The 71,934-nt window shown below is 45.3% G+C and overlaps 1 protein-coding gene and 1 pseudogene across 1 annotated transcript; both read right to left on the minus strand.

Annotated features, from left to right (window-relative positions):
- Nucleotides 1–26,123: 26,123 nt before the first annotated feature.
- On the minus strand, nucleotides 26,124–34,710 carry LOC118913588 (procathepsin L-like; annotated as a pseudogene).
- Nucleotides 34,711–34,738: 28 nt separating this feature from the next.
- On the minus strand, nucleotides 34,739–52,649 carry LOC130685044 (poly [ADP-ribose] polymerase 1-like). The gene is made up of 13 exons (XM_057508223.1): nucleotides 52,278–52,649; nucleotides 49,968–50,210; nucleotides 49,615–49,683; nucleotides 49,246–49,378; nucleotides 47,124–47,319; nucleotides 44,406–44,534; nucleotides 41,618–41,701; nucleotides 39,403–39,531; nucleotides 37,906–38,004; nucleotides 37,301–37,453; nucleotides 36,215–36,342; nucleotides 35,429–35,479; nucleotides 34,739–34,838 (listed from the first exon to the last, which is right to left on the minus strand). Exons 1-13 carry the CDS (start codon nucleotides 52,399–52,401, stop codon nucleotides 34,739–34,741), a joined length of 1,638 nt encoding a protein of 545 aa, XP_057364206.1. The 5' UTR covers nucleotides 52,402–52,649.
- Nucleotides 52,650–71,934: the final 19,285 nt, after the last annotated feature.

The following is a 71,934-nucleotide window of genomic DNA, read 5'->3' on the forward strand; positions in this document are numbered from 1 at the left end:
TTTTCTTTTAAATGTACATTTCTGTTCATAATTCGGTCAGTGAAGTGCTTGGACATTTGTGTTTCCTAAGCACTAAGACACTTGATATACTTTCTCATCTGGAGAAAGTGAAGAGGAAGTTTATATGTATTTACATTTGTATCCTTTCTCCCCTTTAAGGCTTTAAACTTTGAAAGGTCAAGGGTCTTCTTATTTATTATGGTATCTTTCCTCCTCAGCCCTTCCTGGAACCCTGCAAGGAACAGGAGCTTCACAGATACCTTCTGAACAAGCCCAGAGCAGCGAATCTCAAATGGAAGCAGGGAAGTAGGAGTCAGGCTTAGAAATAGCACGATCAATATATTTCTTAACTCTTACACACAAATTACATTTACTCAACAGATATTTATTGAGCCCTGACTGTACGCGAGTCACTGTGGTAGGCACTAGGGACAGAGCCCCAAGACACTTCCGTTCCACCTGGAGTACATCTCCCTGCATCAGCCGATGGGGACGTAAGGAATCTGAGTGAGTCCTGGGGTCAGTCAAAGACATAGAAATCCAAATAATTGCACCATCTCCTTCACACTCTCCATGCTAATTTCATGGTTCTCTTTTCCTCTGGAAATAGTTGGGAGCAGGAAAAAAAAAATGGCAAGAAAAAAATCCTCACATCAGAATGATCCCAAGAAATTACATCACACTTCTGCATAGTGTGTGTCACTTCATCTCACGACCCTGTGGCATAGGTGGCATTATTTCCCTGCTATATGCAAAGAAGCCAGCACTCAGGAGGACACGTGATCTGCCCACAGTCTCACAGCAGGTAAGATACAGAGCTAGACCAAGTGCCCCGGGCCACCAACGTCCGGCCCTGGGTCTTCACATTTTATAGTTTCCTAAGGATGCAGCAAAACCTGGGGCACTGGGGGAATAAGTGACCAGAAGTGAGGCAAATGCAGGCCGGGGACTGGTCCCCCAGGCCTTGAAGGAAGCCTCTGCCCCTGATCTGGTCGGGAGCGTTTGGTTACACCAGTTGCCCCAACCTCGTCCTTGCTGGTGTCCCTCTCCCTCTGGGAAGTGTTGTGGTTTGTACCCCTCTTCCCCCACCAGCACTGGTGAACCCAGAGGGAGCAGAGGGGGCGGAGGAGTTGGAGCAAGAAGAAAGCTGAGGCCTCCAGGCTGCTGCTGGTTGGTCAGCAGCTTTGAATCAGCTGAATAGCTGAAGCTGTGATTCAAGTGTGAGACTATCCAATACCTTGAAGCTTGGGACTTTTGCTACTGGAGAAGTTATGGGCCTGGCCAAGAGATTGCCGAGAAGTGGAGAAGGAATATCTGACCAAGCGTGGTTGAAGGGAATGGCGAAGGGTCAAAAATAGGGTTTTTTTTTTCTAGTTATTGAATAGCAAGTATCTAAGAAAGGCTGATTTACTTTCCTGAGTTCCTGAGTCAGTTTAATAACAAAACCTCCCTGTATGGTAACACATATGGCTACTGCTATGGTCTGAATGTCTACGTCCCGTCCCCCCAAAATGTATATGTTGAAGTCCTAATCCCCATGTGATGCGTGGCCTTTGGGAGGTGATCACGCCACGCAGGTGGAGCCCCACGGACAAGAAAGCACCCTGTAAGGAGGCCCCAGAGAGCTCCCTGCCCCTTCTGCCTGTGAGGACACAGCTATGAACCAGGCAGGGGGCCCTCACCAGAACTGAGCTACCCTGGTGCCTTGATCTTGGACTTCCCAGTCCCCAGACTGTAAGAAATAAATTCCTGTTGCCTAAGCCCCAGTTTGTGGCATTTTGCTACAGTAGCTCAAACACATGAAGACAAGCACTCCTCTCTCAGCATGTGGGTGCTAATGAGAGCTCAACAGCCATCCTAACCCTATTTCATAGGCTCTTGCTCGACACCCTTAATTAGAGGTCATCTGCCTTTGCAAGATACTCTCAAGTGTTTATGGGGTCCCTGGGGTCTGTTTTTTGTGCTCACAGAGTGCTCCCATGCTCTGTGGCCCTGCCCTTTACTGTTCGCGGCCCATGAAGCCACGGAGGGTGCTCGACGACACTGAGGGTGCTGCACACTGCGTGGCAGCTGCAGCAGCAGGCCTGGAGTCATGCCAGCTTGGTGCAGTAGAGAAGGGGAAAGGCGCTCTCCCTCCTCCTTCCACGTCCATTTGTGACGTGTGGTGGGCACCAAGGCACGAGCCCCAAGTCCTGTGTGAAAACAGGTCCTGAAATTTCAGCCTGCCTCTCTGCACAGACAGAGCAGAGGACACCAGGGGCTCCTCCTCACGCTCCCTGTTTTTGCTGTTTCAGTGCTTTTCCCCCAGACCTCGACAGCCTCTCCCTACTCCAGCGGAAGAGCCCAGGCCCCTTCCTCAGCCTGCTTGCTCAGATAAGACTGACTCTTGGCTTGATCTCAAGACGAGACCACTGATAGTTTGGCTTTATCCAGCGGACAACAGGAAGCCTCTGCCGGGCTTTAGCAGAGAGGAAACCTCATCATTAGGAAGATTAACCTTGCCAGTTGCTCCTCAGATGGGTTGGATAGGAAACTTTGCTTCTGTCCCAGGGCAGATGCAGTTCAGGACAGTGGCGCACTGGTGCCACCTGGAGGCAGCCAGCCTCAGTTACAGGCAGTTTACGGAATGCTGCCCGGTGCCTTTCCTAAACCAAATCTGCACATCAGAAGTCCCAGAGTCATGCTTTAGTGTTACCGGAAAGGTGAGCTGTTTATTTGGACTGGGCCGTAAAGAACAAAGCATCAGGGATGGGCTGGTACAGACTCTAGGAGCGGAGGGGCCTCCGTGCCTTCTTTTGGGACAGGCTGATTTACAAGGAGATGCATGAGGTACTTCAGAGTTACAGTCCCAGGTCCCAGGAGGGGCTCCGCCCTGACGGAAATCTGCCCTACAACCGATCTGCAAATCAGCATCTATGCCAAGGTCAAGGGTGGGCATTGCTCTGAGGAAGAGGACCTAGTTGCTCTGTTTCCGTGACCATTCCAGGTGCCTGGGCTCAATTCCTTCAAAAGTCTCTGCCCAAGGGGGAAAGAAAAAGTGCCCCCTGGACAGAGACAACAGAGAGGCTGTCCCAGGGAGGATGGCAGTGAGAGCCTGCCCCGTGGGCCTGCAAACGCTTTCCCGGGAACTGTTTTCCCTTATGGTCCTGTGATTTACACACAGCCCAGGAAGTAACAAAGAGTGAATACTTAGAAACTGGAATGGAGCAGTTTTGAGAATTAGGACTAGACCAAACTCTTTGAATCCCAGATTCTTTCTGCCGGAATCCACTTAATTACATACTTCAGTATATAATTCTTATAATATTGTGTAATTTGTTTCTCCCGCCTTTCAAAATGGGAGTAAACTATTCCCTATCAAATTTTCTCCAGGTCACTGAGTCATGGGTAGTTTATTATGGCTAAAATTTCTCTTACCATTAGCTCTATCTCCTTCCTTAATATCTAATGTTTTCTCAAGAAAGTTTTTCAGTGCAGACAAACAAGGTCATTTCCCTGAGTCTTTGCCTGGACTGCACTGGACTTTGCTTCTGGAAGAATGGAACTTACAAGCAGCAGCAGATCAGCCACCCCAATTTGCCTAAGAAGGAAGAAAGAGTGGGTTTACTCCCAGCTCAGTAGTCAAACAGCCCTATGAGGCCTATGCAGTCAAGGGCATTCTAAAGGTGATGAAATACTCCAGAATACTTTGCCCAAGGACACACAGCCAGAAAAGGAAGAGGAAGGATTTAAAATCTTAGGGTTGCCTGACTCCAGATCCACCTTGCTTCATACACCATGAGAATTTATGGAGAGGAAATCCCAAAGGGTTAAGGAGGCAGTGAGGGGCCTGAGAATGGAGAGAATGGGTTGGGTCTCAGGGCCTGTGGGGAAAGGCTATGTTGAGGGCACCCCAGTGTTGGGTGTGGGAAGTGCAGGGGAGAGGAGCAGGGAAGAAGGAAAGGCCCCGTGTCACATGGTTAATTAGGCCCTGGGAACGACTCCAGCCTCCAAGACTTTTCGAAAGCCAGTGCCTTATCTCTGCCACTGTGATTCTTGCTTTCCTAATGTGACCTCTTTCTTCTTTTTCCCCTCTCTCCTCCCACACTAGTCCACTTTGTTTTGCTATTTGGCTTTTCTTAATTATGGATATCATGGTGCATCCAGAGGGAAATTTAGACCTCACTTGACTGAATATCACGGAATGCCTTTCACTTCCTCCTTCCATGAAGGGCAAAATATGTGCTATAAATAAAATCAAAGTTCACACTCTTCAGTTGGCTTCTAGGAGACTTGAGTTACCTTTTCCACGTTTTTCTTTCCATCTGCTGGTGACTTCCTCCTCCCTCTCTTCCCCTCTCAGAGTTGATAGAGTCCAGGGGCTGAGCCACAGGGGAGGTGTCCCCACTGAGGCAGCCATGATCTCAGAGATGGGTCACCCTGGGCAAAAAAGTGACTTGCCCAAATAAGTAAACACACAGGTGACAGACAGAGATACACACACATGGATATAGTTGTATGTGTGTGCAGAAGTGTGTGTGTGTGTGTGTGTGTGTATACATACATACAAGTCAGTTCTAGTTCCATCAGCTGAAAGGACCCAGAAACAGCATCCTAGCAGCAATGAGCACATGGAACATCTAATCTTGGTTTCTAAATACCATTCTTTACTAAGAAGAAATTTATTCTTTCACAGCTCTGAGGCCAGAAGTCCAAAATCAAGGTGTCTGTCAGTAGGGTTGGTTCCTTCTAGAGACTAAGAGAGAAACCACCTGTGGGTAAAATTGCAGTATTTCCAGAATCTCTCGCCTGGCTTTAGTGCATCTCCATATCAATAGGTGTCTCCAAGAGGTGGAGAGAAGTAGTCTATCTCCATATTAATAGGTAATTACTAGGGCCGCAGGGCTTATCTGGACCAGAGAGGTTGGTTGGGGCCTCTTGTGCAGCCATGTTGTGAGAGACACAGGAGAGCAGCAGCAGATGACTGCTTATAAGAAATAAATGGGTTTCTCCCTTTATTTCTTCTCCCTTTGACTGATTTAGGTTTCAAAGGGATTTTCCCCCAGGACTCCCCCCACTCCGGAGTCACACCATCCCAGGCCTTTCTCCTTGCTTGTTGCTGGCAGCAAGCATCTCTGGTTGTCGGCAGTCCTTGGCATTCCTTGATGTGCAGCAAACTCTGCTTCCACTTTCACATGGCCTTCTCTGCATGGCTCTGAATCCCTCTGTGTCCACTCTTCTTAAGGACTCCCGTCTGTTGGGTTTAGGGCCCACCCTAAAGACAGGATGATCTCATCTTGAGACCTTAATTACATCGTCAAAGACCCTATTTCACAAGGAGGTCACATTCTGAGGTTCCAGGGCATGAGATCAGGGGGCACACCATTCAACCCACAACAGGGTTGTATCCAGAGATATGCCTGGAGTATGTAGAGGTGCCAGGGCATTGAGACTGCAACTGGCTCCAAATGGTCCAGAAAATGATAATGGGGGATTCATAAGGTCTTTGTGTACTGTTCTTGCAACTTTCTACAGACCTGAAATTATTTCAGAATAAATTGTTTAAGAGAAAAAATTTTAAACCTGCTTTTGATATCATTTGAAGGTTTTCATGGAGATAAATCTTCAGGGAAGAATAAGATAAGATGTTGAACATTTGAGCTTCCATGTTTCTGCCACTGTTCCTCTTCTTGTCGGGAGGTCCTGAAGACTGGGGACAGCCCTCCTTGTCTGGGTAGGGAAAGCTTGTGAACTGCTCCACTTCCTGCCTCATCTTCCTGCATTTCCAGCTTTCCTCGAGGGCTTCAGAATATTCCTACTGGGTAGATGAGATCCATTTTCAGAGGGCACTGATTTAGAATTTGGTCATGACCATGAGAGGCTTTGTTCAAGCCAAATGTGGAGTGAAAGTGGATGGTTTATCTGATCCACAGAGCCTAGGACCCTGTGCTGAGCCAGGCACCAGGCCTGGTTCTAAGGGACACCCATAGCCAGATGAGCTGAATGCCTGCAATTGTTATTTTAAAATTTGACTTTGGACTTGTATTTAGTCTTTTGACTCTTCATCTTTCCTGACTTTCCTTTTATTCCTATCAAGGGAAGAGAAACGAAATACCATTTTGTGCATTTCATATATTTCTACTCTCAGTCTAAAATCCATTTCCTTATGTTTTTAAATTTTAATTTAGTTAATAAAAGGGTTTCACCTTTTATTTAAATCTCATTCTATCTTTTATTGTTTTTATTACCTTTCAGATTTAGTGGGTTATTTTATTTTATAAATTGCACTCTACCATTATTTTGTCCTATATTTCATTTTTACCTTCAATCCCTTGAACTCCCACAGTGCCTCAATGCCCTTTCTCTTCCTTTCTTCCTCCCCTCATGCAATGACTGGCTTTAGCAGTGAAGGATGGTCGCAGGGCTGTGAGGAGTTCAGAGGTGACGATTCAGGGCATTATCTTCCCCAGCTGTCTCCGAAGCCTCCAGTCTGTTTCTCCCTGTAGCCTCCCAGCCTGACACAGAATCTCTCCCAGAACCCTTGCCTTGAGTTTGGAAATATCATCCATTCCAGAGCTGTAATGTTCTAGGAAATCTTTTTTGTTTTAAAACCAATGGTCCTCAGTATCTAGCCAAACTTTGTTGAGTGAAACATGCTGGTGGCATGTGACATGTCAGGAGCCAGCAGCATGTGGCCAAGGACGTTGCTCAGCCTGGCCTGGGTGTGGCTGAGCAGTGCGGCCCTGAGCTCTATGGAGGCACCGCCGCTAGGCTCAAGGTAAGATCCGCTTGCCTGTCTGTCTCCAAGCTGCGTGCTGCCATGCTGTGCCGCCTCCCTTCCTGGCTCGGCAAAAAGGTTGCTAGGTGTGTGGTTCTCCTAGAAAGACTCTCTAACATAGATATTATTCTAAATGGATTTTTTAAAGGAGCAATTGTTCCTTTCCAGGGTGAGCCTCCCTATTATGCTCCACTCTCTACATCCAGATGCACTTGGAAGATCTAACTGGAGGAGGGGAGGCCCATTTTCTCTCCCATCACCTACCACTCATTCATTCCCTACCACTGACTCTCCTATCCCCTACTTACTCTGCCATCCTTCACATGGCCCACAGGGCACCCCTACCTTTGGCCATTTCCCCCAAGATGCAATATTGGTTCTGTTTTACTATCTCAGCTTATGGTGTAAAGGAGGGGACAGTTTCAAAGACTTCATCTCTTCCTTCTGAACTACAATAGCTGTTATCCCAAAGGCCAATCAGTGTGGGGGTAAAACCTATGCCAAGTACCTCCATCATGATTGTATATTCAGGTTCTGGAGAAATGACCACCAGATGGGCCAGTGGACTCACTGTAAGCCAGACATGAGCCAGAACTCCATTTATTACCTAGTCCCCAAATGTCACCATTCTAACAGGGATGCTATGATCATGCTTCATGACTCTGAGGATGGTCAATGCCATTTTCCAATAAAATAGCTATAAGGTTCATTAGAGAAAGACTTGGACAAACATTATCACACACAATCGTGATGACACAGAGATTTTGCCTGTAGGACCCAGCCTCTTCTTCAGTCAATGGGTTCTGAGTCTGAAACTACTTTGGGTCCCAAAAATGGACAAGGGATCATGACTTTTAATTATGGCAGCTGCCCTTGCCATCCTCTGTTTTTTTGTTTGTATAAATTGAGCAATGCCCTTGACTGGTGTCCATCGATAGTGTCTCAGGAATACCCTGTTCTAACCATCTCCATAACTCTATGCCAGCCTGGTTCCTCAGCTGACCAACTGACCTGGTCACTCATTTTAATCATTGTGCCACCTCCGACTGACAGTTCAGTGTAACCACCTGGTCTCTATTACTTTGGGATCTTATCATTTTCACTGTCATCCAGGTTCCTGGTTCAATCATGGCATCACCTACCATCAGCGCAGGCCTTTTGACTACAGCCACCATGGGACTTCTCAGCAATGCTGGTGTCCCTCACTGCAGTTCCTTTTGTATCACTTTAGCAGATGTCCTTCAGCTGCCTGCCTCCTGCCTTTTGTGGAACATAGTCAGTGGGGTGGGTTTTCCAGTCTTACGTAGCAAGGATGAGCTCCAGTGTACCCACTTCTCTGGCCCTTTTGACTTCTCTTCTACTACCTGCCACAACAGGTTTGGCACATCTACTTGATTTAACATGGGCATTGCTCTCTTCAACCTCCTGGGAGCTATCCTGGCAGCATATACGCCATCTCTGGGGATCCTTGCCAGAGTGTTAAATCTTGAATCCTAGGAGAATGCCACAGATCTGTAAAACTTCCCTTGCCCAACTTTATACTCCACCCCTATGGCCAAATATACCCAGGATGTGTTTAATCAGATGTGGTAAGACAGCAGACATGGAAATGACTGTCACAAAAGAAGAAGTTTATACTCACAGATCCCTTGAAACAGGAGGCCTGACACACCTTGCAGGGCCATGTGGGGAAGAACTAGGGAGGGTCAGGAGTTGAAGGAGAGGGAGAGCATGGCCCAGAGCCTTTTGGGGGTTCTCACAGGAAGAAATGGGTGAGGCAGGATAAGTACACTCAGTAAGTTTAGGATGGGATAGTTTGAGTGACTTCAGCTGGCTCTGGACTATAGGGGTGGTCACAGGTGTCTAGTGCCTGGCCCTCAGGTGACTTAGGGCAGGAGGCACATTGGCTTGGTGGATATGGGTTTGATAAAGGAGAAGTTGGGGAATATGGGCTTGGGGGCAGTTGGATTGCAGATGAAACGTGCACTTACAGAGTAGTCATTTGCTGTCTCTAGGAATTGCTAGCCCTGGGAGGGGCAGTATCTCCAGGATCAAGGCCCCAAAGGCCAAATCACTGGGAATACAGAAAGTAAGAAAATAATAGCCAATACAACCCCAAATCTCCTGCCCTCTCAGAGCTAGCCTGCATGCCCTCTGCAGGCTTCCCCCAGCAGATGCTGGCTGGGTCCTGCAGCAACCTCTGTGTATACTCCTTTTTTCCGAAGCAGGTCCAGCATGTCTGCAGCTGGGTTATGGGGTGACTTCATGCTAGGTGTTGGCCTAAAGGCCAAGATCGCAGGTAAACAGACCCTCATGGGGGTGCCTGCTGCCCTGCAGCTGAGTGGCCTCTGCAATGTCTTCAAGCAAACAGAATGGATGGTAGCCCTCCCCAGGGGAGGAGGGCCAATTCCACAGGCTCAGAGGGTTCAAGGAATTGGGGTTTTCAAGTGCACAACCCAGATGTCCCACCTTCTATCCCCAGGTCCATTCTTTACTGATCAGAGCCCTGACCTGGACAGAGCAGACCCACCTAGGTTGAGAGAGTTCAGCCCTCCCTAGAGCTGTGCTACTCTTATGAGTAAACCCCAGGCTGATCCTCAGCCTTTTCTGCCCTCTGGCTATGGGAGCTGCGAATTTCTTTATATGCTGCCAAGAAGGCCTCTGACTCTCATATCCACCATGTAATTTGTCCAATCACAGCCAGCTTTCATTTTTCAAAGTATTGATCACCCCCTGCAACAGTCGTTCAGATCAATTGTCCTAGTCCCCATTCCCCTCACATTTCTAAAGTGCTTAATACGTTTCACCTACTAGTGTATTTCCTTCCACAGGTTTACCACCCAAATTCAGTACTGGCCAAAGTTTTAGCGGTTGCATTGATGCCTCTTGCCCAGGGTTAAGCTGTGCCCATCAGCTACAAGATCAACTTTGTCAGCAGGTGGCTCAGCTGCAGAATCTCAGTGTCCGCTTCTTATAGTACTCCTGGTGACAACGGTTACAGGTTGATCTCATGGGAAACAGACTTTGGGATGGAAATTAGCATGCAGGAAGCTTATTAGAGAGGGCTCTTGGGATTAATGTCCCTGGAGAAAGAGAGGGAAATTATTGGAAGATGTTGCCCTCTGCTGTGGTTTCAGCAAAGGCCTCAGCTCATTCAGGGGGAGCTCTGATACTGGGGTGCCCCTTCAGAGTTGTCATGACTTGGGGCAAGGGTTCTAGCCTTTCTACCCCTGCAAAGAGCAGCCATCAGATACCGTGTGTCCTGGGAAGAGGACATGATCTGGGTAAGGCGGCCCTCTGCAGGCAAGAGTAATTTCTGAGAGGGCTGACGGTTAAAGGAGCTTAGCCAGCAGCACCGCACCCTTTGGATCTGTGGGAATAAGAATGGAGGACGGGGACTATATTGTCCCAGTCCCTGAAATTTGGGCATGATTGATCTTAATGCACTCATTCCCCCATCAGGGTGAGTGCTGTCTGCCCAGACATATGGTCTCCCTTTTATAACTATTTAACTTGTATTTACATTGCATCCTCCATAGCAGAATTACTTAACTATAGGGCCTTAAATACCAAGGTTTGTGAGGGGTCTCAAAGACATGGAATAGGCAGCATTATTTTCCCATGGGTAGTTTTCCAGAGATAGATGAGCTAACCTAAATGGAATATTTCTCACACTTATTCAGAACAGGCTCTGGAAGCTCAGCATACAGGAAGCTGATAATTTTGCTTTGAAGTACTTATGAGAGACTGTTGGACCAGCCTACCCACCAGGATTCTATTATCAACTGGAAGAACGAGTGACTACAGAACATTTCACCTGTGTAGATATGCTAATTGCTTGGGAAGTGAGTTACCCTTTGAGGTTCTGACAGTAGGTAAAAAGTGCATGAAACCACCCTTCAACCACTCTGGTTCATTTCTTAAAAGAGATTTGTGGGGAAGGGTAATTCCTGCTCAACACAGAGGGAACAATAAGAGAGGATCATTGGCTAAGCCGTGAAAATATTTTTCATGGGAAGTCTTTGCTGCAAAGGAATTTGACCTGTTTTCATGGCTCCTGATCAGTCAAGGTTGCTTGGTTTCACTGGAGCTAAGCCATCTCAGGTGTGAATAAAAAGGAGGTATTTCAAGTTCAGCCTAAACCTTGGGCTATGAGGCCAATAGGGGGATATTTGGACTCCCAAATTGAACCGTGGCATGTTGGTAGCCCACAGGAATCCCAGTGCACACAGTTAGGTTGAAGTTCCAGGTGTGCTGAGAGACACTGACATGAGCCTGTGGACAGAAGGGCCCAAAGGAGGCCAGAGTTTGTGGGGGTTTTTTTCTCAATTTGCTTTTAAGTCAGAAGAAAAATATAACAATTTTTCAATTAAATTGTGTTATAAATATCAGCAGCGTGAAAATAAAATATGTTTGGGTCTACCTCACTGCCCCGTCCCACACACCCACACACCCCAATGTCCCTAACCATTGGTATGGAAGGGGCACTGTAGGATGGTGGTTGCCGTGGTTATTTCTAGTGAGAAATGGAGAATGTTAATGACCTGTGGCTCTAGGATTTTAAAAGGTAGAGCAAACCTCCATGGGGATTAACTTCCTGCGGTGGGGAGGTCTGGCAGGAGGACCGCTGGCCTTGGTCAGATGAGAGCTGCAGAGCTTCCCCATGGCCATCTGTGGGTCTGGGCCCCATGGATCGGTGCCAAGGGCCCACAGGTCTCTTAGGGCAACAAAGTGTCCCTACCCGCCCATCCAGGGGGCTTGTCTTATAAAGCTACAATAATTAAAGCAGTGTACAACAGATCAAGGAAATAATCTCTTGCTCTTTCTGTGATAATGTCATGTGTTAAAAGTAAAGTATAGAGTGTTCAATCAATGATAGTAGGACACTTGGCTTGCCACGGAGAAAAATAACTGAGGTCTTTTCTTGGGGAGTATTAACAAGACTGTCTTACTGGGTCATCTAAACTGCTAGAGCAGCTATCCTCAAAAAAGTAAGCTCCAAACTGGTATTTGGGCCACAGAAGTGACATCTAGAGGTCCCCCCGACATTTCCTCTTGGCTAGATGCAGGGCCACCTCTAGGTAGCCGCTCCACAGGCCGGCACTGGCTCAGTGAAGTGGGTAGACAAAGAGGAAAACATGAAAGAAGCATGTGGAAATGACAACCCTGAAGAGAGCAGTCAAGAAATTCAACCTACAATTCCTCAGAAAACTCAGACTAATCTTCCTAAGTCAGTATATATAAGCCAATGTGTATTCAAATATATCAAGGGTTTCCCCTGAAAAGGCTCGATCATGTGAGCCTAGATGGGACCTGACAAATTTGTAATGAGAAAATCACATATCAAAGTATCATTTTTTTAAAAAGATCTCCCACACCCCAGCTTTTATTGTTTGGAAATTTCTGTCCAACTGTCACATTTAATCTCAAACATTCAATGTGTAAAAGAGTCTGGAATCCGATTCAGAAGATCAGGCTCTGTGACTTGACACATCACTGTTCTTTCCTTGGCTTCTGTCTCTCCTAATGCATAGAGGGATGCACCAGGGGCTGTCTGAGATTGCTTCTAATGGGGGATTCTACGACTCTCTGACCACCAAAAGTGCATTGTCTGATAGCCTGGCCAACAGTCAGACACAGATGCTCAATCTCTTTATTCAAAACAGCCTCAACCATTAACGTCTTTGGGTAATGTTCCTGGACCTGGGAAAACAAAAACAGAAACCTAAAGCCTTAATAGAAATAACTTCGATCCCCCTCCTCTGAATTTGCTCTGTCCCCAGACCTGGTTGGACTTTCTGGTTTTTAAGAATAATTCAGCATTGGTATAAACCCGCAGCTCTTTCGTCAGGAACCAGAAAAGAAGAATCTTCTTGGTTCACTTCCTTTTTCCTCTTGCACTGACGCCTGTTGAACTGGTTTGCCCAGATTTGGAGTTACTGTTAAATTTTTTGTTGGTTTTTGAGAAGACATTCAAAGAAAGACATACAGGACCACATGCGAGTGTAAAGTGTGCCCTTTGTGCCAGTGTTGCTGTAAACAGAATCGCCATCTGCAAGTGAACCTTTCAAAAAATCACAAATCAGAAAGGGACATGTAACTACAGAAATACATTCAGCTTGTTCAAAAATTTCCTTGGTGGCTTAAAAAACAAAGATTGTTTTCTGGATGAAGAACATACCACAGTTATGACTCAGTCTGACTCAAAGTTCCCTGACCAGCCGACTCCAGGAAAGAAAAAAATTATTCAGGCTGGTTCATGAGGAGCCACAGTAAGCTGGCTTCCAGTAGCCTGAGTAAAGCAGATTCCTTTTAGAAAATGTGATTTTTCTTCATCACTTCCTGTATTCATTAAAAAAAAAAAAATCCATTGTGGAGGAATTTGGGGAAAGTTTCAAAATTGAGCAAAGTACGCTCTCTGTGCCTCAATTTCCACATCTATAAAACTGGTAAGGATTAAATATTTTGGAATATGTGTACTCCTGAGAGTAGTTTCTGCAATAACACAACTGCTCAACCAACATTTGCTGATATCATTAATTATTATTGTTATTTTATTGGTAATCTTGCCCCAGTCTCTCTGGTCTCACCTCCTTCTGTCCTACACATCACATATAGCGGCACTATATGACCTGCATCCTGGTTGTTGTGGGCTAAACTGTACACTAGAGTATATCATATTTCTTGCCATATACTTATACAGACTGTGAGTCACAACCCAGTTATCAAGGACACATTTTTTTTAATTGACCTTCTGAATTATTTACAAGATAATCAGTACATATTGGAAAAGTAAATATCTCAGTATACTTAGCCAACAAGCAGCAAGATAAAATGTAATAAACACATTGTATGATATTGTATATTATACATTTATATAACACATATGTCAGTTCCCCCACAGGAAACCTCAGTGCGTTTGCATGGTGTGTGTTTGCTGTGGTGATCTGCGTGGCTGCACTTGATCGAGAGCAAACATCATCTCTATTGTCTCCTAAGTAAGGGGCAGTCTTGAAGGTTTGACTCTAAATTATAATAAGGTTCTCTTTCTTTTTTCTAGGAGTGTTTTTCCATCTAGATTGTGTTTTAGTATTTCTTGGTGTCCCAAAGGGGAAATACAGAGGCAATACAGTGAAATGATGTAAACTTCCTTTTGTGGTGAAGCCAGTTCTTTCATTTTATGTCTTAAATGTGACCTTTTCCTTTTCTCGGTATCCAAGAGTCACTACGGCTCATCCAGACTTCCTGAGACCCCCTCTTCCCTCTGCTGATCACCCATAAATAAAACGCATTTGTTGGGGGTACTTTGGAGTGGAGAAGTGTTTTTTACTTGTGAGCAGGCATAGTAATCTCCTTCAGGGAGATCATGTGCGAGTGGAGGCCTCCTGTACCCCAGACCCAGATAAAGGGGGTTGCTCTTCAGATCAGAAACCTCAGCGGATGACACCTTGGTTCCTTTCTTGCCCTCACCGCTACCCAGTGTGTCCCAGAACTTGCTGGTTCTGCCTCTCGGGTGCATTCACAGCCTGTCTCCTTCTCTGTCTGCACAGCCACTGCCCTCACTCATATCACCTCCAATTCTTACTTAAGACTATTGAACAGTTTTCTCACAGGTCTCGGGCTGCCAGTTGTCTCCAAACCACTTTCCACACTTTAAATATGAGCTGCATCACACTGATGGAAGGTCATGATGTGCCAGGGACTGTGGGGACCCCATCATTCACTTAATCCTCATAACAATCCAGTGAGGTGAATTCTGTTATTATTTCCTTTTTACTGGTGAAGAAACTACTGAGAATTTGAAGAACTTTCCAAAGACTCACAGCTGGTAAGTGACAAAACAGGATTCAAATCCAGTCTGACCCCCAAACACAATTAAGCACCACATATACTGCCCTTTTGATACTGCTGTTTCAAAATACAATCCAGACTCATTAATGTAGCAGAAGAAGGAATTCAGGGTCTTTCTCCCAGCTGCTGCTCACCCTCGCCTCCCACATTTCCCCTGTGTACTCCTGCCAGACTGAACAAGCTCCCATTCCTGCTCAGCCACCTCCATGCCTCTGCACCTGCTGCTTGGGGCAGTCTGCAATACGCTTTCAACCTCCCCTGCTGGCCCCCCCGTAGCCTCATGACTTATGTGTATGAAGCATTTACTTAGTGGTTGGTACTTTACTTATCCCATTTATTCATACAGTAACTCCATAAGATAGTTACTCTTAGCTCCATTTCATAGAAGGGAAAACTGAGACTTAAGAGGCTAAATATACTTCCCACAGCCCACAGCTGATGAGTCAAACCAGGCTTGTTGTGGCCAGCTCTTGTCCAACCCCTTTTAAAAATTCTTTTTTTTTAAATTAAGGTATTACTACAAAAAAATTTATCCACTTTAAGTAGAAGGTTGATAAGCGCTGATAATGGTATGAAGTCATGTAACCAGCACCACTGTTAAGAAACACAATAGCTTCACTTCAAAAGCTTTCTTGTGCCTTTATAGTTGACCCCCCTTCCCACCTGCACGCAACCCCTGATCAGTTTTCTGTCACAATAGTAAAATCACACAGTATGCAACCTTTGGTCTTCTGTGTCTGACTTCTTTCACTCAGCCTAATCTCCCTGAAATTCACCTATATTGTTGCATGCATTAATATTTTGCCCCTTTTTATTGCTGAGTGCTTTTCCTTAGTATAGCTATACCACAATTGTTTATCCATTCACCAACTGATGGGCATTTGAGTTGCTTCCAGCATTTGGCTATTAAGAATAATGCAGCCATGACTATTCACATACACATCTCAGTGTGGACATATGTTGTCATTTCTCTTGAATAAATAACTAGGAGTAGAATTTCAAGGTCATATGGTAAGTCTATGTTTAACTTAACAAGAGGCTAGAGTACTATTTTCCAAAGTGGTGGTTCCGCTTGACTTCCCACCAGAGTTTTACTTCTTCTTTTCCAGTATATGCACGTTTTATTTATTTTCTTTGCCTAATCACACTGCGGAGGACATTCGATGCAGTGGTAAATACAAATGGTGAAAGCAGATATCCTGGCCTTGTTCCTGATCTTAGGGAGAAAGCATTGATATTAGCTTTAGATTTTCCACACATAAGCTTAGGCAGATTGAAGAAGTTCCCTTTTATTCCTAGTTTCCTAATGGGTTTCTCAAGAAAGGGTATTGAAATATGTCACATGCTTTTATCTGCCTTTATTGAAATGAACATATGGTTTTTCTCTTTTATTCTATTAATAGTGTGAATTACATTGATTCATTTTTAGATACTCAGTCAATCTTGCATTCTCAGGATAAATACCACTTGGTCATCATGTCTTATTCATTTTATATATTTCTGGACTTAATTTGGTACTATTTTTGAGGATTTTTGTGTCTATGTCATGAGGAATATTGATCTGAACTTTTCCTGTTATCTCTTTGTCCTGTTTTGGTGTCTAGGTAACACTAGCTTCATAAAATTACTTGGGAATTGTTCCCTCCTCTCTTTTCTTGAAGAGTTTGTGTAGGATTGGTATTATCATCACTTCCTCAAGTGTTTGAAAGAATTCATCAGTGAAGCAATCTAAACCGGGTTTTTCTTTGTGCAAAAGTTTTAAATTATGAATTCAATTTCTTTAATTGATAGAAGGCTATTCAAGTTTTCCATTCTTCTTTCATCAATTTTAATAATTTGTGCTTTCCAAAAATTCTGTCCCTTTCATCTACATTGTCAAATTTATTGGCATAAAATTGTTTATAATATTTTCTTACCTTTTTAATCTCTGGAGGATCTGTACTGATGCCCTATGTTTCATTCCTGATATTGATAATTTCTGTGTTCTCTTTTTTTCAGCAGTCTGACTTATAAACCTTTAGGTTTATACATTTTTATCACTCTTTTCAAAAAATCAGGTTTGGTTTCATTGATTTCTCTATTTTTCTGTTTTATTAATTTCTGCTTTAATTTTTATTTCTTTCCTTGCTATGAGTTAAATTTGTTCTTTTTGTTGTTTCTAAGCATATAGCTAAGATCATTGATTTGAACACTTTCTTCTTTTCTTATAGATCTTTAAAGTTCTACACTTCCCTCTAAGTATGTCCTTAGTTGGATCCCACGTTTTAATGTGTTGTATATTCATTTCCATTCACTTTCTAATGTTTAGAACATTTTCTAATTTATCTTGTATTTCTTCTTTGATCTACTGATTATTTAGAAATGTTTAATTTTTAAGCATTTGAGCTTTTCCTAGTTATTTTAGTTTTATTGATTTATAAATACAGTTGACCCTTAAGGAACATGGTTTTGTTTTGTTTTTTGGTATCATTAATGTACAATTGCATGATGAACACTGTGGTTACTAGATTCCCCCCATCACCAAGTCCCCCCCACATACCCCATTACAGTCACTGTCCATCAGCATAGTAAGATGTTATAGAGTCACTACTTATCTTCTCTGTGTTGTACATGCCCCCCATATTATGTCTGCTAATTGTAATGCCCCCCTTTTTTCCCCTTTATCCCTCCCTTCTCACCCATCTTCCCCAGTCCCTATCTCTTTGGTAACTGTTAGTCCATTCTTGGGTTCTGTGAGTCTGCTGCTTTTGTTCCTTCAGTTTTTGCTTTGTTCTTTTACTTCACAGATGAGTGAAATCATCTGATACTTGTCTTTCTCCATCTGGCTTGTATCACTGAGCATAATACCCTCTAGCTCCATCCATGTTGTTGCAAATGGTAGGATTTGCTTTCTTCTTCTGGATGAATAATATTCCATTGTGTATATGTACCACATCTTCTCTGTCCATTCATCTACTGATGGACACTTAGGTTGTTTCCATTTCTTGGCTATTGTAAATAGTGCTGTGATAAACATAGGAATGCATATGTCTTTTTCAAACTGGGCTCCTGCATTCTTAGGGTAAATTTCTAGGAGTGGAATTCCTGGGTCAAACGGTATTTCTATTTTGAGTTTTTTTGAGGAAACTCCATACTGCTTTCCACAGTGGTTGAACTAATTTACATTCCCACCAGCAGTGTAGGAGGGTTCCCCTTTCTCCACATTCTCACCAACATTTGTTGTTGTTTGTCTTTTGGATGTTGGTCATCTTAACTGGTGTGAGGTGATATCTCATTGTGGTTTAAATTTGCATTTCTCTGATGATTAGTGATGTGGAGCATCTTTTCATGTGCCTGTTGGCCATCTGAATTTCTTCTTTGGAGAAGTATCTGTTCAACTCCTCTGCCCATTTTTTAATTGGATTATTTGCTTTTTATTTGTTGAGGTGCATGAGATCTTTATACATTTTGGGTGTTGATCCTTTATTGGATATATCATTTATGAATATATTCTCCCATACTGTAGAATGTCTTTTTGTTCTACTGATGGTGTCCTTTGCTGTACAGAAGTTTTTCAGCTTGATATAGTCCCACCTGTTCATTTTTGCTTTTGTTTCCCTTGCCCGGGGAGGTGTTCATGAAGAAGTTGCTCACGTTTATGTCCAAGAGGTTTTTGCCTATGTTTTTTTCTAACAGTTTTATGGTTTCGTGACTTACATTCAGGTCTTTGATCCATTTTGAGTTTACTTTTGTGTACAGGGTTAGACAATAATGTAGTTTCATTCTCTTCCATGTAGCTGTCCAGTTTTGCCAACACCAGCTGTTGAAGAGGCTTTCATTTCCCCATTGTATATCCATGGCTCTTTTATCATATATTAATTAACCATATATGCTTGGGTTAATATCTGGACTCCCTATTCTGTTCCACTGGTCTATGTGTCTGTTCTTTTGCCAGTACCAAATTGTCTTGATTACTGTGGCTTTGTAGTAGAGCTTGAAGTTGGGAAGCAAGATCCCCCCTGCTTTATTATTCCTTCTCAGGATTGCTTTGGCTATTAGGGATCTTTTGTGGTTCCATATGAATTTTAGAACTATTTATTCCAGTTCGTTGAAGAATGCTGTCGGTATTTTGATAGGGATTGCATTGAATCTGTAGATTGCTTTAGGCAGGATGGCCATTTTGACAATATTAATTCTTCCTACCTAAAACCATGGGACGAATTTCCATTTATTAGTGTCCTTGTTAATTTCTCTTAAGAGTATCTTGTAGTTTTTAGGGTATACGTCTTTCACTTCCTTGGTTAGGTTTATTCCTAGGTATTTTATTCTTTTTGATGCAATTGTGAATGGAATTGTTTTCCTGATTTCTGTTTCTGCTAGTTCATCGTTAGTGTGTAGGAATGCAACAGGTTTCTGTGTATTCATTTTGTATCCTGCAACTTTCCTGAATTCAGATATTAGTTCTAGTAGGTTTGGAGTGGATTCTTTAGGGAGTTTTATGTACAATATCATGTCACCTGCAAACAGTGACAGTTTGACTTCTGCCTTACCAATCTGGAAGCCTTTTATTTCTTTGTGTTGTCTGATTGCCGTGGCTAAGACCTCCAGTACTATGTAGAATAAAAGCAGGGAGAGAGGGCATCCTTGTCTTGTTCCTGATCTCAGAGGAAAAGCTTTCAGCTTCTCACTGTTAAGTATGATGTTGGCTGTGGGTTTGTCATATATGGCCTGTATTATGTTGAGGTACTTGCCCTCTATACCCATTTTGTTGTGAGTCTTTATCATGAATGGATGTTGAATTTTGTCAAATGCTTTTTCAGCATCTATGGAGATGATCATGTGGTTTTTGTCCTTCTCTTTGTTGATGTGGTGGATGATGTTGATGGATTTTCAATTGTTGTACCATCCTTGCATCCCTGGGATGAATCCCACTTGGTCATGTTGTATGATTCTTTTGATGTATTTTTGAATTCTGTTTGCTAATATTTTGTTGAGTATTTTTGCATCAATGTTCATCAGGGATATGGTCTGTAATTTTCTTTTTTTGTGGTGTCTTTGCCTGGTTTTGGTATTAGAGTGATGCTGGCTTCATAAAATAAATTTGGAAGTATTCCCTCCTCTTCTACTTTTTGGAAAACTCTAAGGAGAATGGGTATTATGTCTTCTCTAAATGTCTGATAAAATTCAGCAGTGAATCCATCTGGTCTGTGGGTTTTTTTCTTGGGTAGTTTTTTGATTGCCGATACAATTTCGTTGCTGGTAAGTGGTTTGTTTAGATTTTCTGTTTCTTCCTGGGTCAGTCTTGGAAGGTTGCATTTTTCTAGAAAGTTGTCCATTTCTTCTAGGTTATCCAGTTTGTTAGCATATAGTTTCTCATCTTACAAAGATTTTTTACTGCATTGTGGGTTAGTGTTCCAACCACTGAATTGTTCAACATTCAACTGCAATTCTACTGTTGATACTCTACTTGATATTATTTTGATCTTTTGAGTATTATTGAAATTTATTTTATTATCTAGAATATGGGCTATCCTGGTAAATATACCATTTGCACTTGAGTTTATATTACATCATCATTCAGTTAAGTGTTCTATCAATAACAATTAAGTTATTTTTGATTTTGTCTAGTTTTTATATCAACTGTTGAAATAAAGGAATACTAAAATCTCTAACAGTGATTGTGCAATTGTTTATTTTCATCTTTCACTCTGTGAATTGTTGTTCCCTGTAAATGAAGCTCTGTTACTCAGTGCATACACATTTATGTTTACTATGTCTCTTCTTAATTAATTAACCCTTTTCTGATCAAACTGGTACGCCATATCAAAGAATAATAAATATGTTTCTTTTACCTTCATGTATTCCTTTTCCAGTGCTCTTCCCTTCTGTTAGAAATGGCATAAAACTAAATGTGATTTATTCCTAAAGGAATTAACATTTAAACAAAAAGGTATTAACAAAAAGTCTACATGTCAGAACATGTATCAGGAAGTTACTCCAGCTGGGGTGAGGAGGGGGATTAAGAAAGAATGGGCTCTGGTTCACTTCAAAAAAATGCAGAAAAAGTTTTCAACCAACCAATAAAATTAAGACAAATGTAAGGAAAGCCTAATATGCACATAACTTGCTTAGGTGATGTCCAGGAAAGGATGTGAACCCTGTAGTACTCAGCTAATGAGGAACCAGGGAAAGAACACGCATGCTAAGGATTAAGTTGCTTGTTGTAACCACCCTGAGTATACCTGCTCACCAGACATCCCATCTTGCAAGACCGCCATTAAAGTCTTGCTCCACTGTTCTCTTTGTCTCCATGTACACTTATTGAGTTTGGATCAGTCAGTGTGTTTCTCACATTTTCTTTATGTAGATCTAAGTTTCTGACCTATATAATTTTCCTTCTCTCTGAAAAACTTTTAACATTCCTTTCAAGGCAAGCCAACTGGCAACAAATCCCCTCAATTTTGTGAGTCTGAGAAAGTCTTTATTACTCCTTCACTTTTGAAGGATAATTTCATGGAGTACAGAATCCTAGGTTAGGGGCCTGTAAGTCCAGGGAGAGGAAATCCCAGAGCAAAGTACCTCTGAAACTGAAATCAGTCAAAGGGAGAAATAAAGTTTAAAACCCGTTTATTGTTTACAAACTGCAGTCTGGGTTGGTCTGTCTTTCCTGCTCCAGCAGAAGCAAAACCAGCACTCCCTCCAACCTCTCAGGTTCAGATAAGCCCTCCAGTTGCCCAGGTAATTATCCATTGATATGGAGATGAACTTCTCTCCACCCCTGAGGATGCACATGCTCTAAGGCCATGCATGTGCCTGGAAAATTACCATCTGGAAATATTACAGTTTTACCCACATGGTCTTTTTCACTCAATAATTTAAATACTTCACTCTTTTCTTGCTTATGTGGTTTTGAGATACCAATATAATTCTTACCTTGTCTTTCTGTAAGTAAAGTAGTTTCTTTCCCTCTGTCTTCTTTCAAGATTTTTTCTTTTATTTTCTGTAATTTGAATATGACATGCTAAGTGTGGTTTTTCTTTTTTAGCATTTACCAATCATGGTGTCTCTGAGCTTTCTGGATCTGGGTTTGGTGTCTGACATCATCTGGGGAATTTCTTAGTCATTATTGTTTCAAATATTTCTTCTTTCTCTCTTTCTTCTTCTGGGTTTTCAAATTACTTATTTGTTACACCTTTTGTAGTTATCCCACAGAACTTGAATATTCTGTTCTGCTTTTTTCAGAATTTTTTCTCTTTGCTTTTCAATCTTAGGGGTTTTAGTTGCTATATCCTCAAGCTTAGAGACTTTTTCACTCAGCCATAGCTAGTCTACTAATAAGTCCACCATTGGTATTCTTTATTTCTGTTACAGTGTTTTTGATCTGTAGCATTTTTAAAAACTCCTCCTTAGTATTTCCATCTCTCTGCTTACATTGCCTCTGTGTTCTTTTGTGCCATGGATTATATTCATTAGAGCCCTTAGAATCTTAACTATAACTGTTTTAAATTCAAGGTATTATCATCTAGCATTCCTGCCATGTCTGAGTCTGTTTTTGACACTTGTTCAGTCTCTCCAAACTGTGTTTTTTGCCTTTAATATGCTTTTTAATCTTTATCTGATACCTAATATGATGTAGCAGGTAAAAGAAGCTGCTGTAATTAACCCAAACATATATGGTCAATTAATATATGATAAAGTAGCCATGGACATACAATGGGGAAATGACAGCCTCTTCAACAGCTGGTGCTGGCAAAACTGGAGAGCTACATGCAAGAGAATGAAACTGGATCATTGTCTAACCCCATACACAAAAGTAAACTCAAAATGGATCAAGGACCTGAATGTAAGTCATGAAACTATAAAAATCTTAGAAAAAAATTGGCAAAAATGTTTTGGACATAAACATGAGCAACTTCTTCATGAACATATCTTCCCGGGCAAGGGACACAAAAGCAAAAATGAGCAAGTGGGACTATATCAAGCTGAAAAACTTCTGTACAGCAAAGGACACCATCAGCAGAACAAAAGACATCCTACAGTATGGGAGAATATATTCATAAATGACATATTTGATAAATGGTTGACATTCAACATACATAAAGAGCTCATGAACCTCAACAAACAAAAAGCAAATAATCCAATTAAAAAATGGGCAGAGGAGTTGAACAGATACTTCTCCAAAGAAGAAATTCAGATGGCCAACAGGCACATGAAAAGATGCTCCACATCACTAATCATCAGAGAAATGCAAATTTAAACCACAATGAGATATCACCTCACACCAGTTAAGATGACCAACATCCAAAAGACAAACAACAACAAATGTTGGTGAGAATGTGGAGAAAGGGGAACCCTCCTACACTGCTGGTGGGAATGTAAATTAGTTCAACCACTGTGGAAAGCAGTATGGAGTTTCCCCAAAAAAACTCAAAATAGAAATACCGTTTGACCCAGGAATTCCACTCCTAGAAATTTACCCTAAGAATGCAGGAGCCCAGTTTGAAAAAGACATATGCATTCCTATGTTTATCACAGCACTATTTACAATAGCCAAGAAATGGAAACAACCTAAGTGTCCATCAGTAGATGAATGGACAGAGAAGATGTGGCACATATACACAATGGAATATTATTCATCCAGAAGAAGAAAGCAAATCCTACCATTTGCAACAACATGGATGGAGCTAGAGGGTATTATGCTCAGTGATACAAGCCAGATGGAGAAAGACAAGTATCAGATGATTTCACTCATCTGTGAAGTAAAAGAACAAAGCAAAAACTGAAGGAACAAAAGCAGCAGACTCACAGAACCCAAGAATGGACTAACAGTTACCAAAGAGATAGGGACTGGGGAAGATGGGTGAGAAGGGAGGGATAAAGCGGGAAAAAAGGGGGCATTATGATTAGCATGTGTAATGATTAGCATGGAGGCGGGCACAGGGAGGGCTGTACAACACAGAGAAGATAAGTAATGACTGTATAACATCTTACTATGCTCATGGACAGTGACTGTAATGGGGTATGTGGTGGGGACTTGATAATGGGGGGAGTCTAGTAACCATAATGTTGCTCATGTAATTGTAGATTAATGATACCAAAATAACAAAAAAAGAAACTGCTGTAAACAGCCATTAGTAGTGTTTTGGTGACATGTGCGGGAAAGGGAAGTATTCTGTGGTCCTCTCATTCAGTCTTAGTCTTTGGGCAAGCATGTGCTCCTGGGCTGTGATCTTCACCACTGCTTCTCAGCCCCCTCCGTCTCAGGTGGGACAGATGGCTAGCGGGATGGGAGTGAGGACTTCCTGTTCTCCAGGTCAATTAGGCTCTGGTAACATAGTTTACCCCTGAGGGCAGGCCTTGTTCAGAAGAAGGAAGTACTGTGGTATTTCAAACTCGCTCCTTTTCCCTTCCCAAGCCAGAGCTTGAGGGGATTTTTCTCTGATGCTCACTGTAAGAACCTAGTCAGGCTCCTGGCAAGAAAGTCCACAAAAGTGTGGGGCCTTCCTAAGAGTGGGCTCCTTGGAGTATTCTCCCTCAGGCTTGTCCCTACCAAGCCTCCTGTTGTTTGTCAGTTATGGTCAGGTTTCCCTCCCCCACAATCGTTCCCGGGGCAGTTTCTGCTTATAGGTTTCTGCTCCAATAAGCTGTGATTCCCTGTATTCACCTTTTTGTCTCTCCAGTTTGAGGATAGCAGCTTCCCCTGTGATTGTCAATTCTCTTATAGATCTAAGAGTTGTCGCTTTTTCAGTATGCTCAATTTTTCACTTCATATGATGCAGTGACACCTTCATGCTTTTTACATGTGGAACCAGAAACCTGAAGTCCTCGACTCATTATTTTCATTTTTGGTCACTCTCTGAACTCAGCCTAGGCATTCTCAGGGGAACCTCTCTAACTGCCATGCCTGAGGTAGGTCTCCCCACTGTTTGCTTTCCTGGCACCTTATGCCTCCTCTCATCTAGCAGTTCATTCATTCATTTATTCATAAACGTGTAGTGAACAACCATTCTCCTAAGCATTGAGGAACCATTGTGAATAAGAAAGTCTCCTCTCTCAAAAGCTACTAAGTAGCTCTGGGGGACGGGGAGGATTCCTGGGGCAAAATACCTTTGAAACCAAAATCAGTCAAAGGGAGAAATAAAGTAGGAGAAACCCATTTATTTCTTACAAGCAGTCATCTACTCCTGCTCTCCTGTCTCCCTTTTTAGATTCTAAATGCCTGGAGGACAAGGTCCACAGTTTACTCATATTTGTATTCCCAATACTCAGTAATTGTTTAAGTAAGCAAATGAGTGAAATTTAGTAAGTGGAAAATTAAAGAAAGAGCATATCTGGTTGGAGCAATAAAAACATCCCAACAAAGAATAAAGTTGCAATGTGCTCAGGCCACTACAAATCATTTGGGATGCGGGGAGGCAGGACTGCATGTCATCAAGGACCTTGATGTCAGACCAGGGAGCTGGTCCTCACTCCGTGGACAGTGAGGACCCCAGAGTGGTGCCGAGAGGAGAGCAGCAGGCCAGGGAGCACAGGCAGCCCTCCCCAAGTCCCCCTGCTTCTCATAAGGGGTGACCATGAGCAAGTAATTCCCCTGACAGCGTTTCCTTAATTCCACACCTGCAGCTGAAAAGTATTTTTAAAATAATACTCTAAGCTTTGCAAATAAAGAATGTATTAACTTGGCAAATATTTTAAATACTTGCTATTCTGGGCAAGCCCAGTTCTTCCATGTGATTGATGGTCCCTAGGATCACCTCTCCCAGGGTACCAGCAAACCTGTCATGGCACCCAGCCTGAGAGCCCTAGTGATTAGCTGGGAGTGTCAGGCTCCCTACATGGGGGAGAGCTCTGAATCAGTGGCAGTTTCCTTGTCTGTGAAAAGAGTAGTGTTGGGGGAGCGTTGTGTGTTTTCTTCAGTCCTTGTCCCTGCCGCAACAAAGAATTGAAGGGCAGACACACAGTAGTGTAGCAGAGTAAAAGTTTTATTTAAAAGAGAAAAAGTATAGGCCATATTAGCAAGGAGAGGCATACTGAAAGGTTGGAGAGAGAAAGTTTAAAATTAAAACATTACGCAGTTTGAAAGTGCAGGCGACCTCAGAGAGAGGAGTGCCCCGAAAGGTTGAGGGTTCCCCCTTTTAAGGATTCTTCAGGAATGTGACTAACACCTGGGGGTGCAGACCTGTTAAGTGGTCTTTGGATACTTATAATTAACTTAACACAAGGGACTTCCTGCTCTGATTTCTCCCTGGGATACCTGGTGTTCTTGGTCTGGGAGCATATCAAACAAGGCTGCCTGCCCAGCCCCCAAGGTGAGCTGAATTATTGTCTGTTTGCCAAAGAGTAAATTAAGAATCTTACTTCTTAACTTCCTGGGTATTAAAATACAATCTTTAAGATGGAATCCTTCCTGCCTCTTACTCTGTTGTTTACTGCTGGGCCTGCATGCTAAATTAGTAGCCTAGGTTACAAACTACTTGATTAGGGCAGGAAGGAGAAAAAAAACAACATTAAGGTAAAGTTAAAAAATAACCTGGGCCTGCATGACTAACACAATAAAGACATGGCCTATGCTGAGGTGCCCTCCTTTACCTGGGGAATATTCAAACATTCCAGGCTAAGTTACTCCCGGCTTTGGAGTTTTAATTGATTAACTCTGGGTCTTTCTAATGGACTTTCCTGGCCTTTTTCTTTTTCTACCCCGCTCATATCTATTTTCTTGCCTAATACTTTTTTTTTAAGGAATCAAAAGAAATTTATATTTTGAATAAATTTTGTCCTGCCTAACACTTTTTGAAAATGAAAATTTAAATGTCTTAGAATTAAGCAATGAGACTTCAACATTATAAACCTTTTTATATAACAGGAATTAAAGGAGTGATAACATTTTACCCTTATGAAAATGTCAAAATGCAAATCACAGCTTGGATCCTCAATGATTCAAGTGTCTTATCTTACACAATAAGGGTCTAGTCAGTTTTATGATGAAATTCCTGTGGATATGCTGTCCTCAAGTCCTCCATTATCACTGCCATCAGCTCACACAGTGGGATAGTTGGCTGCCGTGGTGATTCCACAGTGATTGTTCTGGTGTTTGGGTATTTTAACGTAGCCATTCCCACCCCATTCTGGAACCAGTGGGAAGAAGAGCGTGTTTTCTGTTCTAAACAAAGACTAAAGTAACATTAGCTGCATTAATAATAACAACTAATACTTAAAGCAGGGTTTACCATGTATCAGGCACTATTCTAAGTACTGTTGAGACAGTGACAGTGGGTGTAGACAAAATAGGGTGAGGGCCTCCAGAAAAAGCAAGGCAGGATGTTTACAGTCAGAGCAATGTAACTACATGCAAGGAAACCCCCTACCAAAACTCTGTGTTAAACATTAAGCTCTAGAGTCATTCTCCAGTGAGATCAGTTAATATTCTCTAGATAAAGAAGAGTATCACGTTTTTATTATGCTAAGCATTTGTAATTAAATTTCTGTACAAATTTGAGGAGGGCATTGATAAGGCAGTGGCCACATGTAAGAGCCAGTATCAGAAGTAAGAGGGGACCTGCTACTGCTGATAATAAAGTTGTTAGCCATGGAGACCAACTGAAAAGGCATCTTGGACCTGAAACAAAGCTTGTAGGGAGGAAAGAAAGTTTTTATCATTTCGCTCAGCTAACAGATCAGCTCGCAAATTGGGAAAGATCAGGGGAGGCCTGCCAAACAGGATTTCAGATGGGGTCATGCCCAATCTATAGGGAGTCTTCCTGACCCTGAATAGAACGAAAAGGAGGAGAGTCACCCAGTCACCACCAGTTTCTAGGGTTAATTTGGTTAAAATCTCCTTAATGGTCCAAGTCATCCTTTCTACTTGACCTGAGCTTTGGGGATGATATGCACAGTGTAGCTTCCAATTAGTCCCCAATATATGACTCAGCCCTTGTGTTACTTGAGAGACGAAAGCTGGTCTGTTGTCTGACCCAATAAAAGCAGGAAGGCCATACCTTGGAATAATGTCTTCCAGGAATTTCTTGGCAACTACTACAGCAGTTTCTCTTTTGGTTGGAAAACCTTCTACCCATCTGGAAAAGGTATCTACCTAGTTCGGTGAAGCCAGGAATCCAGAGGCAGCACAGTCTGGCCTTGGTAGCTGGAAAACAGTCTCTTTTCTGGCCTGGGATAGCCATCAGTGTCCCCCTTTGAGTTTGTATCCCAAGTAAGTGACTTCTTCTAAACAGACTTGAGCTTTTTTGGCAGACGCTCGGGACCCTTATTTTCCCAGTGTCATAAGTAAATCTTTAGTGGCTGCTTGACATTCTGTTTCTGTCCAGGCAGCTATTAGTAAATCATCTACATATTGAAGCAGGCTCACCTCTGGGTGGAAACACCGGTACTCACTCAGATCTTCGTGGAGGGCCTCGTCGAAGATGGTCAGTGAGTTCTTGAATCCCTGAGGCAACCTGGTCCATGTTAGTTGACCATTCAATCCATCCTCCGGATCTCTCCATTCAAAAGCAAACAGCGGTTGACTCGAGGCGGCTAGCAGTAAGCTGAAGAAAGCGTCTTTTAGGTCTAGGACGGTCTATGTGACCCTGTCAGGTGGCAGATAGCTCAAAAGGGTGTAAGGGTTGGGGACTGTGGGGTGGATGTCGTCCACCCTTTTATTAATTTCCCACAAGTCCTGTACTGGATGGAAGTCATTTGTCCCTGGTTTCTTAACAAGCAGTAGAGGGGTGTTCCAAGGTGACTGGCACAGGACTAGAATTCCCACCTGTCGCAGGTGTCAGATATGAAGGGCAATGCCCACCTTTGCTTCTTGGGGGATCGGGTACTGCCACACACGGACAGGGGTGGCAGTGGCCTTTAGTTGGACAACTATTGGTGCCCGATGCTTTGCCCATCCAATGCCTCCCGTCTAGGCCCATACTTCCGGGATCTCTTTTAGCCATTTATGGGGGAGCTCATAGTGGTCTTTTTCTCTTCTTGGGCTAGTGTAAAGTCTATGTTCATCATTAAGCGATAAGGTAAGAATGCTGACGGGGGCTCCGCTCTGGTCGTTTACAGAAACCGAGTCGCCCTCAAAGTGGATGTGGGCTCCCACCTTGGATAGCAAATCTCTCCCCAGAAGTGGGTAGGGGCACTCAGAGATAACCATGAATGAGTGGGATACCCATCCCAATTTTAGGTCTATGGATCTTCGGGTAGTCCGTGAATATCGGTTAGATCCTGTGGCTCCCTGTACCCAGGACTGTTTGGGAGAAAAGGGCCCCATGGGGTTCTTAAGGATTGAATGTTCTGCTCCAGTGTCGACCATAAAAGTCACTGGCTTCCCCTCCATATTCAGGGTTACCCAAGGCTCGGGGAGGGGGGCCAAACCCCATCCCCCTCAGTCATCTAAGCTTTCTATCTGGAGGACCTTGGGTTGTTCCCTGGCTTCTCTCTTGGGGCATTCATTTTTCCAGTGGCCTCTCTCTTTGAAGTAGGCACACTGGTCTTTCTGCAGCGGGTTCTGGCCCTTGGGGGAGGCTTTGGGATCTCGAGGGCCCCGTTGTTCAGTCAGCCTTTTAAATTCTCGGTTCCGGGCAGGACCTTCTAATGAATTAGCCAACAAAATCTTAGCCAACCCGCGGGTCTGTCAGTCTTCTGGGGTGTCTTGGTTATTGAACACTTTCTCAGCTACTGCCAAAAGTTTGGCTAGCCTTTTTCCCTCAAAACCTTCTAATCTTTGTAACTTCTGCCTTATGTCTGGGGCCGACTGATTAACAAAGGCCAAACTTACTGCAGACAGGTTTTCAGCAGCTTTTGGGTCCAGGGGAGTGTAGGTCCTGTAGGCTTCCAGCAGTCTCCCAAGGAAAGCTCCAGGAGATTCTGTGGGCTCCTGTTTCACCTGACTTACTTTAGACAAATTGGTGGGACGGCGTGCTGCCACCCGGAGACCCCCCATCAGAATCTGGCAGTAGACAGTGAGCCTCTCCTTACCTTTGTCTGTATTGAAGTCCCAGTCAGGCCTACTTGAGGAGAACCTGATGCTTATAATATCTAAATCCATGGTTGGTCTCCCATCAACCCCTGGGACTAGTTTCTGGGCTTCAGTCAGGACTCTCTCTCTCTCTCTCTTCAGTAGTGAAGAGAACCTGTAAAAGCTGATGGCAGTCATCACAGGTGGGCTGGTGGGTGAAAAGGACTGAATCCAACAAGTTTATAAGTTTACTGGGTTTCTCAGAAGGGGGGGGTTCTGCATTTTCCAATTATACAAGTCACTGGTAGAGAAAGGCCAATGAACTAAGAACTGTTGGCCATGGGAGCCTGGTGGGCCCGCCGCCTGCAAAGGTAGGGCCACTGTGCCTGGGGTGTTCCCAGGAGCTCAATGGTCTCCAGAGTGAGTATGGGGAGAACTAATCAACATGGGTGGGTCCTCTGGGTCAGGTTCCTCTTCCATAGGTAAAGGTTCAGGAGGACTGGGGAGAGGAGCGGGTCCATATGGCAGTGGGTGGGGAAAGGATGGATCTTCTGAAGAAGGGCCTGAAGGGTGGAGGACAGGATAAAGAGGTGGGGCTGAAGGAATCAAGGGATTGGGATTTGACTTGCAGGGTGCCTTAGAGGAGCTTGGAGCTTTAGAGGAGGCGTGGCCATGAGGGTCGCCTTTAAAGGCAGAAGAAGGGGAGCCAGCTTAGGTCGGCTTTCCACTAGAGTCTGCCAAGTGGTGATGTAAGGAACCTGGTCAGGGTGGCCAGGAGATCCATATACAAGGTCCTTGACCCTGAAAATGGTGGGGAGGTCAAACGTGCCCTCCTCAGGCCACCTGACTCCAAACTTAGGCCATTTGTTCCTGCAAAAGATAGAAAGTTTACCCTTTTTGACAGCAAGACCAAGATTTTTAGCCTGGGTTCAAAAGTCACTGAAGCGAGATATGAAGATAGACAGAGGAGTAGAGGGAGTAGAGTGTGACTGGCCCATGCCGAAGAGAAACAAGAAGACAAGACAGACAAATATGTGTATACATGCAGAGAACACAATGTTAGGGCGCCTTTTTCCAAAAAGAAACCAGATGAAGAGGAACAGCCTCTCCCATAAAAGGGCTCCATCAGGGAGCAACCTCCCATCTCCTGCCAGACTGAAAAATAAAAGGCAAAAAAACAGAAGTGAGTGAGGGACGTCTCCATGCTCACCAAGGTGTGGGGAAAAATAGTGTGTCCACCTAGTTCCCTGACCTCCAGATCAGGTTTCCGCTGAAAAACGGCACAAATACAAGGACACATGGCACATAAACAGGCAATCAAACACTGCAGTCACACTCACACTTACCCGCACGCTCTGCACGGTCGCCGGTTATGGGAGCACAATCCCGGATGAGCCCCTAAATGTTGGGTCCGTGCAATCAACCTCTAAATAACTGGGAGACACGCGGATGCAAAAACAAGAGCATTTATTGGGTAGCCAGCATGCTGGGGTCTCACACTCGCAGGTGGAGACCCCAAAGTACAAGTTCATTCTCCTTTTATACACAGGAATGGGGTTGTGTGCAGAGTGGGCCGTGCGCAGAACGGGCCTAGATATGACCTGACCTTCACTGTAACCAACTTGTTCACCAACTATTTGGACCGGTTCCTTCTAGGTGGAGTGACACTCCTGACCGTCTGGTGGGCGAGCTGTCCACCTTCCACTGGCCGGGAGCATCCGGCCAGCCCTGGCAACTTAAATTTTTGTAACTCTTGTAACTTCTTCTTGATGTGACCTGTCTTTTACAAAATGAAGTCACTTATAAAATGGAGTAGCTCATGTCAAGACTCTTTAGTCAGGACTCTTCAGGTATCCCAGGGAAAAATCAGAGCAGGAAGTTCCTTGTGTTAAGTTAATTCTAAATATTCAGGGCCCACTTAACAAGTCCACACCCTTAAGCCTTTTTTCACGTCCCCAAAACTCCTCAACTGCCTATAAAATCCTTAGACAATGCACCACTACAGACTCTCTTGTCCCCTAGGGGCTCTCCTGTCCCCTCCTGGCGTGAGCCAGGAGCTCTGTTCTCTCACTGTATCTCTCAATAAAAGCCTTTCCCTGGCTCTCCTACCTTGGGTGTTTGCTAAATTCATTCTTTGACTCTGCAAACAAGAACCCTGGCATCACTGTTACATATATTTATGTTAAATGTTAAGATGAGTACCTGCAGGTCCTTAACATAAAATCTTAATTGTCATAAGTCTTACTTCCTGTGAGTCCTTAACTTTTTAGGATAGCAAAGTGAGCAAAACTAGGATTCTAATGCAGCAGTCTGTCTACAGGCTTATAACCTCATCTCAAGTAAAGAACTTTAGCTTGAAAATTGATCCCAAGAACCCTCAAGGCCTCTGAGAGCTGAGAAGCAGAATGCAAAGCCAGGGCACCATGTGGTAACATGAAGGATGCACGGGCCATGGGCTCTTGGACAATCTTTCAGATTTAAAGAATCAGCAGAGGCAGATGCTTCTGTGAACTATGCCTTATTGAAAAATCCAAGACAGAGAAAGGAAACCAGGCCTTAACAACACAGGTGCAAAATCCTTTATGGGAAATCCTTGGGGCCAGATGTGTTTCTGAATTAAGAAAATGTTCAGAATTTGGAAATGCAATAGTACAAATAGTTAATAACCCCAATAAGCTTGCTACAGAATCATATAATCAAACATCAGTACTTCTGTGCTCACTCTAAGTGGGAGAAAGACTTCTGGGACTTCCAAAGTAAGCTATTTGACTTGAAACCAAATACTACTTCCACATGAAAATCCCTTTTTCAATTGAAAATATAACATTTCGAGTTTTATTACCTGTTCTTGACAAGCCAGAATTTGTTATTTGAATCTGTTCCTTCAAGGCCATAGCCAACCAGCAGAACGCCATGATCTAGGTCTTTGCTGCTGCACTGTGGGTCATAATAAATGCCTGGCAGAGTAAAATTCCAACTTGGGGTGAGAAACTCCAACTGACACGTGACAGTAACCCACCCTGACAACCACAGTTAAGAGAGGCATCTCCAAGTTCAGTGAAATATCATAAACAAGTTCCAAATAAGATGTAAATATTTGCCAAAAAATAGTAATGGCCAATAAAAAGGAAAAAGCCAAACAACTCACAAGATACCACCTAAATCCAAGATATCTTCTACTTAAAAGTTTTCCAGTAGTAAGATCTACTTATCAAAGATCACTCATATTTGCTGGTATTAATTAGCATAAGCCTTTCTACTCTTAGAATGCCAACTAAGGAAATAAGACAAAACAAAACAATACTTAGACTAATTTCAGTAAAAATCTTTTGGAAGGCCCAACACCTGGAAAATAGTCACATAAATTAGATTCTAGGATTACATAGCCACTTAGAAATATTCATGAAGAGTTTGTTACTATAAGAAAACGCTTAAAGTATAATGTCAAATGGGAACATCACTGTATTACATGCACACACTCAAAATTTTACAATCCTGGGAAGCAGGACCTCACACTGGAAACTCAGTCATGGTGGTGGTTTCCAGTTCTGCCTGCCTGAATTTCCACAGTGAGGAGACAAACACGTCTACCTGCTTTATAGAACTGGAACGACTCATGCCTGGCATCGATGGCAACAGAGATGGGCGACACTGCCGCCATGGCCTTCATGAGGGCCTTCTCCCTCCGAGGGATGCCCACGAAGCCTGTGTCGTTGGCAGTGGCAAACTCAGGCTTGTAGTTACAGGCATCTGTGTCCTTTTAAAGGCAAATGGGAAAGAAACTTGATGGCCACCATCCACCTCCTGGGGAACATGAGTTCCAGGTCCACAAAACAGCAGTTTGCAGCTTAATGATTTCCAAGAACTTTGTTATAAAGCAGCCCAGAAAGCAAAAACTTTCAGTTGGTTTGAAATGGAAAAATTAGTTTCTTCAGTGAGACCCCTTGGGGCTGTCCATAAGACACTTTTCACCATGGAGAAGTCTGCATTATATGCAGAACATTGATATATTCTCCATGTTCCACAGAAGTAAGAACAGCTATACTGCTAACTTTGCAAAAGCTGGTAATTCACAATGACAGTTCTGGCAGTTGGCAAAGAATGTGAATGCTGAATAAAGGTGCCTGTTAGCTCTGAAAATTAACTTTGAAAGCAGAGATGGAATAACAAGATAAGGAGCCTCATTTACCCTTGCAAGGGTAAGGATAGGATTCCTCTGAGTCCAGGCCTCCATTGTCCTTATACTGGAAGTCATTGTCCATTAGGCCACCATTGCAGCCCTCATTGCCTTAAGACCGAGAGCAACCCACCAGGTTCTGCTCACTCAGGGGAACAAGTTTACCAGTTTTCCAGAACATCTGTCCTTCCAGGGCACCAGTTGCACTAAAAGCCCAGCAAGAACCATTCCATGTGACTTTGAGCTGGACCTGGCCTCTGGGACCCCAGGCCACTGGGTTGGCTGCCACGCACCGGGCACTGAGGGACCTGCAGAGCCAGTGCCCTGGCAGTGTGAGCGCTGATGGATGCACCCACTGCAACCCTCATGGTGGTCTACCTGGTGCCAACCACCTGCAACTGTCAGTGGGTGGTCCCATGTGCTGGAAATTCCACCACGCCCTTTGACCTTTGGTGAGGTCTCCTGGGCAGGGGTCCCGGCTGCCCCTGGTGGGCAGAGCTTTGTGATACGTGCCCAGGTGACATCGCAATTGCAGTTGCTAGGCAGCTGACTCAATGTGTGCTTCTCATCGAGAGGAGTCAGAAGCAATGGAGATGCTCTCCTAGTTTCATACTCTATTCTTGGATCCTTTGGCGCACAATTGATTGCCTGTATGGGCAATTTCCTTCCTAAGTTCCATGCCCCACCCAGCTGCTGTCCCCAGCCCCGCCATCATCATCCTCTGCTTCCCCCACCCTGGGACACTGCCCCTCCTGCCAGGGAGCACCCCACCATTCCCGCACCTGCTGACTGCCTCTGGTCACGGGCTGATCGCAACAGCTCGTGTGCCACAATCGGGGGCTTTTCCATCCAGCCTCGGAGGCCACATCCTATCCAGCAGCCCAGATGCTCCCCTCTGGGCATCCTGCCCTTGATGAACTGGAGAGACCCGCCAAGGTAGCCCACACTCTCAGCACATAATTCCAGGATGTTTGGATACTTACTAGCCAGGAGCATCGCTTCTCTTTCAGGACAAATGTGTACTCTACTGCGTTTCCGATCTGAGCAGGTAGCCAAGGCTGGGAGGCCAGTGCCAGCCATTCACCTCCCACTTCCTCACCCAGAAATGGAGGTCCCCAAAGAGCCTGCAGAAGGGGTGACAGAAGAGGAGGATCACGCAGAGCCCACAGGGCAGGACGACAAGAACAGGAGCATGAACTGTGCGAACAGATGGTCAAAATGTTTCAGGGAGATGACATATTTGATGTTGGGTCTACATGTTCACTTTAAAGATATACAAATTCCATACTCTATCCTTCTTCCAGATAGAAAACCAGGTTCTAAATCAAAACCCTGAGGCATCAGCCTTAATTGATGTAGTAAGAGTAGCAGCAGCCCCCAATGGGATTCTATTCCTACTGAGCAGATTCCAGCAGGCAGCTGGAGGCCTGAGGTTCACAGGCGCTATGGGCTCCAAGCTCCATGTCACAGGAGGTGCTCAGCGCTGCAGCTCAGTTCAGCAAAGGCCCAAAGCCACCGCGCCAGTGACGATGCTTGGACCCAGACTCCCCTAATGGCATGTGCAATACTAGCTGCAGAGGGAGGGAAATGGGTTTTTAAAGCACCCTCCTGCTGTTTCACAGCGGGCCACAGGAAGGCAGCCTCTGGGGAAAGCAGGCTCCTCCCCGTGCCATTCCCAGGCCCCAGCTGCTGCAGCAGCCTCTGAAGCACCTACCTTTGACGCTGTGCTTGCCTTTGGGCAACTTGCTGATGTGTGAGTTCATACCTATTCAAGAGAGGACAGTCTCAGAAGAGCCTCCAAGTGTACTGGCTCTCAAACCAGCAGCCTGCTGAGCACAAGGTCAGGTGAGAACCTGAGATAAACACCCAGAGAAGCCAGTTCTTCTGCACTTCCCTCCCGTCTGGCTCCAGAAACTGAAGGTGTAGCTCCTTTGAACAGTTTGTGCCAATGGTCACTGCTAGGGGGCCGCATTCAAGGAAAAGTCCGATCTGAGTGGTGGTCAGCCACTCTGCAGGTTTCTGTCCAGTCCACGGCCCAGAACCCTGGCCCATTACTAACCCTGCTCTTTGGGGTCAGTATACAGGACCAAGGAGGACACCCATTCTGAGCTGGGCCAACCAGATTTTCTCTGCAGGGAACCTAGAACTGGGATGGAGACTCCAGTTTGATCTGATTTCAAACACAAAATTTAAACCTCAGCAAGGGGGGGACACAGGTGATATCTTTGTGCAGGTCTACCTCTCTGCTTCCTAGGCCACAGGGAATGGGCACTGCTGGCCTGACACTGCCTCTGCTCCTGTCCTTGGGGTTCTGAGAGGCATTCCTGTGTCTCCTGTGTTCACAGAGCTTCAACAGGTTTCTGCTCCCACCACCTAGCCAGTGCGTCCCTTCAGTGTTTTAATTTCCAGGGTCGCCTTCCAGCCAAGAGGGGGCCCCCTTCCTGCAGCCTGCCCCATCTACCCCTTCAAGCACCACCAGCACCAAAGCTGCCCTACTCACATGTTCCCAAGGGCCACTTCTCCCAACAGGATTAAGCCTACTGGGTCGCCCTGAGATGTGTGGCAGTAGCTGGCACTCTTGGAGACCATGTCAGCAAAATAGATCCCTTTCCCAAACATGTAGCTTGTCTGGAGGGCTGGAGAAGGGATAGTTGAAAACCTGCTGTGAAGTGAGCAGCAGCACGTTTGCTCAGCACTGCGGGCCAGACACCACATGCGAGCTGTGGGCCAGATGCCACACTGAGGTGCCACGTTTGTCCCTGTGACACCCTGGCAAGGAGCACGTGGGCTGAGCTGACATGCTACATCTCCGCTCTGCCAGGGGCTACAAGAAGCCACTTGATCTCTCTGGACCCCACTTTCTCCTCCTCTGAACTGGGGAAAAGAACCTCATGGATTGTGCTGCTGCAGAAGCTGAGTGAGTTAATAAATACCACTTTGACTAGTGCCTGGCACATGTGAATACCCATTAAATGCTGGCTGTTAATTTTATTTTCGTTGTTTGTACGTGAAACATGAAGCTCAGAGCAGTTAGGTCACCTGCCCCCAGGTTCCATGCTACGGCACAGCACCAGCAAGTGATCAGATCTCTCTGCTCAGCACCATCCAGCCGGTCACCCACATAACCAGGTGACATTAAGAGCCCCTTGGGCCTAGGTGGGGCTTCACTCATTTATTGCCACATTTTCCTCAGGAAGGTAATGGGGCCAGAGAGGGTGCCCAGCAGGGTGAGGCTGGTGGCCAAGGTCTGTTTTCTGCATGTCCACATACCAAACAGTGTAGGCAGCAGGGTCTGGCCTCTGCTTCTCTTATTCCAGAAACTCCACTCAACACATGGGCAGCCACCCATCTGCAGAGCTGGGGTCACGAAGGCCAAGGCACCATCTGGGTGCTGAGGAGGAGGGCCCGCACAGGGGTGTCTGGCAACAGCCACCTGTCAGCCACAGCTGTCCTAGCACCTCCGTCTTCAAACAGGCCCCTGACTCACTGGGGTACATGCATGCCTCACCTGAGCACCTACAAAGCTCTTCATGGAGACAACCACACAGGCACTGCTCACCCCTTGCTCCCCGGGCCGCGCACATACCACGGGTGCTTCAGGCAGGGCTATCCGGAGTTCCTGGGACAGGATGCCAGCAAAGTTGGTGGTCCTGGACCTGTGCCATAGCAGCCTCCAGTTATGCAGCTGCTTGAACGGCTTGAAGCACTGGCTCTCCCCTTCGCGTGCTATCTTGAAGATCTTGAGGGGATTGAATGAAGGAGAGGGGAAAGAAGCCACTTGTCACTATGGCTAAGATCTGACCAGCTGCTCTGACAGCTGGAAATCTTCAGCTCTGCTGAGTATGTAAGGCGTTTCAACCAGGCCAGATGAAGCAGCGAGACTAGTCCAGGGCCGAGCCAGAGACTTGCTGTTAGAAATTACTACTGCCTGTAACACGTGAATACCTGAGGCTCTTTATTTTGGATCTCTGATTCTAAAAGTAGGTTCTGAGAAAAGAAATGCCCTTTGGACAGAATAAAAAGCCACCCCCAAATCACAAGACTACTAAATTTTCTGCTCAGTGAACAAATGAGTTACTTCTTCTGGTTATTTAAAGCAAAGTGCTCTTTCCTACACAGGCCTGGGCTGGAGGAAAGAGCAGGCAAGAGCTGTAAGGACAACGGGAGGGGGGCGGAGGGGAAGTGTCTTACATCGATGACTTCCAAGTCATATGCATTATGCGTGCTTGCATGCGTATTCTTGACGTAGTTCCTGATGGTCTCGGCTTCCTTGGAATCTTTGTCCACGACCTAGAAGGTGTCCTGGAATTAGAGCAAGGGAGGCCCCCGGAGAGCCACACGAAGGCAGGAGGAAGACCACAGGCCCAGCCGGCATCAGTACCATGGCCCCCTGGGCTAGTGGTCCCCCATCTCTGGGGCACTAGCTTCTGCATCTGTTCCAGTGGCAAGAGAGTCTAGTCATTCCCCGTCTTAAAGTTCCATGCTTTAGGATATTAGGAAAACTAGAATGTGGGGATCACTGGGAACAGGGTGCCTCTGAGCAAGGAGCCAGCTCCCAGGTTAACAATCCAGCTCACTGGAACCACAACACATGGGCTAGGAGACACCCTAGAGCCAAGACTTGCAATCAGAGGTGCAAGGATCCAATCAGCTGTAGGTTTTAAGGATGGGGATGAATGTCCCATCTCCTTCCAATTCTTGGGGCCAAGCACAGAGTGGCTCAGAGTACACGCCCACCAATAACTAGCAAAGCTAATATGATCTAGGCCAAATAAGCATGAGTGTGTCATGACAAAGGCCGTGTTTTGTCCTATTTTCATATTCTTATCCAAAGTTCAGATAATCCAGGAATTCTGACCTTTTTCAGAGCCTCCTGATCAAGTCAACAGAGAGTTGACAACCCCTCCCTAAGGCACAGCACCCACAGCATCCCCAGCAATGTACCCCAGGAACAAAACAAGTGACAGTTGGGGTCATACCCTGCTTTGACCTACAGACCTATGTTTTGTCCTAAGCAAGAAGCAAAGGCTCTTTTTAGTGACGTAAACACACCACATAGGGCTCCCCAGGCCCGTGGGGACTCAGGTCTGCATCACTGGGGGAGGGTGCGGGGGCCAAGGAGTGAGGGGCCCAGGCTCAGGCTCAGGCCCAGCCAGGTGCTGAGGCAGGAACTCCACTCTGGTTGGCCTGGGCAGGGTGATTTCTCCCAGACTCCAAACACTCTGAAGGTTAAGGACTGCACCACCCCGACCACTTCAACGCTGAGGAACATGAACAACCAGGTTTGGTGTTTTTATCAAGACCATCAGGCATTTCCACTTCTGAAATGGGACACCAATATAAACCCTCTAAGGTGCACACCACAGAGTCTCCAGACATCCTTTCTAGATTGAGGAAAAGAAGAACTTTTTTAAGGCTCCTCAAGATCCCATCTGTACACCAAACTAAGACACTGGCTTAAAAGCCTGCCTTGCAAACAAGATGCATATTTACAGGTAAAATGCTCTGAGGTTCTCAAAGGATCACCTGCGGCCACATCTGGGAATTTAAGTTAGAAGGGCTAATTCCTGGGCCCCAGCAATCTGCCTAAGCAGCTCTCCATGGAGCTCCTTATGCACATTCAAGTTTGGGGACCATTGCTCTTGGGATGAGTGGTCAGGAAGCTTCAAAGAGGGCAGGCCCTGTTACCTTAATGTCAGTTTTGAGTTTCTCATAGTTGACATCGATGGGGTCCTCTCTGCTATTATCAGACCCACCCCTGAGCAGACTGTAGGCCACCTCAATGTCCAGCAGATTGACCAGCATTTCCACCTTGGCCTGGAGGAACAAAAGAAAGCCTTGAACTAGGTACCAAGGCGAGAGAGAAAGACCCGGCCAGTTTTGGCCCAGAAAACCTATGCAGGTAACAGCAAACAGTGCAGCAGCAACCCCTAGCTGGTCGCTGCTAGCCCATCACAGTTGTTCAGTGAACTCCTGAAGGACTTCTTGGAATGCTGAGGAGGGCTGCTCTGTAGGGCAGGGTGGAAGCTGCACACATGGTAAGGGCAGTTTTCCTCCTGCACACATGGTGACAGGTGGGGACCTCTCACTCACCCCCTCGCGAGGCACGGAGGGAAGGCAGATGGGGAGGAAGACACCATTAGGAAGAGAGGCCCCTTTTCCCAGCTCGAGGTGGTGGAGTGCATGAAGCGTGGGTAGGAAAACCATTGTTATCTTGCCTATGGGGTCTCTACCATGTGGAAAGCCCACTTTTTAATGAGGGCACAGGGGTGGCCCTGGCCCCGGCCCTAGGGACTGTAATGTGGAGGGGCAGTGGCGGGGAGCAGTGTCCACCAGAACCTGTGGGCTACCTGCATGCTGTCTGCAATGTTTAGGAGTGGGGGCTTCTTCATCCTGAAGTCATGGGGAATCAGGGTGCAGAAGCGATTTGACAGATCCAGGATCAGAGAGTCACTGCTGTCCTGGGACACCGCCTGGAGGGGAGGGGACAGAGGGACACACTGTGGGGGCAGCTGTGAGCCCCAGTGCTTGGCTGAGCTTGCTTCTCTAGGAGGCAGACCCCATAGTAGCCTGGTGTGTGCCCAAAACAGGAAACCCAGGGAAATTTCCAAGACCACCTTCCTGTGGTTGTCACATTGCCCAGCACCTTCTAACTGCAGCTCAGCACACAAGGGGCTTCCCATACCCAATGTCATTTGTACCCAGAGTTGTGTACTTGCAGGTATACAAACTCCCACTGTGATGGGCTCATGGACACTGATGTAAAATTCTTTCAACATTTTGTGTGTTTGAAACATTTTCATACTAAGATGTTGAAAGGGAAAAAACCCACTGCCATAAAATTCAGTGAGGCCCTCTTCCCCCACTGACATTCATCTTTAAGGCAGAAGTTATTTTATTGCCCCTGAGGCCCAGGTGTTGCCAGGCACAGGCGGGCTAAGCGCCCTGCATGACCACAATGCTAAGTAGTGCTCCATATGCAGAAGGTGTTCAATAAATGCACGAAGACATAAGGAAGCTGCACCACAGGGATAAGACACCCTAGGTGAGCAGAGAATGGGAGGGTCAACGAGCTGGTAACTGCAGGTCCCCAGACTCAGGCTGGCTTCTCACAGGGCCAGGTGTCTTCAAGTCATAAAACTTCCATGTGAGCTGCAGTTTTCTCTGTGCAACATAAGGATGTCAGCCCTTCCACCCGGGGATTCCAGAACAGCAAGGGGCTGGGGCTGAGCCATCTCAGCCAGTGGGCAACAAGGTAGAGGCCACCACTGGGAACAGATGTAACTGGATCTAACCGATCCCTTCCGGGGCCTATTCTCTGGCCCAGCCAGAAGTCCACTTTCCCAGTAGCACATCAGCTTCCTGTGCGTTCTTTCCCAAGTCAAGCCTGCTCCCCACCCCAGATATAAGCAGAACCCACCAGCACCTCCAGGGCAAGGCTTGATGGCTCTAGGGCTGGGGATCCTTGATAGGCAAGTTGACACTGAATGAACATTTATCAAAGTAAGGAACTAGTTAGCTTTCTAGTCAGTGATTTCCCAGTAACTGCAAAATAAACTCAGCCTAACTCTTAAGGACACACAAAACAAAATTAGAACATTTTCATGAGGATGGAGAACCAGATTCCTCATCAAGTTCATAGGGAGTTTATTATCCTCAATGATTTGATCATTGAAAACACTGCTGATTCACTGTTTTGTGACGTCTTCTGCAAATGGCAGGCACTTGTCCTACTTGTTGGCTTGAAAAACATTGGAATCATGAATTGTGCCTGGGTAGTCTATTCCATGAACCTTGAATAAAGGTACTGCTGCACCCACCCTGTAGATCAGAGGCCAGACAGGCAGATGGCCCCAGAAACCCACTGGGCAGCTGGACAGGGAGAGGCCAGCTCCGTGCTTACCTGCTGGACCTCGCTGAGGATGGAGTACACAGCCTGGATCTGCCTTTTGCTTAGCTTTCCCAAGGGCATCTTCTGAAGGTCAATCTGAGGAAACAGGAGGAGATTTCCCTTTGAAAGCCAGGCACTGTGCCCTGTGATTTTGGCAGAGCTGGACAAAATACCACCGCAGGCCTAGGGGCCCGGCACAACACAGCTGAAGACCCAGTGGCCCAACTCAACTGAGTCTGTGGCTCTGCCCTCGCTGTCCTCAGTCAGAAATAGCCCAGCGCTTCTGGGAGAATATACACATTCCCTTTCAGTCCCAAGGACGGATGAGGGCCAGCCCAGGTGGCCTTCCCTGGGGTCTCAGAGCCAAGGCAGTTTCTAGCCCGAAAGTAAGAACCATAAAGTGGTGGAAAGTATTTCTGAAAGGACACACTCCTGAACATATGTATTTATTATTCAAAGCAATGCTGTCCCTTTCCAATCAGACACACCAATAGGCATTTCTTCCAGCTACTGCTCGAGAAAGGTGGTGAGCTCCAGTGGAAAAGCATGAGATCTGCAGCCAGAAGGACTACTCACCACTTAGCTAGTAATACATCCACTCAGCCTTGGCCTCTGATCTGTAAAATGGGGCTACCTGCCTCAAAAGGCAGTTCCCCACCCCCCACCCCCGCCACCGGCAAATGGCCTGGCCGGCACTGCCGCTCTGTGCACCAGGACCCATGTGCTATATTCTGAGACAATCACCAGGGCTGTTCCCAGTGGACCCTTCCTTCTGAGCTCCTGGGCCCAAGACAGCACCTCACCCATCTCTCCATCTCCAGCACGCACAGTACCTAAACTAGAGGGAGCCACACAAGCATCTGACAAATGGAACTGCCAGGTGACCAAGTTAAACTAGAGGCTGTGGAAGTGCTGACAGCTCCTCAGGCACCAACCTGGGGCCAGTGTTTAGTAGTGACCATGAGCCGTGGCACCCTGGCCTCTCTGTACCCTCAGTACCAGCAGCTCTATCCCAACAGGACATGGCTTCTGGGAAGTTAAATGTCGGGGCTCCATGTGGGGAAGAAGGTAGATAAGCTATTGTGAGACAAGGACAGGTACAGTAAGAGGGCAGAGTGCCTTCAGTGTGGATTATAAATTAGTTCTTAAGAAGGAACTGAAAGATGTTTATCAAGGGCTGAGTGACCAGACACTCTGAAGGGAGCAACATGCCCCAAGCTGTGTGACTCTGGTGTCTGTGTACCAGCACCCCTCGAAAGGCACACCTGAGCCAGAGGAGTGCTCAGCACAAGCCAGCCCCACTACGGGAAGGGGAAAGGGGTGGCCCTCGGAGTCAGGGAGCTGTGAGCCACAGACGCAGCCAGGGGGAGGTTTCCAGGCAACAGCTGGACTAGGACACAGCCGCGCCCTCCCACTCTGGCTCCTTCCTCAGGGAGAGCCAGGAGGCCTGCCGAGCAGAAAGCTTCCCTGCTACCTGTTCCCGTATCGTGTGCTAGGCCCAAGCCCATGGGGGGCCCACCAGGTTACAAGCAGGACCCTGGCCCTTTCCTTCCTGCAAATTAGTTACCTGAGTGAAAGCAGCATAAAAAATGTTACTTCACAGGAAGAGACTTGGGACACCTAACAGTTGAGAAAGTACAAATTCTATGAATCAGCCAGAGCATAGGAAGCCAGAAGTTACGACCTTTGTTTTAAATCATTAGTCAAATGGAGCCCCCGCCTTCACTATATTTCTCTCCCTTTCCTCATGGTCTGCGTTCTGAAGAAGCCCACCCACAAGCTTAACTAGCCAGGCCTCCCAGACCCAAGTCGGGCTATGTATTTATCTGAACAAGATCATGCACACCCTGACCATCTTCAAACCCATCAGGGGCGTCTAGGATGTAACTCAACACTGTTTTCGGACAACAGCTGAGCTGTGAGCAGTCCTGCCAGGCTCAGCTCCAGGCAAAGGGACTCAGGGTCAGGAGGCAGAGGCTACCAGTGGCTTCTACCACCAGGCTTGTGCCGTCGCTATCCAAGGCTGGCAGGCAGCCTCTAGGATCTGGGGAGGAGTGGCTGGCTAAGGCTGACCCCCGGTGCTCACCCTCCCCATGGATCCCTGCTCATTTTCCAGAGCAGCCCCGAAGCTTCCAGGATCTGTGGCTGGGAAGAGTGGAGGGTGCTATCTGCCAGCCTCATACCAGCAGTGCCCAGACCATCTCTGTTTCAAAGGTCCCGGGGTGAGCACTCAGGAGCTGATGCCAGGGACAAGAACTAGGGGCCCTTCTGCACCCATCGCCCTGGAGAATGTAAGATAGGACGGAGACCACAGGGACCCCTGGGCTGGCTGCAGTCCCTGTCGTTCTGCCCTGAGCAGAGAGGCGGGACGAGTCCATACCTGCCTCCCCACCTGCTCTTAACAAGTCAGTATGAATTTAATCCACGAAGCAAGCATCAGTTCTTTGCACATCTGTCAGTGCTGATTGTTTTATTATTACTGGACCGTCCTGGACTTCCCACAACAATACTGGCTGACCCGTTGGTTAGGCCACAAAAGAACCATGCCTGCAATACCCCACCATGGCCACAAGAAGGGCAGGAGTGCAAGGGAGTCTGGGGACCGAGGAGCCAGGCCTCTACCACACACTGCCCATCTCCCAGCAGGCCAGACGGGTCGCAGGCCCCAGGTCCCCCTGCAGTCTTCTCTGGCTGAGGGACAGACTGACATCCACTGAGAACAGTCCCTGTGCTATCAGCAGCTCAGCACCCAGATCATCAACCCCAGCAAATGCTCTCAATAAAATGGAAGTGCAGTAACCTCATATTCCACCATGGCTTTCTTCATACTTTCCACATCAAAGATCATCTTAATGAGGTCCTGCACCGGCCCGGGGAGCTCAGACTTGGCGCCAGGGGTCACTGTCAGCTTCTTCACCGCCTCCTCATCCTTTGGGAGGAGAAAATCAGAGACCCAGTCAAACAACCCAAGCAAAGTGGCAGTGGTGTTTGGGCTGCAGGTAAGAGAGGACAGGGTGCCACTAGCAAAAAAGGCTGCATGTTCATCAAGAGGGTTTGGGCGGTAGGTGCTTGGAGGTGCCTGAGTCTGCACAGGGGTCAGGCACTTCCTGGCACCCAGTCCTCTCGGCTACTGCTGGCCTCTCATGCCCAAACCAGAAGTGGTGGCAGCTGTGAGGGCGAACCTTGGCCCAAGGGGACACTGGACATATTCCCCTTTTTCCTGCATCACCTCACCTAGGGGCGACTGTAAGACTGGGTCCACACTGCCTACTAGGCAACCAGCCATTTCCTGCCAGGCAGCTTGACAGGGTTAATGTGTTCTACCCTCTGTCCTCCGTCTCACTCTGCCACCCCTCAGGCCCTGCTCCCTGGAGAAGCCGGGCTAAGTGAAAACCATGCTGTACTTTAAGCATTCTAATTCTCCTCACTTTTGACCCCACAAGGGCAGGGACTGTGTTCTGTCCATCAGTGTCCCTAGTGAGTAACAGTGTTTGGTATGTGCCTTGAATGAAGATAACTGGCACTGGGTTTGATCCCAGAATTGGGTTGGCCTAACCAAGCCACATTAGAGGGATGTGCCCAATGTTGGTGCCCTTGGCTGCAGCTGCCAACATCACAGCAGATCTGCTCTATGTGTCACATGGAGTCTTTAATCCATTCTTATCCTCCGGTTAGAGCTTCTATGGAAGGCAAACTATTAAGAGGTAACAGTCTTTTTAAAATGCGTATGGTCTGTGACCCAATACCACCATCTCTTAATGGCACTAACAGAGGTATAGATATTTTTATGTATATCAGCATCACTACAGCAAACACCTGGAAATAACCTAAATGCCTAATGGGAAGTGATGTTTGGTAAATTATAAATTACAGCCACCCGTAACTCCAGAATTATGGAATTCTATGCATCCTTAAGAAATGATGCTCCAGATCAGTACAGTTTAATTCACTAGCCACTGTTTCTGAAATTCAGTCTGAATTGAGGTGTGCTGTAAGGGCTAGAAATATACCAGACTTCAAAGATTTAGTTTAAAAAAGAAAAAAAGAGTATGTATTGTCTCAATAATTTTGTCTCTCAATAATCACATGTTGAAATGTTATTTTGGATATACAGGGCTAAATGAATGACTAGTATTAATTTCACTGCTGCCTTTTCTAAAATGTAGCTACTGAAATATTTAAAACTGCCCAGGGGTCACCTACCCCCACTGGACAGCACTGCTCTAGAAGACATGAGGAGACATTCCAGGGAATCAAAGCAAAAAGAAGGTGGTCACAACACTGTATGTACAGAAAAACCCCACTTTCATGGTGGGAAGAGCACCTGTAAAGTGAGGAAGGGTGCTAATGACAGATGCTGTGATTTCAACTGAAGTTACTTCTGGGTTTTGTTTTTTGTGCCTTTGTCTCTCTCAAAATCTCCTAAAATCAAATGTGTATTTTTGAAATCAGGTAAGTTCTGTAAGGGGCACTGCTGAGTCAGACCGAGTCTGTCCACCCCTAAAGTTCTAGGTCTCAACCTCAACACTGTAAGAGAGTTAAATCCTATTTTTAATGCTGAGAATTTAGGACACTCTATAAACTAGAGCATTCCCCAAAAAACATGTTAAGCCTTAAAGATCTGGAATTACAATCTATACTCATCTATAAATCTCAATCCTGCTGCAAAATAAATGTGCCTTTCTCCCCGAAGGTAACTGATTTTACCATAAAAACAAAGGGAGCATTTTTGTCTAAAATACATCAGGTGAGAGACAATGACAGCACTGCCTGGTGAGATACACAGGGAGCTGTCAGGCTGCAAATGCAGGTATAGCAGATTAACTAAGAAATAATCTGGGACTAAAAACTAGCAGGGAATGTGAAATAATAATTCCATGCTGCAGATAAACCAGGTGATGCGATCTATGATGAAATATGGATTTAGTGAAGGGGCCTTCCCTGGAATCTCTGAATTACTCCTTGTGGCGTTTAGGGAGTAACTTCAAAGACTGTGCCTCCTTGATGGTCTTTAAAATGCCTGTACTGTTCTCATCTAAGGCTCCACCTCACACTTCATGGTGAGAATTTTATTCATGAAGGGGTATTGGATTTTATTAAATGCTTTTTCTGTATCTATTAAGATGGTCATGTATTTTTGTCTGTATGTTGTATTACATGGATTGGTTTTTGTATGCTGAACCAACTTGCATTCCTGAGATAAATCACTCCAGATCATGGTGTGTGAATCCCTATACGCTGCTAGACTGTTTAGTATTTTGTTGAGGACTTTGCTTCTATATTCATAGGGATATTGGTCTGTAGTTTTCTTGTGATGTCTGTCTGTCTTTGGTATCAGTTGGGAAGTGTTCCCTCCTCTATTTGGGGGAAGAGTTTATGAAGGTCTGGCAGGTATTAATTCTTTAAAGATTTGGTAGCATTCACCAGTGCTGCCACCTGATCCATGGCATGCTTTTTCAAGAACACAGTGTCCTTTCCTTTTACTAGGACCAGAAGGACTAAAAGCATTATTGGTCACCTGGCCATAGTCAATTTCCAGAAGGTAGAAGTTTCTGGGGTGCTTGGTGAAGTTTCTGCAGTGCCAGGAGTTCTCAGTTTTCTCTTCATACAATTCCATGAAGTGTTCGATGGCAACCTCCTTGGATGGCATCTGCTCCAGTTTGTTACTACCAATCACTGTGCCCATGTGGCCCCAGGACCTGAATATCCAGTACCTAGGAGAGGAAAAATTAGGGAAGAACATCAGATACAGATGCACATTTCAGGACACATTTTACTTCCTGACTCTCCGAACACCCTGAAATGATCGCAATTGACATAGGAACAAAAGGAACTGATATTATAATAAAGGAATTTTCTTTTACTTTTATTAAACTGAGGGTTCTAGTAAGTAAAGCATGCCCTATCAAGTCACACTGGCAAATGGGACTAAAGAGTGCCAAACAACAGGTTAGGCCTGGACCTGGGAGCCAATCCTGAGGAGCCAATCCTGGAGCCTGTAGACCTTTACATAAAAACACCCAATTCTGCCCCCCCAAGATATAGAGCAAAGAGCACTGTGCAGCCATGTGTTCAAGGAGACAACTACTGACTACACACCCTAACGGTGATGAAGAACTTTTGGCTCAGGTCAGAGGCCGAGAAGCAATTAATTGCAGGGGGTGGACAGTGGCATGCAGGGTCAGGCTGCAGGCCCAGCTGTCACTTAGCTTCCATCTCTGTCTAGGGCAGACACACATCCTGGGAGCTGGCTGTGCTGCTTAGCTTTGGATGAGTTAGTTTTTCTCAGGGGATCTACTGAGTAAGTTAAATTTTACATCACAACAAATCAATGTATCAAATCACAAATGCAAGATTTGTATGTATTTTTAAGGCAAAACCAAAGAATTCAAAGAAAACCTGGGGCTTCCTGCCAATTTTCAGGGTTGATGCTTAAAAGCATATAAATTCACTCTGCTGTGGTTTTTCTCTAGAGATATTATGTTGACCTGCCCTGCAAATACTTCTGGCCCTCCAGCCCACACTACCATTTCATTCTAAAAACCAGTAGACATGGGCCACCAGGAAAACACACTCAACTACAGTTATCACAAGAATTTTTTCCTGATGGTGGGCAATTTTATTCTTGTCATTTCACAGACAAAGGCACTCTGCCTGTTTCTACAAAAACCCCATTCCTCTTGCACTACAATTCACAGCAAGCTTTTGGAAGGTATGTTTTACAAGAAGCTGTTTTTCTGACTTTGAAATCTCAGACAAGAAGAGTAGGCAATAACCTAATGACGTCGGCATTATTTCTTCATAAATTTCAAGTAGCCAACTAAACACTTAGTATTCTGTTAGGATCACTTCTGGTATTTCCTTTCTAAACAAACAGTTTGGTGAAAAGCCGAGCGATGGGAGGACCCCAAGCCTCCGGCCGAGGCTTCCCAGGTAACAGTTCTCGTGGGCACTGTCGCAGGGGCGTGCCTTCCCACTAGGAAAGCTTTTTGGATATCCTGGACCTCCAATGGGAGAACTGTTTTCATTTGCTAAAGGAAAAGGTCCAGGTTAATATATCAAAGTAATTATTTGAAAATGCCTTTTCACCATGAGACTTTCATAGTTCCTTCCACAGCCTGTGCACCCACAGGCTCCCCTTCCGACTGGACGTATCGAGGGACCACCACAGGGAAGAGGACCACCCTGCCTGGAAAGGTGTGGATGGGAAAAGCCAGCCCAGGCCCTCAGCATCCAGAATTGGCCCTTGCCTTTCTCCACCATGTAAAAAAGAAAAACAAAAGGCAAACCCAAGCCTGTTTATTAACTAGGGAGCCTAAAGCAACATTAGAGCGAGTTCACTTCTTGCCAAACTTTCATTTGCTTCAGAAGTTTTAAAGTATGTGTAGAGGTATTGGAAAATCTAGACTAGTCTTCAGGAGGCTACAGGAGAGGGGTGCTGGGATGCCTGCATCCCATGGGGATGGCAGGACTGGGTACAGGAGAGCGAAGCTGTCTGTCTGCCCTCTTGTCACAGGCCGAGGGTACACCTGTGCTCTGTGAGGAGCTCGAACTCCCCAGGCGCCGGGAAAACTGGTTTCACGAGGCTGACAGTACAGCCCTCACAGGCCGGCATGTGCTCCCCCCTCCCCAGGACACACCTGCCTTCTTTGTCACCCTCCAGGAGCTGCAGCTTGTAATAGGAGTTGGTTCCTTTAACGATGTCCACCAGGCCAAGGGTGGCGCTGAACACCTTCCCGCCTTTCTCCAGGACGTGTGCGGAGTGCTCCAGGCCTGTTGGAGGGCGAATCCCCTACAGTCCCTGCTCCCGTGGGCTGGGGCAGATGTGCAGTTCACTGCTCCCATCTGCCGCCACCACCCGCTGGAGGGTCCCCACAGGACACACGAGTTCTCAGGACTGGGGAAGTCGGAGAGCAGGCAGGTGGGCCAAGGTGTGGCCCTGCTCCCACACTTTTTCCTAATCATCTGGGGCACGTGGAGTCACTGTGCTCATGTTCCTGTCTGCTTACCAGAATCAGGATCGACAGCTGCTCCTCCTTTCAGAGTTAATTTCATTCTCTTTTCAGATTTGTTGACACCTTGGAGGGGAGAGAGAAATGTGCACATTAGAGTGGGATGGTGGAGGGCCGACAAGTGCACGGCCTCCCCTCTGACTGCCCACGTGGCCCGTGTGCTGCCCCTGCCCTTCCCACCCCAAAGCACCTCCACCCTGTGTCCACGGAAAATGGAGCAGAGGAAGCTGGCAGGGAAGTGTTCCACAGGCCACTCCGGGGCACAGGGGGTGAGGCCCCGCACAGGCAGATGCGTGTAGCTGGCCAGGAGCAGGGCCATGACTACGGCAGCTGGGCGACCGGCACCTCACCTGCCTCCTTGCCGGGGCCCTTGCTCTTCTTGGGGAGTGCAGCCCCCACCTTCCCTCCAGGGGCCGCTACTTCTGAAGGCTCTGCCTTCACCTCTGCCCCCCAAGGGGACAAGATGTGGGCTGAGAATAACTCCTGGAGGCCTTTCATGGAGGCAGAGACATCCTGGAGGAAGTCCTCAGACACAATGCGGATGTTGGCTTCTCTGACTTCCTCCATTTTCTTATTCATCTTTTCTACCTCCTCTGTCAAAATCAGAAGAAGAAGGTGAGCAGTGAGATGAAAACTAAACTTAAATCTCCAACTACTAGTGTCATATTTACTCAGTCCTTCCAAACCCTCCTCACCACAGCTCCCATTTCCTCCAAACCCAGTGTTCACAGGGCTCTTTCCCACAGCTGACTCTGCTCAGCAACATTCCCCTAAGGGATGATGAGCTAAGGACAAGGTGACGGGTAAGCCACAGGAAAGGGACCCTGACATCCAACTCATACGGGAAAAGCTGTACCCTATTTCTCAGGTCTTGGAGACCTAAAATGGTTGTCCACATAAACCCGCAAAGGAACCTGTTCACCTTTGTTAACACTGCATCTTCCAAATGGATAATCAGATACATAATTTACAGTTATTTCCTCCACTTTGGTAGGCTGCCCTTCATTTTGGTGATGGATTTCCTTTGCTATGCAGAAGTTTTTTAGTTTGATGCTGTCCCATTTGTTTATTGTTTTTGTTGCTTTTGGTTTTGGTGTTAGATTCAAAAAATTATCTCCAAGACTGATGTCAAGGAGCTTACACCTATGCTTCCATCTAGTTTTAAGGTTTCAGGTGTTATGTTTTATTTAATCCACTCTGAGTTTTTGTGCACAGCATAAAACAGTTTCCCACCTCCATTTACTGAAGAGACCTTTTCCAAATTGTGTATTTTGGACTCCTTTGTTGAGGACTAATTGCCCACATAAATGTACATTTATTTCTGGACTCTGATCCTGTCCCATTGGTCTACGTGTCTACTTATGCCATGACCACACCGTTCTGATTACTGCAACTCTGTAGCATAGCTTGCGATCAGTGAGTGCAATGCCCCCTTGTTCTTCCTCTAGGTTGCTTTGGTTATTTGGGGCCCTTTGTGGTTCCATACAGATTTAGGATTATTTGTCCTATCTGGAAAATGTCATTAGATTTTGACAGGGATTAACTGAATCTGTACATTACTTTGGGGAGTGTGGAGCTGAGTCTTATGGAGGTTCCCCTGTACATAACAAGTGTTTTTTTCCTTCTGTGCCTTTACTATTCCCTCCTTGTCCTTAATTTTTAATGTGTCTTGGGGTGGGCCTCTTTGGATTCATCTTGTTTAGGGCTCTCAGGGCTTCCTGGACCTGGATATGTTTCCTTCCCAGGTTAGGGAAGTTCTCAGTTGTTAGTTCTTCGTATGCTTTCTGCCCCTTTCTCTCTTCTTCTAGGACCCTATAATGCGAATGCCAGTCTGTTTGATGTTGTCGCTCCCCTAAGACCCCTGAGCTACCTTGACATTTTTTCATTCGTTTTTGTCCTGCTCTAACTGGGTGAGTTCCACTGCCCGGTCTTTAAGCTGATGGATCCAGGCTACCGTGAACCCCTCTCATGTATTTTTCAGCACAATTGTTAAATCTTCAGCTGTGACTTCTGTTTGGTACTTTCTTGTATTTTCCATCTCTCTGCTGAAGTTCTGTGTCCATCCACGCATCTCCCCAGTTCAGTAAGCATCCTTATGACCATTGCTTTGAACTCTTCACCAGGTAAACGACTTCAAGGTTTCTTCCTGAGGTTTTATCATTTGGAACATGTTGCTGTTTCTTCACTTTGCCTGATGATCTGTGTTAGTTTCTATGCAACAGATTAAACAACCAGCTCTCAGCCTGGACATGTAGAAGACCCTTCTGCCCAGCCACGCTCCACCTCTTGGTCATCTCTTAGACTGCTGTGCTTGTCCAAATGGTCTATTATAATTTTCACAGATCCTGGCAAGACCTCCCAGTGTCCCAAAGGGGAGGAGCTCAGTGCCTGGATTCGGGCCAGCAGGGAATAGGAAGGAGCCTGCGGTCTCGGCTGGGACAGGAGCAGGGGAGTATATGCTGCGATACAGAGCAGTAACAGAGGCACAAACCTGGCTACTCTCCGTAAAGCTGAACATGATGTTGTGATGGAGAAGAGACACACTTTTGGGTGTCCTGTATATCAGACATTGAACCAAGCGCCTCCTCTCCCGTAATTCTCAGCACGATCGTAAGACACAGACAGCAGGATCTCCATTTTACAACCAAGGTCAAACTCACTTTTAGTACTGATGTACAGGGAGGCCTTGTTGACTGTACCCGTCAACTTTCCCCCAAGTCTCTCGATCATGCCCTTCACTTCGTCTTTGGTTTGGGAGAGCTTCCCAAGAGTCAGGATCCTCATGTTGGACAGCGGCTTATCTGGAAGGGGAGAGCAGAGTCAGGAAGCCAGGCAGACGCGTCCAGGGACAAATCAGAACAGGTTGTGGGACAGCCTCTGCACCCTTCTCTGAGCAGCTTCTCCTGAGGGAAAACAGAAGAAAGGGGCTAGTGCAAAAGCGGATGTCAAGGCAGCCAACTGCCACCCCAGAGGCGGTTCCTGCCCCCAGGCACAGTAAGGACCAGGCTGAAAGAAGCCACCCAAGGACACAGCTCCCCCAGCAGGCCAGCTATGCCAGCTGTGGTCAGGGTGCCCCAGGCAGACTAGGAAGACTGCAGTTGAGGATGAGGGACCAGGATGTTGGCAGTGGGGTGGGAAGCAGAGGGGTAGACCACATGAACCCCCAATTCCTTGTATTATACACTCCAGACATGAGATGCTGTGGGCAGAAGGCCTTCAGGCACTCCCTGGGACAGCGGATAACAAGGGACATTGGCAGTTTATTGCAAACTGGCTGAGTTCCTCGCAGGGAACAAAAACATTTAGTTGTTTGTCAACTGCAGGTCAGGAGAAGCAGGAGGGATCTCAGAGCTGGAGGGAGGAGGGTCAGAGGGCCTATCAGACCTGGCCCACTGCATGTGCACTTGGACCCAGGTTGCAAGCGCAGTGAACTTGGGATGACCAACCATGCACAATGCACATGCCCCCTCCCCTGGGAATGGAAGGAGGCTACCAACAGGCTCACATGCAGGGACAGACCCATCCTCCACCACCAAACAGGGGCCCTAACTATTGGACTATCCCACGTGCCTCTAAGCAGAGGAGGTGGGTCTTCCTCCAGGCACAGAAACACATATTGAACTCACTGTCTTTGTTGGTGTGGAGTATCTCCCACTGACATTGATCAGCAACTTCATTTGTTGCCATGTCTCCATATTCAAGAGACCTAAGCATCCTTAGGTCTTGTTCCCGGAGTCTAAGAATGAATTTAGCAAAATATTCAAGGTAGGAGAGCAAGGCAGAGGCTTTTATTTAGAGATAAAGTGAGAGGACAGAGCTCCCGACTAAGGCCAAGAGGGGACAAGAGAGCCCCAGAGGGGTGCGTTGTCTAGGGGATGTATAGGTGGTTGAGAGACAAAGGGCTAGGGATGTACACCTGCTAAGTGGTCCCAAAATGTTTATCTTTGAAGAGACTTAAGTTTCTTATTAGTGTTCTTGGTTATTTACAAGAATTTTACTGCTCTGATTTCCTCCTAGGATAGTAGCTTCCTGGTCTGGGAGCATATCACTCAAGACTGCCTGCTTTGCTCCTAAGGTAGGCTGAGTTATTGTCTGTTTTGTTAAAGAGTATGTTAAGAAAGTTACTTTTTAACAAATTGGGTTTTAAAAATGCAATCTTATTTTCAAGATGGAATCCTTCCTGTTTGTTTCAGGCTTGCTTGTTAAACTGCCCAGGTGGCAAATCACTTGACTAGGGCTAGAGAAAGAAAAACAGCAAGCTGGGCCCCCCAGCAGGCCAGAGCAAATCCCACAATGAATTATCTTGCTTTGTTTTTTCCAGAGGCCCTCACCCTGCTCTAAGCCCATGGTCCCTGTCTCACTATTACCAGTATGTTATTTCTAGTGCTTCTATATATATAATAAAGCTGATATGATAGCTGCTTTATGGAAAATATATTTTCCTTAAAAAAAGAAAAAAAACCCAGTTGACAATGTGGCCAGTGTATGCCGCTGGAGCCTCATTCTTGACTGGTTCCCCTCTAGTCAACAGCCTCCCTGGGGCCATATGCCTATCCTATGACAGCAAGTCCCCCAAGACAGCACCCACTGGGAGGGAGATCATTTCCCAAAAGAAAATCAGGGTCATTTCCTCCCGTCCTGGAAGAAGGGAATATGGACACAGGTAAGCCCATCAACAGTCAGTATTCAACAGAGGGCTCATCTGAGCCCCAGGAAATGCACAATGGGCCATGTGCTCAGGGAAGGTTCCTCTGCTCCTATGCTTTCATCCAATCAAGAAAGAGCCGCTCCCTGCCACCCCCACGTTCTATGAATGCCCACAGAATAAAAGAGTTAACAGATTATTTCTAACAAATGCTAAGCACCTACTAGCACCCTGAGGTTATAAAAACAGTTCCTTCCCTTGAGAAGGCAGCTCAGCTCTGACTGAGTGATAAAGGAAGGCAAAGTTCTAACACAGAGGTGTGCTAAGAACAATGAAAGAACTGGGACTGCTGGGAGGGTTCCCTGGAGGTGGTGACCCAAATCAGCTGGGAGTCAGAAAAGGAGGGTGCTGCCTAAACAAGGCATTTGGCTGATATGTGGAATGCTGGGAACCCTAGGCAAGTAGGGCCCTGTTAGGCATGGAAATAGATATGAGCGGGATGGAAAGAGAATAAGGCCAGGAAAAAGCCCACTAAAAATACCCCCAGAGTTAATCAGTTAAAGCTCAAAAAGCCAGGAGCAAATTGGCCTGGAATATTTGAATATTCCCCAGATAAAGGAGTGTACCTCAGCATAGAGCATGTCTTTATTGTGTTAATCATGCAGGCCCAGCTTATTTTATATATTTACCTATATGCTTTTTTTTTTCTCCTTCCAGCCCTAATCAAGTAGTTTGTCACCTAGGCAACTAATTTAGCATGCAGGCCTACCCGTAAACAAGATAGTAAAAGGCAGGAAGGATTCCATATTAAAGATTGTATTTTAATACCCAGGAAGTTAAGACAGTACTGATTCTTAACTTGCTCTTTAGCAAACAGACAATAACTCAGCCCACCTTGGGGGCTGGGCAGGCAGTCTTGTTTGATATGCTCCCAGACCAAGAACACCAGGCATCCCAGGAAGAAATCAGAGCAGGAAGTCCCTTGTGTTAAGTTAATTGTAAGTATTCAAAGACCACTTAACAGGTCTACACCCCCAGGCGTTAGTCACATTCCTGAAGAATCCTTAAAAGGGGGAACCCCCAACCTTCTAGGGTGCTCCTCTCTCTGAGGTCGCCTGCACTTTCAAAGTGCGAACCTTTTAACTTTAAACTTTCTCTCTCCAACCTTTCAGGGATCCTCTCCTTGACGAGGTGGCCTGTGGTTTTCTCTCTTTAAGTAACTTTAAATAAAACTTTACTCTGCTTCACTACTGTGTCTCTGCCCTTCAATTTTTTGTTGCAACGGATGTCTGAGGAAAACACACAACACTCCCCCAACACTTGGTTATCTTCTCAATGCCAGAGAAGCAATGTGGGAGCCTGAGGAGAAAAGAGCAGGAGAGGACAATGCTCCTCACGTGAACATGAGCCTCAGCCAGGTGGGCCCTCCTTGGCATTTGTGTCCCTATCTCTTCAGTTGTTGAAGGGCTTTCCAAATGCACCCCCTGGAAGGGATGTTACCAGTGGAGTTCTACTACTGAACTCAAATGCTCAGTTACATTGCTGTGGATAATTAACTTGGGGACCTTGCTTAAAGAATGTAACACTGTAGAATAAAGCAGAATGGGATTAAAAAAAAAGAAAAGGAGGGGTAACATGTTTTTCTGTGATGCACCCAAGCAGTCTTTTCATTTTGAAATTAACAGGGCTGAAAGGGGTGGCTGATAAGGCTACATGCTTCATTCAATTTTCTCAGTGTACTCACATCATGAAAGCTCCCATAAAAATCTGTTTTTCTGAAAAACTGGAAGACCTGACAGTACTGGGCCCATTTTCTCACAACAGCAAGAGTAGTTTAGAGTCGAGCAACAGCTGCCCTTTGCAGGGACTAGACTCCATCCCCCATCCCCCCAACCCCTGCCAGGCACCCACTGCATTCTGCTGGCCACTCCCTCACCTGCGCAGATCTATCTGGCTCCTGTGAAGGCAAAGTTTGCTGAAACCCTGTCTCAAAGATTCCATAACTCTCTTCAAACCTTCTTCTCCTTCTTTTCCTCTCCAGCCTCTCCTCTCACAATAGACAAAAGCGGTTTTCCTACCTGTTAGGCTGGAGAAAGGAAAAACAAGGACATGCAAACAGAACAGAGAGATGCCATCGGGGGAGAACAGACCAGACCCCAAAGTCCGTGCCGTATGTGGAAAGGGGACAGATCTCCCTGAATTCCATCCTGATGTGCCAACTAAGACCCGGATGTCAGCCTCCTCCCTCTTGGAAGGAAAAAAAGTTTCTAGTTGTCTATTATGTCACCTTTAGCCAATCATACCTCTCCACACCCCCGAGGATAGCTTGCCCACTCCTCCCCCGCCTAACCCCTTATAAGCCCCCACCTCCCTAACCGGGTGTGACTTCTCTGGCCTGTGACAAGAAGGCCACAGAACCTCACCCAGGGGTATTTAAATAAATTACCTGGCCCTTTGTTGCCTCTCTTTGCCTGCTTATTCTGGCTAGAATTTATCTTACACTACCCTGAGAATCACATTAAATCATTTTTATGAAAAGCCTTAGAGCCCTGACAGGGCTCACCTACCTACTCATGAGTATGAAAAAGTCAAAGAGAAAAGAGGTTTTGCTCTTGATCTGCCTGCAGGCTATTTTGTAACCACCATATACTTGGCAACTAGCACCCTGTGCCGCACACAGAAGGTGCTCGGGGAACACGTTCTGCATGGATGAACAAGCCTTACTATGGTCTTAGCAGTTTCCTCACTTAACCAGATGGTCTCCAGAGTTCATCCCGCTCTACTTTCTGTGATTCTGCAAAGGGAAGGGAGATTTTCTGGTGTGGCCAAATTGCAGGTTTGATGGGCAAAGACCCGAAAGTCTGCCCAATGTTAATTCTAATTAGCAGGAGCCTGTAAACATTTGTTGCTTCTGCTCTAAGTCCGGATTTATGGAGAATAACAAAATTCGGAGTTTGCCTTGCCTGCACTGGCAGTTGATGAATAAGACCAGGGGCAGGGTGGAGGTGTCATCAGGATGATGTCCCACAACCATCCTTCTTGCATCCTCTGTGCCACCACCTCCTTTGCCCATTTGTCTTCTGACCTTCCTTCCTGGGAAACTACTAGCAACACTCTGAGAGAGCATCACGTCTCCCAGCTAAGCTCCTCTTAGTGGTCAGATGAGTGGTGCCTCTATAATTATGTTGGTTACAAATGGAGAAGTTTAAATGCTCATTCCACTGGGAATGAGCAACACAACCTCAGATTACATTAGGATCCAGTGATTAAAGTCAGCTTCTCGAATAAAAGAGCAGCAGACTCACAGACTCCAAGAAGGGACTAGTGGTTACTAAAGAGAAGGGCTTGGGGAGAGTGAGGGAGAAGGGGATTAAGAGGCATTATAATTAGCACACATAATATAGGTAGGTCATGGGGAAGGCAGTACAGCAAGAAGACAAGTAATGACTCTATAGTATCTCACTATGTTGATGGACAGTGACTGCAATGGGGTGGGGCGGGAGACTTGATAATAGGGGGGAAGGTTGTAACCACAATGTTGCTCATGTGAAACCTTCATAAGATTATATATCAATGATACCTTAATAAAACAAACAAACAAAAATCATCTTCTCTCCTGGAATTCTGACTTTGGACGGAGGAATAAGAAGGAGGCGAGGGAAGGCAGCGCAATGCTAGCTTCCCCATTGGCAAGGCCAGGGAGGCTCCTGTCTGGGAGTCACAGGTCACCAGGTAACACTTAGCTTCTAATCAACAGTTTTGTAAAGAAAGATATTTACAGGCATCCAGTTTACTTTTACGTAATTTTACCTCTAAATTACTATACTGCATTTAAAACTCTAATGTCTTTCTGGAAGAAAGATCAAAGTTCAATCACGCAGGAGAAGAGATTGTCCCAGGTGAGCCAGCCTAAGGCGGGGTGTCTTGCAGGCCCAGAGCCACACCCTCACGTAGCCCTCTCATATCTGTGGGAGCCAGAACAGAGTGCAAGGCCGCACACGGAGAAGGTTTGCCAAGAGGAAGAGCAGACCCAGGGCCAGGCAGCTGGCCTTCTGATGTTGGCGCCTGCCCAGCCCCACAGCTCAGCCACTTAGCATCCTGAGGTCCTAGGATTCCTTCTGGTCTGAACTAGGAGGGCTTTAGCAGCCCTGACTCAACTCTCTGGGCCTCACACAGAGTCTGTGGCACTTGTCTGCCATTGATCTGCTCCCTGGAGATGCTGACTGGGCATATTGATTTGTTCCCAAGACTGAGTCTCCCTCCCCCAATAACTGGTGCACTTCTTATCACAGGCCCCTGGATTTCTTCTTTTTTCTGGTAACAGCCCAGAAACCTCCCTCCCCCCGACACACACCACCCACCCCACATACCATCTCATGCCTCCTGGATCCTGGCTCCAACCAGCCCAAAGGGGAAGAGGAGGGATGAGCTAACATCTGCTGAGTGGTTTCAATGCACCACTCATCCAGGCACTTGGACATGTGTTGTCCCTCTACAACATCACAGCAATTGTGCAAGGCTGACTGAGTGTCCAGTATAAAGATGAAGAATGTTGAAGGTATTAAAACTCAGAGACAATAATGACATTTCCCAAGGTCGCCTGCTGGGGAGCAGAGGAGCAGAGATTTGAAACGCAGCCAATCTGGCTTGAAAGTTTTGTGTTCTTCCCTCTCCACCCAGGCCTCCCAGGGACTGGAACACAGCAGCAGACACAGCAGAGTCTGACGCTGCCCTGCCACCACCCTCCCTGATTCCCGTGACTTCTAAGCACCGCTCACACTGGATTTGCCAAGGTTCCACCCTCTCCCCTGTTTGGCTCCCCTCACTGTGGTACCTTGACCGCCCCCTGCCCCACTGCCAACCAGTCTTTGGAAATAAAGCAAACTGGAGTCAAATCTGGGCTTGAAATCAGCTTGGTTTGCTCTGTGACTGAGTAAGTTTCTCAGGGTCTCTCAGCCTCCACTTCCTTGAATATAAAGTCATGAGCAAACCCACCACACAGACTGGTTATACAGAGGCAAATATCACTACCCTTTCAAATTCTGAATTTAAAAGCATGTTTCTCTATCCAGGAGTCTGGACTTATTGTTTCAAACTCTTTGTTTTAAAGCTGAATTAAAATAAAGAAAAACTGAGACAATGCAGATGATATTGCTATTGGAATCAGTAAGTTGTATTGTGTACAAAATTGGACATAATAATGTCACTCTGGCATTTATTAAGAATGCAGCCATTAGGCAACACAGGCAAAGGAAAATAATGGCGTTTTGCGAGAGTATCTTGTGACAATGCCTCCTTCCAGGAAGGGCCTGGGCCACTACTGCTGACAATTTTCTTCAGGCTCCATCGATGTTTTTCGTTGTTTAAAGACACACATTAATTTAAAGTCTCCTCCCATTCTCTCTGGAAATTACAGCATTCAGATGAAGTGGCAGCTGCTGTAATTAAGACACAGTTAATTGCCTATCTCCTTAATTGCAATGATAGGATTTTGACAGTTTGGTAAATAGGGATTGTTTGGTTTCCTCTGGCAACTTCAGCCTCAGCTCCTCTCACAAAAGCTGAGTCATCCAATTCTGGGACAAAGTGCCGCAGGAGGAGGAAATGGGAAAGGGGGGAGCCAGGCTTTACCTGCGGGCCACTGTGTCCCCTGGAACCTCCCCAACATCACCCATTCTGTTGCCCAGTAAAATCCTGCCAGGAGTTTCTTCCAATTAATCAACCATCCCATGAGCAGCCTACAAGATGGGAAACCACAAAAGCAGAGGCCTGGGTCCTGGGGCAATGACTTCCTGCTGTTGATGGGCCCAGAGGGACATGATGCCATCAGAGGAGGGACATTGAAAGTTTAACCCTGAGAAGTTTAAATACACCCAAGTCAGAGCCACTGAATGCCAACCAGATCTTCTGATGGTTCAAAGTAAGAACTTTGGGGTTACACAGACCTGGGTTCAGAATCTACCTTTCCCTTTTCTGCTGGTGCAACTGTGGATGATTTCTATCTATGGCTGTTTCCAGGTCTCATTTGCTTCCATTGCCAAATGGATTTTCCTGTACCCACTTCATAACATTGTGAGAATTCAGAAAAATAATCTTGTAAAGTTCTTTAGCAACGTTGTTGCTGTCCGGTGTTGGTAAGTTCTCAACAAACAGAAGTCACATAGCAAGTATCACTCTTCTTCCAAACTTATGTGAACACATTTTTTGCATTTCTTTTCTATAAGCTGAATCTTGACTACAGTCCATGTTCCAGGTTCCCATCCCAGGCATTTCTCTCTAGGGTCTTGCCACTTTCCAATGACCTTGATTCAAGGAGCCAGAGGCCAAGTGATTAGCATCAGAAAAATGGAACTTGATTTTCAAAACCTCTTGGGAGGCAAGGAGAAATATTTGCACTTGGCTGCTATGCCACATGGCGCTGCAAATACAGGGAAGAGAAACAAAAGAGGTTTGCACAATAAAACAGATGCTCATATCCTACCATGGTTATTCGTAGCACTAAAAACAAAGCTGTGAACTCCATGTTGTGACAGCCATGTTATTAATCAATCCTTGCTTACCAGAGGCCACACTAGGCTTCGGAATTGAAAAAAGATGTGGGTGACAGTGACATCTGGCTCTTTTTCAGTGCCACTGCTTTCATACTCAAATTCCTGTCCTTCCTAAGTATAAAGTGAAGGAAGCATTGGTACAATACTTAGCATTTTTTTCAATGAATGAATGAATGAAGGGGAGGTAGTGGGTAGAAAAACCCTATTTAAAAACAAGATTACCATTAAGGAAGGTAGATTGTGTCCTGCTCAGCGCATATATGGGTTTGGCTCTCCCGAAGTGGGCTTAAACAAGATAGAAGCTCACCATGCTCTCATCTAAATAAAGTCCAAAGGAAAGCAGGCAACGGTTGGTCTAGCACTCCACAATCATGAGGGAGCCAGCCTTCTTCAAAATTCCTATTCTACATCCTAAATGCATTCATTGCATGGTCCCAGGACTGCTCAGTCCCAGCATCTCAGCTGCATTTTCACCCAACAGGATGGAGAAGGCCATGTGTGCTTCCATAAAGATATTTCCCAGAGACAGCAGTAAGCACTTGCAGTTGCATTTACTTGGCCAGAATTAGACACACAGCCACACGGAGATGTGATGGACACTGACGCCCACCCAGCCTGCCAGCACCAGTGCAGTCTTCACTGGGCAGAGGCTTCTGAGGCCACAGTCCCAGGTCCAGTATGCCACCGACAGTACATGCTCCAGCCAGCTCAGTGCTACCTAACCAACAACTGGTGTCGCCAGCCCAATGGCAACCTCAAACGCTGATTTTCTCATATAAGACAGAATCAGCTCTGGGTCTTCGGAGAAGATGGAGAGACCTGCACTTCTCCTCTCCTGCACCTAGTGCCCTAGTCTCCATGCGGGCCAGTGCCGTGATACCTATTAGCAGGTTCTCCTTAAACATTTATGTACCGTTCATCTGATAAAGAGAAATTTAAATGGTTATTGAGGAGTATTGCATTAGATAGTTCTACAAATTTGGGATTTTTTAATAAGATTTCAGGGCACCAGAGATGAGAATCATTTTTGTATCGCTGGGAAGAAACACCTTTGTCCTTGTATTTCCCTTTAAGCCTCCCTTTGCTGGAGGACTCTTTAATCAGCATTCCCTGCTCCCCTCCCAGTTTTGACTGGAGGCAGAGGGAGAAAGCATCCATTGTGGTTCTCTTAGCGAGAGAGGAATTTTGGCTTTGGGTTGGTCTCTCAGAGTTTCCTGGGAAACACTCTGAGACTGAGCTCTGCCTTGGGAGGCCTGCTGACGTGCGCCGGTGCAGAAACACCTGTAAGGGGTGAAGGAAGCAGATCTGGCAAAGGAATAAGACCCAGCTGTGCACCCCTTGCATCCTGGCCAACACCATGAAGAGCTCTGAGGCTAGAATGGAGCTTCATAAATGTCCCAAAGTGCAGCCATTACCCCCATATTAACCAGTCTTATAGGCGGCCCCAGGGGGACTGTGTCACCTTGCAGAGGCTACTCTTTTTAGGTGGCAGAAATTCTTGGGGGAAATCTGTCGGCAGGCAGTGCTTCGGCTGGGGAACTGGAACTCGGGTCCTCAGCAGTGCAGTCTGGCCCCGCCTTAGCCCTTCAGCAGCCCGACCAGGATCCTGTCCAGGGTCACACAGTGCTTCCATCTGACCTCCGTTCCCTCTCCCAGTCCAGGAGCATTTCTCAGACTCTGCCTTGCTTGACTTTACCATTTTCAAAGAGTTCAGGCTAGTTATTTTGTAGGATATTTAAGCTCGTCTACTCTTTCCTTATGATTAGAATTCAAGTTATGTTTTTTGACTCATAGTTTCTTTCCTCTCTCAGCAAGTCCAGCAGTTCCCTTGCAGGTTGTGCTGTCATTTGGTCTAATTATTGTCTGGCGGCCAGAAGGGGAGGAGGCGGGAGGCTGACCTCTGCTCCGTCTCTAAGCAACAAGCAAGTCTTCACAGGGAGGAGCTGGCCCCTTCTGCAGGCCTGGAGAGCTCAGAGGAGCCTGAGTTCTCAAGGTTCTCAAGTCTTGACCCCTTTTCCCTCATCCCAATTCTGAGGACCGCCACTCCTTCCCAACCGTGGCCTTGATGTCAGCACAGCAAATTCGTTGGGCTTGTTCTCTGCTGCCCTGGCATCTAGGGGCAGCGCCTCCTTCTCACCGGCTCCTGCTCTCCAGCTGCAGCGAACGAGTCTCTCCCTGGGCTGCAAAGAGAGCCCTCAGCTTTCACATTTCATTTACATCATGACCATCACCCTGAGATGCTCAGTTTTTCTGCAAAAACATAGTGATACTTGTTCATCAAGAGCTCTCCAATTTCATTGTGCTCATAATTCCTTCTTCCTATGACCTCTCAAATGCCAGAGAAATGGCACGCACCAGTGTGTGTTTTTTCATATCCTATCCTTCAGTACCGCAGTGGAAGTCGTACAAATTGCTCTGCCGTAGAGAGTGAGGGCTATCCTGCCCCGTCATCACCAGCGGGGAGGGCCTCCCGGAGAGTCGGCCAGTGAGTGAGGACCTCCACAAACTGATTCAGAGTTAGCCTCCTCAGACCACTCCCAGAACCGACTTCCGTCAGGTCCACAGGGAGACAGACCCTGAGACAGAGAGTTGCAGGAAGGTCATTCCCTGGGGAATGTGTCAGGAAATTTCTCTGAGCTGGAACAGAGGGAGCAGGACTGGGTAGAGGGAGAAATTGAGCTCAGCAGCTCAGCCTCAGGTAGTTGATTCCACAGGGGCCATTGCAGCCTGGATGGCTCTTCAGAGTTGACCAAACTGAGGCCAGGGCACTGGGCCAGGCTGTCCTCAAACTGACAAGTCACTGGAGGTGGGCTGACTACAGGTGGGAGTATAAACCGTGGAAGACAGTTTCCTCTGGCCAAGGGCAATTCTTAGAGATTCAGTTGTGAGTTATTCGAGCTCTAAGTAGATAGAGAATTGCCTCAGTCCTGAAGGAGAAAATCTGGGTAGGTCACCACATTCTCCACTGTGAGAATCCTTGCATTTTCACGGCTATAGATCTCATCTGCTAGAAAAGGACGTTTAGACTAGAAAGGTGGAGGCAGCCAGTAAGGAAGCCAGAGGAGTGGCAGGGCAACCTGCTATGCAGGGCTGGCTCCAGGTCAAAGGTGGTAGAGGAAAGAGGACGTTTCAGGAAAGTAGGTGAGGAATACACAGCACAGTTGCTGTCCTAGGATAAAGTGTGGGTCACCAAGTCAGGGCTTCCCTTGTGCCACCCTCATGGGAGCCGAGGTATGCCAGGGAACCCTGCTCTACTAATAACTGTGATGTATTTAATGAGCTCAAATATTAATAGTAGTGTCCATGCAGTGAAGATCAATATTCCTAATTCAGTTTTCTAGTTTCACCAGAATTAAGAGAATGTGCATGATTAAAAAATATATACTTAGGTGTTCTATGCAATGAGGATGGTCTCAGAGCTCTCTGGTATCACCAGGGAAGAAGCTGAGATTAAGTGGGGAGGAGATGAACCCCAAATAGTGTGCTCACAGGGAACCCTGAGGGAGAGTTATTTAATGAATATCATTCCAAGCCTGAAGATAAGATTTGGGTATTATAAAAAAAGGTGATGATTGCTCCCATGGTTGCTGATCTGGATGACTGAGCAATATTTTGCCTTTTGAAAGAGTCAGATGACAATAGGACATGGTGGAATGGTAGACTGATAGCTTTTTGACCAAATTTACAGGACGATCCTACCAATCCTCTTCTGAAAGGAAGTATTAGCTTGCAATTTACAAAACCCAGGGTGGGAATTTGGATGACATTTTAAAGCTGAAGAGAATGGAGATCTAGGTCTCCTAGTTTACTAGTTTACTAGTCTACTCCTAGTCCATAAACTCAGCACAACCTCAAAGAAATTTATATAATGCAAAAGCAGCCCCCACTGTTTAGAGCAATTTATAATGACTAATGCACTCAACCTCTTACACTATGCAGGTTAGTTGTCATAATTTTTGGTCTGACATTTAGTTAAATGTTTAAATTTACTTAAACTATATATTTATATTTAATATACATAGCATGTATAGTATGATTCCAATTTCCTAAAATTATTTTGGTTTTTAAAGCTATCTCTTAATGTCAAAGTTTGTAAGTTTAGAAGGATGCCTAAACAGATGTTTACCAGTTGTGGACAATGATAATTTCAGACTAGTGAAATTTGTTTCATTCTTTTAATTTGCTTCTTTGCACTTTTTTTGTATTGCCATGTATGTTTCCATGAGTAACACAGGGATTTTTTTGTTTGTTTTTTCCTTCATGAAGAACATGGATTATTATTCTTAAAATTAAATATGAACTGGGATTAAAGATGGTGGCGTGAGAGGAGAGACAGAGGCTTCCTCCTAAAACTCGATACAATTAGAAAATATAGTTGGCACAACTAATCCTGAGAGAGCAACAGGAAAGAGGATGGCGTCAGACTGCACACCCCTGGAGAAAAGAGCAGACCTCACGGAACAGGGTGACATACCAAAGCGGTGGCCCAGCAGGACCCGAGCCCTTCCCCCACCCCAGCTCACCAGCAGAAAGAAGACAAACAGAGCAGGGAAGGAGTGGAAGGCCTAGGACTGCTAAATACATAGCTCCAGAGATCTGCTCTGGGAGCACAAACCTACATTTCATGGTGCTTTCATGATACTCGCATGACTACTGGGTTGGAAAGTAATACAGGCAGAGTTCCTGGGGAGACTGGGATTCCAGCCACTTGTGTAAAGCGGGGATCCATATCTGGCTGCTCTGGGACAAAAGCTTATACCTGTGTGCTCAGCCCACTGGTTAAGGCAGCGGAGACAGGCACAGCAGCCGGAAAGTGGGAACAGTTCTTTCCTCCCCCCAGGCACCAATACCACTCCCCTGAGACCCCGGACATTGCTTCAGGGGCCGAGCAGCTCCAGAGTAGAGCTTCTGGACACTAGAGGACACCATATACAAATATGAAACACCAAAGGAACCTGGTCCAGAGTAAAATTAATATAACTCCAGAGAAAGATTTAAATGACATGGACCTTATGACTCTTCCAGAAAGGTAGTTCAAAATAAAAATCATCAACATGCTAATGGAAGTATGGAAAGATATACAAGAACTCAGGAATGAATTCAGATCAGGGATCCAATTGCTAAACAGCATGAAGGAGGGTATTAAAAGCAGGTTGGATACAGTGGAGGAGACGATAAATGAAATAGAAACTAGAGAAGAGGAAAACAAAGAAGCTGAGGCACAGAGAGAAAAAAGGATCTCTAAGAATGAAAGAATATTGAGAGAACTGTGTGACCAATCCAAGCGGAACAATATTCATATTATAGGGGTACCAGAAGAAGAAGAGAAAGAGAAAGGGATAGAAAGTGTCTTTGAGGAGGTAGTTGCTGAAAACTTCCCCAACCTGGGGAAGGAGATAGTCTCTGAGACCATGGCGATCCAGTCATCTCCCAACACAAGGGACCCAAGGAAGATAACACCAAGACATATAGTAATAAAATTGACAAAGATCAAGGATAAGGACAGACTGTTAAAAGCAACCAGAGAAAGAAATAAGATCACATACAAAGGAAAGCCCATCAGGCTAACATCACACTTCTCAGCAGAAACCTTACAGGCCAGACGGGAGTGGCATGATGTATTTAATGCAATGAAGCAGAAGGGCCTGGAACCAAGATTACTTTATCTGGCAAGATTATCATTTAAATTTGAAGGAGCGATTAAACAATTTCCAGATAAGCAAAATCTGAGAGAATTTACCTCCCACAAACCATCTCTACAGTCTATTTTGGAGGGACTGCTATAGATGGAAGTGCTCCTAAAGAGGAAATAAAACCACAGTAAAGAAAGTAGAACAGCTAATTACTAAACAAATGCAAAATTAAATTAACTATCCCCAAAGTCAATCAAGGGATAGACAAAGAATACAAAATATGGTACCTAATATATAAAGAATGGAGGAGGAAGAAAAAGGAGGAGAAAAAGAAAAGAACCTTTAGATTGTGTTTGTAACAGCATATTAAGTGAGTTAAGTTAGACTCTTAGATAGTAAGGAAATTAACCTTGAACCTTTGGTAACCACAAGTCTAAAGCCTGCAATGGCAATAAGTACATACCTATCGATAATCACCCTACATGTAAATGATCTCACTGGACCAATCAAAAGACATAGAGTCACTGAATGGATTAAAAAAACAAGACCCATCTATATGCTGCCTGCAAGAGACTCACTTTAAACCCAAAGACATACACAGACTAAATGTGAAGGGATGGAAAAAGATATTTCATGCAACTAACAGAGAAAAATGCAGGAGTTGCAATACTTGTATCAGACAAAATAGACTTCAAAACACAGACAGTAACAAGAGACAAAGAAGGACATTACATAATGATAAAGGGGTCAATCCAACAAGAAGATATAACCATTATAAATATCTATGCTCCCAACAGAGGAGCACCCACATATGTGAAACAAATACTAACAGAATTAACAGGGGAAATAGAATGCAATGTATTCATTCTAGGAGACTTCGACACTCCACTCACTCTGAAGGACATATTAACCAGACAGAAGATAAGTAAGGAGACAGAGGCACTGAACAACACAATAGAACAGATGGACCTAACAGATATCTACAGAACTCTACACCCAAAAGCAACAGAGTACACATTCTTCTCAAGTGCACATGGAACATTTTCCAGAATAGATCATATACTAGGCCACAGAAAGAGCTTCAGTAAATTCAAAAATATTGAAATTGTACCAACCAGTTTCTCAGATCACAAAGCTATGAAACTAGAAATAAATTATGCAAAGAAAATGAAAAATCCCACAAACATATGGAGGCTTCACAAAATGCTCCTAAATAACCAATGGATCAATGACCAAATAAGAACAGAGATCAAGCAATATATGGAGACAAATGACAACAATAATTCAACACCACAAAATCTGTGGGACGCAGCCAAGGCTGTGCTAAGAGGAAAGTATATTGCAATACAGGCCTACCTCAAGAAAGAAGAACAATCCCATATAAGCAGTTTAAACTCACAATTAATGAAACTATGAAAAGAACAACAAATGAGGCCCAAAGTCAGTAGAAGGTGGGACATAATAAAGATTAGAGCAGAAATAAATAAAATTGAGAAGAATAAAACAATAGAAAGAACCAATGAAAGCAAGACCTGGTTCTTTGAGAAAATAAACAAAATAGATAAACCCCTAGCCAGACTTATCAAGAAAAAAAAAAGAGTCTACACACATAAACAGAATCAGAAATGAGACAGGAAAAATCACTATGGACACCGCAGAAATACAAAGAATTATTAGAGAATACTATGAAAAATAATACGCTAACAAACTGGATAACCTAGAAGAAATGGACAACTTTCTAGAAAAATACAGCCTTCCAAGGTTGACCAAGGAAGAAACAGAAAATCTGAACAGACCAATTACCAGCAACAAAATTGAACTGGTAATCAAAAACCTACCAAAGAACAAAACCTGGACCAGATGGCTTCACCGCTGAATTTTATCAAAGATTTAGTGAAGACCTAATACCCATTCTCCTTAAAGTCTTCCAGAAAATAGAAGAGGAGGGAATACTTCCAAACTCATTCTATGAGGCCAGCATCACTCTAATACCAAAACCAGGCAGAGATACCACTAAAAAAAAGAAAATTACAGACCAATATCCCTGATGAACATAGATGCAAAAATACTCAACAAAATATTAGCAAACCAAATAAAAAAATACATCAAAAAGATCATCCATCATGATCAAGTTGGATTTATGCCAGGGATGCAAGGATGGTACAACATTCAAAAATCCATCAACATCATCCACCACATCAACAAAAAGGACAAAAACCACATAATCATCTCCATAGATGCTGAAAAAGCATCTGACAAAATTCAACATCCATTCATGATAAAAACTCTCAACAAAATTGGTATAGAGGGCAAGTACCTCAACATAATAAAGGCCATATATGACAAACCCACAGCTAACATTATACTTAACAGCGAGAAGCTGAAAGCTTTTCCTTTAAGATCAGAACAAGACAAGGATGCCCACTCTCCCCACTTCTATTCAACATAGTTCTGGAGGTCCTAGCCACGGCAATCAGACAACACAAAGAAATAAAAGGCATCCAGATTGGCAAGGAAGAAGTTAAACTGTCCCTGTTTGCAGATGACATGATATTGTACGTAAAAAACCCTAAAGAATCCACTCCAAAACTACTAGATCTAATATCTGAATTCAGCAAAGTTGCAGGATACAAAATTAATACACAGAAACCTGTTGCATTCCTACACACTAATGATGAACTAGCAGAAACAGAAATCAGGAAAACAATTCCATTCACATTGCATCAAAAAGAATAAAATACCTAGGAATAAACCTAACCAAGGAAGTCCAAGACCTATAGTGTGAAAACTATAAGACACTCATGAGAGAAATTAAAGAAGACACCAATAAATGGAAACACATTCCATGCTCATGGATAGGAAGAATATTGTCAAAATGACTATCCTGCTAAAGCAATCTACAGATTCAATGCAATTCTTATCAAAATACCAACAGCATTCTTCAACAAACTAGAGAAAATCATCCTAAAATTCATATGGAACCACAGAAGACCTCGAATAGCCAAAGCAATCCTGAGAAGGGAGAAAAAAGCAGGGGGAATTATGCTCCCCAACTTCAAGCTCTCCTACAAAGCCACAGTAATCAAGACAATTTGGTACTGGCACAAGAATAGACCTATAGACCAATAGAACAGACTGAAGAGCCCAGATATAAACCCAACCATATATGGTCAATTAATATGTGATAAAGGAGCCATGGACATACAATGGGGAAATGACAGACTCTTCAATAACTGGTGTTGGCAATATTGGGCAGCTACATGCAAGAGAATGAAACTGGATTATTGTCTAACCCCATAAACAAAAGTAAACTCAAAATGGATTAAAGACTTGAATGCAAGTCATGGAACCATAAAACTCTTAGAAGACAACATAGGCCAACATCTCCTGAGTATAAGCATGAGCAACTTCTTCCTGAACCCATCTCCTCGAGAAAGGGAAACAAAAGCAAAAATGAACTCATGGGACTACATCAAACTAAAAAAGGTTTTGTACAGCAAAGGACATCATCAACAAAACAAAAAGGCATCCTACAGTATGGGAGAATGTAATGACATGTAAATGACATATCTGACAAGGGGTTAACATCCAAAATATATAAAGAACTTACACACCTCAACACCCAAAAAGCAAATAACCTGATTAATAAATGGGCAGAGAATATGAAGAGATGGTTCTCCAAAGAAGAAATTCATATGGCCAAAAGACACATGAAAAGATGCTCCACATCACTAATCATCAGGGAAATGCAAATTAAAACCACAATGAGATATCACCTCATACCAGTAAGGATGGCCAGCATCAAAAAGACTAATAGCAACAAATGTTGGCAAGGATGCGGAGAAAGGGGAACCTTCCTACACTGCTGGTGGGAATGTAAGCTAGTTCAACCCTTGTGGAAAGCAATATGGAGGTTCCTCAAAAAACTAAAAATAGAAATACCATTTGACCCTGGAATCCCACTCCTTGGAATTTACCCAAAGAATACAACTTCTCAGATTCAAAAAGACATATGCACCCCTATGTTCATCACAGCACTTTTTACAATAACCAAGATATGGAAGCAACCTGTGTTCATCTGTAGATGAATGGATAAAGAAGAGGTGGTACATATATACAATGGAATACTATTTGGCCATAAGAAAGAAACAAATCCTACCATTTGCAACAATATGGATGGAGCTGGAGAACATTATGCTCAGTGAAATAAGCCAGGTGGAGGAAGACAAATGCCAAATTATTTCCCTCATTTGTGGAGTATAACAATGAAACAAAACTGAAGGAACAGAATGGCAGCAGACTTAGAGACTTCAAGAAGGGACTAGTGGTTACCAAAGGGGAGGGGTGTGGGACGGTGGGTGGGGAGGGAGGGAGAATGGGACTGAGGGGTATTATGTTTAGTGCACATGGTGTGGAGGATCACGGGGCAAACAGTTGTTATCACAGAGAAGGGACATAGTGGATCTCTGGCAACTTGCACTGATGGACAGTGACTGCATTGGGGTATGGGTGGGGACTTGAAAATACTGGTAAATGCAGTAACCACATTGTTTTTTCATGTGAAACCTTCATAAGAGTTTATATCAATCATACCTTAATAAATTTTTTTTAAATATTAAATATGAACCTATTTGGATTAAAATGTAATTCACTCTGGGCTTTGGCATCACACAGAGCTGGATTTTAATCCTAGATTTGTGACAGCCTGGTTGTATGACTGGAGACAAGTTCCTTAGCCTCTCTCAGCCCTCATTTCACATGGAGGCATGCACACTGGACGGCCACGGCAGGGATTGGAGATGGTACGTGTCAAATAGTGAACACCCTGCCTGGCAATAGCACCTTCTATTCAAATAAGGACCATTCAGCCTTTTTATTAGCAAACCCAGTATCTTGCCTCTGTTCTTATACTTAGATTTTCCCTCCCTGTCCACTTTCAGCAAAATGCTGTGTCCCCAGGATGCTGATATCGAACTATTTTGTGTCTGTTCCATGTAGGTGAGGCTTCTAGGGGGAGCCCCAGCCTAGCGCCTGACACTTTATGGAAATTGGCTACTCCTAGTTACAAACACTATTCAACTGAGAGGTGTTCCTGTATTCAGGCCAACCTACTGGGATCATACTAGTGTTTTATTTGGCTTTTGATAAGGTTAGTCTGAGTGAGCATTGAACTTGTCCCTCAGTTCTTCTCAGGGTATGATTTGCTATTCTATATAGCAGTGCTACTGTCACGCTCCATGGATGGATCTGCTTTCGTAACCAATTAAGAGCTTCCTCTGATGCCTTGGGTAGTGGCCGGACAGAGCCTGATCTAGTATGGGAAAAAGCAGAGTTGGGTCCCTTTGATCCTCATGCCAACCCCCACCTTTCTCTGCTCTAGCTTGTGAAGGGCAGTCCTTGCCAATACAGCAGCACCATCCAGATCTTTGACCTTATGTTGTCCTTGGAATAATCTTTATAGAAAAAAAAATGTTCTAGTGATTAAACA

The sequence above is a fragment of the Manis pentadactyla genome, chromosome 9, assembly GCF_030020395.1.
Source record: "Manis pentadactyla isolate mManPen7 chromosome 9, mManPen7.hap1, whole genome shotgun sequence".
NCBI classification, from domain to species: Eukaryota; Metazoa; Chordata; class Mammalia; order Pholidota; family Manidae; genus Manis; species Manis pentadactyla.

What these genes read in the sequence shown, in the direction of transcription:
- LOC130685044 (XM_057508223.1), bottom strand. Translation starts at nt 52,401, where the DNA reads ATGAGGATCCTGACTCTTGGGAAGCTCTCCCAAACCAAAGACGAAGTG. An exon ending in CCTGTACATCAGTACTAAAA is followed by an intron (nt 50,211 to 52,277) that starts GTGAGTTTGACC and finishes TGATTTTGACAG; the next exon opens with AGGAGGTAGAAAAGATGAAT. An exon ending in AGCTGTCGATCCTGATTCTG is followed by an intron (nt 49,379 to 49,614) that starts GTAAGCAGACAG and finishes GCCCTCCAACAG; the next exon opens with GCCTGGAGCACTCCGCACAC.